Source organism: Equus przewalskii, chromosome 29, assembly GCF_037783145.1.
Source record: "Equus przewalskii isolate Varuska chromosome 29, EquPr2, whole genome shotgun sequence".
NCBI classification, from domain to species: Eukaryota; Metazoa; Chordata; class Mammalia; order Perissodactyla; family Equidae; genus Equus; species Equus przewalskii.
In genome coordinates, this window is record NC_091859.1 from 18,650,903 (window position 1) to 18,711,850 (window position 60,948).

A 60,948-nucleotide genomic window follows, 5' to 3' on the forward strand; every position below is an offset into this window, starting at 1 on the left:
TAAGGCCCGGCCCAGCAAGACCACCATCACAGCAGTAGATGCTTGTGCCCCAACTCCACAGGTTTTCCACTGAGATGCTATGAAACCCACAAACCAGCTCTGGTGGATCAGCGTCCCCTATTCTCTTGCCACCTGGGGTTTCTAAGTAGCACTGACCTACCTCTTCGTTCTAGGTTGGTTCCTAGAATTCGGCATCAACACAAAGAGAAGAAGAAAGCCTGAAAGGAAAGAAAGTGAAGGCTTTAACTTTCAGTTAATTTTTTTTTAACTGTGTTAGCTTTTTTAATACTCTAGACTGATGAAGGGACCATTTCAACCACAGTGGCAAAGAATGAATTATCGACACTGTAATAGCTCCTCATTACTGCCGTACAAAATGACCACAAACACAGTGGCTTAAAACAATACAAACTCATTATTCTTACAGCTCTGGAGGCCTCAAGTCCTGGGCTAAAGTCGAGGTGGTGTTGGGGCTGTGTCGCTTCTGACAGCTCCAGGGGAAAATCTGTTTTGTCGCCTTTTTCAGTTTTTGGAAGCTATCTACATTGCTCGCAGGAGTGGCCTCTTTCTCCATTTTCAAAGCCAGCAATCTAGCATCTTCAAAAATCTCCCTTTCTCTCCTCCCTCACCCCGCTCCCTCTCCCTCTGTTTCCAGAGTCACTTTTCCTTCTCTTTTTAGTCTGAGCCTGCTGTCTCCCTCTTATAAGGACCCTTGTGATTACATTGGACTCAGAAAATCAAGATAGTCTCCCCATCTCAAGGTCTGTCCCCTTAAACACATCTGCAAAGTCTCTTTTGCCACGTAAGGTAACATACTCACAGGTTCCAGGGACTAGGATGTAGACATCTTTGGTGGGGGCGGGGCACTATTCTGTCTACCATGGCAGCCTTCATCATCTTAGGAGACAGCAGGGCTCTTTAAAAGGGCACCCACTGGTCAAGACAGGGAAGAGGGGAACAAATCTTACATCGTTAGTGCAACAGACAAGACTTGGTGACTTTGGATTCTGGTTTGGAGGGATGGCATGGATGTAAGTGACATTAACTGAGGTCTGAAATACATGAGAAGCCTTCAGGAAAAAAATTAATGATTTTAGATATTTTCAGTTTGAGATATGGCATAAATTAATCTAGTACCAGATGCAAATGTAAATATCCTTACAATATATGAGTGTGTGTTATATTTTGTAAGGGTTTGGTGTATATACTGTTATATATTATAAGCATAGTTCCAATAAAAATCTATCATGGCATCGAAGATACTGCAACGTAGATAATTTACATGTTTATTCACTTCTCGGCTCCGTTTTGATCCCACACCAACCAAGACGCCGAAGTAATTTTTCACCCATTTTCATAAGAAACACAAACACAAACACAAGGGGCCTAAAGTGATGTTGGTAGTTTTTCCTGAAGATTGGTGGGGGTATGGGAGGCCATCATGGTACACTGTATGGTATAGAGCTCTTCCATGCCCCTCTCATTTTTGCAAACTTATCCCCCCACTATTCAAAGATATGGTCCAATCACACTCAAACTCTGGAAATTTACCCTATAGCAGATTGACCCTGAAGCCATTGACACTTAAGTTTCAGGCACCACTTGCACACTCCTTCTGAGTTCTGGGAGTCACTGGGAGCTGTAGAGTGTTCCAGGTGGAGCAAGAAACCAAGGGGCAAATGTGGAGCATTTCTGAGAAAATGCCTCAAAAGATCTCAGAAGCAAGGGACCTGTATCTCCAAGGCCTTAGGAATTCTTTTGTGATTTCTATTCTCATCCTAGACATTAACTTTTGAACCTGATTTTAAATTCATAATTTTATATTCTATCAGAAAGGGCCCTCCAAATTCTATATGTTTCAAGCTTTACAAAACCCATCTATTCTGCCTAAATGAATTTATAAAAGCACTTACCAAACAAAGATCGCTTTCTCCGTGAGGATTTTTCATACGGGACTCCTAGACAATATTTTTGCATACAATTATGTATAACTTTCCTGAACCTGTACCATGTTGGCCTAAGTTGTCTGTGCCCAATTCACTTTTGCATCCTTGGTACTCATAAAGTTACCGAGTGTTCAGTCAGAATTTTATAAAATTGTATTGATGGCTTAGGTAAAGGGATAGGTTAATTTAAATTAATTCTTACACATGATTTGATCTAATGGCTAAAATTAGGGGCTGAGCATCAGCATTAGCTGTGTACTTGCATTTGCATAATGTTCCTGGAGGGAACAGTATGAGAGGGGCATCGCCAAGGTTGAAACACGAGAGCTCTCAGCAGCCTCACATTTGTCCCTCCTCCATGCTGTGAGGTACCTGGGGAGGGTTCTCAATATTTGGTTGCCTGGCTGCTCTGCCAGTGACCAGATGGGACAGTTTAAGGTGGAAGCTTGGTTCTGACCACAGGTCAAGCCAGGGTCTCTAGTCCAGCTTTATCAATAAGTATCAATATTTATCAATAGCTCATATTTTGAGCTCCCATCTGCCTCCCCTATCTATTTTTCATAGCTTGTAGTGGGGAGAGGCATGTTTAGTTATCCTCCTTAAGCCAGAACAATTCCTTCTGAAACCTAGGATGCTATGCTCTGTTGTTTGCTTCGCTAGGTCAGGAAATTCCTGCTCTGAGAGTTCCACAAAACCATCAGTCCAGATTTGAATTGATTTCTGAAAAAAAAAGAAAGCCTCCAAGATTAAGAGGTGGCTTCTGATTAGTAGCAGAATGAACTGGAAGGCAAGGAAAAGAGGCCTCTGAGCTTCAGGGTAAAGGAAATGAAGAGAAAGATGGTGGAGCGGCCCGCAGGAAGATCAGGCAATGGAAAACAAGAAAAGTTAGTGGGAGGGTGAAACAGAACCGAGAGCTTGGAGGATTACAGGAGAAAGAATGAAAGGAAGCAGCTACAAGCCTCTAAAGCCCAGAGAAATGGCCAGGCCCCCTGAGGGTGAGGAGGGAGGCTAAGGGCGACAGCAAGTCAAATCAAAGAAAAGGGTAAAAATAAGGAGGAAGGTTTGAAGGATTGTGCACTGCTGGGGGTGGGGACACAAATTTATTTATTGTGTTAATGTTTTTTGTTAATGTTTTTCATCCAGTTCCTTTACAATTTTAGTTTAGAATTTCTTTAAATAGCTCTAAAACAGGACCATTCGCTGGAAGTTATTATAAATCAAAAACAAAACAAAACCATTGCAAACAAAGTGGGAGTTCCCAGAGCCCTAATCAGAAAGGCTTGTGTTGTGCTTCCAAATCCTGTCCCTAGAGACCATGAGAAGTTTTTAATGATAGTGTTTCCGTAAAAGGCTGATTTAGTACAATCACCACCCAGACCAAATGTGGGGGAAATTAAAAAACTGTTTTCAAATCCAAGGCCTCCTTTGAAATTTAAAATAATATTCTAAGACGATGGTTCATATAAATTTTAAAGCAAGGGAACAAACTAAAAGAAGTAACGCAAAAGAGATTTAAAAGGAAGCAGGGGAGGAAAAAAGACAACATGCAGTTTGGTTATATCTTCTTATAAAACACATGAGGTCTCATAAGCATATGAGATCTGGGCCCAATGGTTTGAAGCCTTGAAGACTCATTTTGAACAAACTCCCTGGAAAAACACCATAGTCGATTCAGTGCTCAGGACAACTGTATATCCCCAGTTTATCCATGTACTGGAAGTGCCCAAAATTTATCCTCAGTGGGCACTAAAATGGTGTAAGTCCCAGAAAACCCATCACCATTCACAGTGGCCAATGGCTCTGGTAGTTTATTTGACGGCAAACATTAGTTTTCATAGCAGAGCCTTCCTTCGTCTGACATCTATGTGAAATTCTGAGGTTGGGAGATGTTTATCTTCACATGAAAATAAAATGTAAGCAAACCATCGTATGGTAACTCTCTCTCCAGAAAAAAACAAATTCCATCTTTTTACATAGAAAAAGACAGCGGCAAAATGAAGTTAGTGCTTTTGACTCATTACATTGTAAAATTATCTGGAAGCTCTTTCACATTGCCCTAAGAAATCATTTAATTTGTATCATTTCAGGGTATATCACTCATAAAGTTGCTTTGGGCAGTTGCATCTTTAATGAGGCTCAGTAGATAAGAGGAACAGATACTCTAGATTCAAAGCTGTCTCAACAAATGTGGATCAACTGTATTAATTTGATTTAATTTAACCAATGGGCTGATTTCTACCCTGCCTTCTTCTAGGAAGGATTTAAGGACAGTTGGCTAATGTGAAGGTCTAAAGGTATAGGTCCTCTTGAAAGCCTCAGATTAACATCTAGAACATATAACATGTCCAGATAGTTTTCAACTATCGACGTGTTAGTCTAAGCTTGGAAAGAGCTTTTAAACTACAGTGAAACATCAACTACCTTCGAACCTGCAGTTTTCGTAAGCTACTTTGTGATTTGGAGGCCTGCACAATAAACCTATTGTTCCTTTTTGAAAAGAAGAGAAAGCAAGAAAAGCAACCCTCTGGTGTTGCTTTTGTTCATCTTATCATTCCGCAGCTTATTTAGGATCATATGCTGGAAAGTATGTGTGTAAGATTGAACCCTAGACTCAGCGCAGGAATTTCCTGGAAAAAACAGGCTTCTGAAATGAGTAGCTAGGTAAGAAATAAAAGAGAAATTCTACTTCTTTGATGAAGTCGGCTTTTCATTCAGTGTGTTGCAAATCTAACGTTTAAAATTAAGAAAATTCAAAGTAGACCATCTATGTGGATGTTTTCACATTCCATTTTTATGACAACAGCCTGCTTATCTGAGATTAGTAGTAGATTCTTGCAATAAACAGGGAGAGAGTACTGTCTTTAAAACGATCTGCTATGCTTCAATGTTGCGTTGTCTTGAGAATAATTTAAAAGGTGGCAAAGAGATATATTTTCTACTGAATTATGCCAATATTACATGAACATTATGGGGATAAGAATATTCACAAAGTTCCCTAAATATCTCAGTGTGTATGATTTGAGGACCCAAAACAGAACCGAAAACCAATCTCTTTCTAATATCAACACTGAATCAGAATCATTCTGAAATCCTGTTAACTGGAGTAACCCCAATCTATACCCAGATTCCATCTGTGATGTGCAGTGGAGCCAAACATCTCACGATTGAAGAATACTCATTACAAATATTTCTGTTGACAGAAGTGAGGGTTAGAGCATTTACAGATGTGACAAACAATTGATCAGATGCTACTGGACGTTTAGAAGCCTCACTGGGTTTTCCACAAAATTTGGTGCCAGCTGATTGATTAATTAAAAAGCCCATTCTACTGTTACTACCATTTTCCCTTGAACAATTTTGTAGCCATCATTCACTGAAAAGAAAGACAAGTATGATCTCAACAGTATGTGAATAACTATTTCAAACTCAGTAATTTCTACAGGGTTTGTTCCTATCCTACACCGTTCAGTTTGTCCATGGTCCAGGGTTCTGTTACTGAAGAAACAGAGAATGGCTATTGGGAAGCAAGTAGGGGACTCCATCCTCTCAGCTCCCCAAACATATATATGTACTCATTCCCATGCCTGAAACAAATTTCTTGTGTTTACTACATCTAGCTCAAAGCCTAGATTCTCTGTGTGCATTCCTTTCTGTTGGGTTCTAATGTGGCTGCTATGAGACAAAAGATGACTTATTATTCCCATTAAACCAAATATAAAATGGTAGTGAAGAGAAGAGCGAAACTTCCATTTTAAAAACTCTCTTTTCAGGAGGAAGAAAAAGGAAACACACAGCTGTTACAGTTCCCCAGCAGTGATCAAATTCTGCAAGGTAGAAGCAGCACACCCACAACAGGACTATGGCAACGGGGAGGTTTATTGTTGACCCAGCTGACAGGCCATGGTTCTAATCCCCGGGAGAGTTTCCTTGTCCATTGTCCTTTGTGACCCCAACACAGGCTACTCTAGGATGGTCTTCCTTGTCCATTATCTCTCACACCACAGCTGAGGTAGACATTGTAGAGTATTTCTTTCCTTGGTGTCTTAGCTAGGGCTGCCATAATAAAACACCATGGAATAGGTGATTTAAACAAGAGACATTGATTTCTCACATTTCTGGAGGCTGGGAAGTCCAAGATCAAGATGCCAGCATGGTCAGTTTCTGGTGAGGACCCTTCCTGGCTTACAGATGGCCTCCTTCTAGCAGCGTTTTGACATGGTGGGGAGTGGGAGAGAGAAAGGGGAAGAAGCAGGGAGGAGAGAGGGGGAAAGAGATAGAGAAAGGGGAGAGACAGAGAAGGCGGGGAGAGATAGAGAGCGCTCTGGTCTCCTCCTCTTCTTATAAGGACACTAATCCCATCACGGAAGCTCTTCCCTCATGACCTCATCTAAATCCAATGACCTCCCAAAGGCCCCATCTCAAATACCATCACATTGAATATTAGGGTTTCAACATATAAATTTGAGATTTCACAAATATTCAGTCCATAACACTTAGGGTTACTTAGCTTCAGCAGCCCACTTCCAGGTGGTATGGATTTCAGGGCCTAGAAATTTATTTAAGGGGTTTTATAGGCACAAGCTGTTTCAGATAGGCTTGGGGTTTCTTTGGCTGTACAGTTCTCTCAAAAACTTAGTAGACTTCCCATCTATTTGTTGTTGCTAAATTTCTATACAGGAAACCACAGTCAAATGTCTTATCTAGACATAGTCTTTAAGTCTGGAGACTCTTTCACCTATTTGTGCTGTCATTCCTAAGTTCTCAAGTGAGAAGACAACAACCTGAACCCCACCCTGCCAGTGGCCCATCACCTTAGTGTGGCGATCTCCTACTCAGGATGCTACTATCTAACCTGCTTCAGCCTGGAGTGTAGAAGTAGTTGACTTCCACCCCAACAAAATGCCAAATTACTGGACTTTAAAAGACCTGAAACACAGACTTCAGGCACAGAACACCTACCTGACTGATGCAGCATTGCTCTTTATCTCTTCTTCAGATTGGCTAACCCCAGCCTGAGGCCATCTCTTGCTTATAGATCAGGCAACACATACTGGTATACTGAATTTTACCAGTTATTGGTCCTCAAGTGACATGTTTCCTTTCAGGGAAAGTAGGAAATCAGATGTATCGCTACAATTCTTCCCAATGAGCTTCCCTTTCCCATTTTCCCCTTCCAGCTGCCATCAGCCCATAGTGGGTCGAGCCATCTGGAAACCAGACTCGGTATTTTCTTCTTCTCCACCACCCAACTTGTCATGGAGAGTCCTTGGTGAGTCCTTAGAAGTGGGTTGAGGTAGTGCTGGGGGACGAGTAGGGATCTTGGAGGTGTGAATCACCTGCTCACTCTCCAGAGTAAAGAGGCCTTTGAGATCTTCTTAAACCAATTAAATCAGCTCACTGATGGGTGCTAATTGGCCTGCTTGGCTTTATGGCCCAGATCTGTGCTGTCCAATATGGTAGTCACCAGCCACAGGTGGCTGCTGAGCATTTGAATGTGGTTTGTCTCAATTGAGCTGTGATGGAGGTGTGAAATACATATCATGCTTTGAAAACTTAGCACAAAAAATGTAAATTATCTCAATTTTTTTTATTCCTTACTTTTACTTTGAAGATTTGATGAAGCTGTGAATTCAACCTACATTGTAATTCAGCAACCCACTGGATCAGCCTCTGCCACTGCTATTTGCTGGCTAGAGATAAGACAAGGCAATCATTGAAATGGCATGGTTTATTAACCATGACTTGAATAGAGAATTTAAAGCTTTGCCCCTTACTTCTTTTTTTTTTTTTAAAGCTTTCAGTACAACTACAAAAGGCCAACACACCAGTTTATAAAATAGCCTCAAATACAACAAGTGCTAGAATCCTGTCACTTAGAGGCTCTGCTGGCAACAACATTAGCTTTGTGGTGACAGAAAGGCATTGAAATGATAGTGAAAAACAAATTCTTCAACCAGATCCTTGATTAGTTCTAAAGCAACATTCCTGGGAATAATGCCATTCCCGTCATGCTCCATGATTTCAGCACCTTCCAATTATCTGAAATGATACCTTTTCTTTCTTTCTTTCTTTTTTCTCCCTGCATGAATATCTATGTGTTGTCAAATGTAATTTTGAAAATTTAAGTCATCACCAGGGGACCTGGGATTATAATGGTCTCATTCTCCTTTATTCAGAGAGAATGGAGTTGTCTTGGCTTTGTTGTTTTTAGTTAATATGTATATATCTCAATATAGAGAAATAGCAATTATAACGTTGACTATAGTCAAACTCCACATCTCAGTCTGATTGCGTCTTCTGCCTTACAAAAACTATCACGTCATTTTGTGCATCTGTTTCCTGGAGCCATAGGTGTGTGCTTTAGGGAGGAAATGGAAGAAAAAAAACAAAACTATTCCTTTCTATTTATCTTCCACTCAAAACAACTGGGACTGGAATAAGTTTCTTTGAAAACTATGCCTATATTTTTATCAGGTTGAATAAACCAAGCAAAATGCAAACCATACACACCCAATACTCAGATTTGTTTCTTCGATCTTCATATAGGAAGAGAGTCATTATTAAAAATAGGATATCAACTGGACTACCACCACTGTAATTCTTGGAGGAAATATCATCAGAGACATAGAGCCAAGAAAAGGTCAAGTTTCCATTTTATTCATCGTCCGAAAAATCATTTTTTGTGGAACAGAACACCTAAATTCAGTGCTTCTAAAACTTGAGTTGACATCCTGTGACCTGGGAGTGGAGAGGTGGGGGTAGGGGGAGATGTTAAAAAGACAATCTGCTAAGCCACAACACTAAAATGTCTGATCCAGCAAGCCTGGGGTGCGGCCCAAGGATTTGCGTTTCTAACAAGTTCACAGGTGATATCAGCACCACTGGTAAACTTGCGATCTGGGGAACCTCACTTTGAGATAATAGGAATAAATATTTCTTTAGTAAAGGGATGATATGATTGAAGTGTTGTTTGGGAAGATTTACTTGGTGTCTGTATACAGTGTGAAGAGACTGAAAGAAGAGGTACCTGCCCAAGCAGCTGGTTAGGTTTATGGAAGGAAAGAGAAGAATGAGAGATATCTCCCCAAAGAAGAATCTATAGGACTTGGTGACTAATTTAACATAGACTGGGGGAAGGGACATAATGAAGAGTAAGCCTAAATGCTACCATAAATAGAAATAGGGAGGTCAAGAGAAGGACTGAGTTTGAGAGAAGAGGAGGAGAGGAAAGGGAAGACGAATTTCACCTACATAGTTGAATTAGAGGTAACAACATGTGAATATTGAATGCTGGATATGTAGCTAGAAATCAGGAGGGGTCTTGGCCAAAGATAACGACTTGGGACTCATCTGCATAGAGGCAATTGAAATCTTGAGACTCCATGAGTTTCCAAGGAAGATGAAGGAAAGCAGTGTAATAGACACTGTTGGTTTCCAACATCCATTCCTCACCTTGACCCTCCTAACTGAATTCCCATTTGGTTCAGTTGTCACCCTACCTCCTCTCAGCCATGAGCTTCACTCAAAGGTGTGCCTGGATCCAGAAGGTGGATCCTTATTAATCTAAGCCAATGATATGGTCGTTCCCAACTCTGTTAAGAATGTGCATGGGACACAAAGCAGGCAATGAGATTTGATAAGTCTGCTGGGAAGTTCCTAAGGATGCCTGAGAGGAGATGGCCTCCTGTTTTCCTTTAGAAGTTGTTCTGTCTCTGTCTTGACATGAAGCCTGGAATTCCTTATCTTGGGTGCCTGGAGAGTCAGGCTTAATCGGGCACAAATATCCTGTGATACAACCAGGAACCAAACCTTGGGAATTATTCAAACTCAGAGACCTGAAGGAGGAAACAAAACCAATGAAACACAGAGCAGGATTGGTCCGATGCTAGGAAGACAAAGAAAATCAAATTCCACTCTGAAGCCAAGGTACCAAGGAATTGAAAAGAGGTCATGGATTTTGATAGGGCTTAGGCATGGCTCGGGTGAAATAGTTCAGTAGAGACAGATTGAGCTAGACCTGGGAGGGAGCATGGGAGACAGCCATCCTTTGAGACCAGGGTGTTCCAAGAGCTGCACTTGTCTGGGTTCCTGAGGTAACTCTGGGCTCACAAAACGTTGTTTCTGAACTATTAAGCATATTCTCTTTTGAAAAAGTAACATTCATATCAGCTGGGCAAGTCATTCAAAAACCAGCCTCAATACAGCTATTATTCGGATTCACCTTGTCAGTGTGAAAATCTGGGTTGAAATGGACTTGGCTGCTTGAAATTAAGTGTCATCACACGTGGCAGCCTCAGGAAGCACTCCAATTCAGACCTCAATTATGAAAGGCTCTGAGGCACGGGGAGCGTGGAGTAGCATTTAGAAAAAGAGAAGGGATTCTTTCTCTGGGATTTTCCCTATTTTCAGCCCGAATCCCACGTGAAGGTTCTTTCTCTTCCATGATGCTATGTTCCTGCTTTCAGCGTATTCTTCTCACTTCTCCCTCACAGTTCTCTCTCCCTTGGAGAGAGTATCTGAACCCTTGGGTAAGAGTCGCATATGACTTCACGAGCTGTTGGAATTAACTAAAACTTACTCTTTCCCAATAAATCTCCCCCAAACCACACAGCAGCTGTGAATTCCCAGCATGGGATGCGGCCGAGGTAGTAAGAAAAGCTGGCTGTGTTCCTTAACCTTGTTCATCCCCAGACCCAAGGAATCAGCAGACACTGACGCCAAGACAGTCAAAGAAAATCACAACTCCGTGTCCAACCTGCCTGGAAGATTCGGCAGGTAAAGCTGACAAGACACAGAGTTCAGAAAATGGTGATTAAATACACACCTTGCTAGCTGTTAGGCAAGATTCAAGACTTCAGAAAATGCAAATAAAATTACCGAGGGTTGTTTAGGCAGCGGCTAATCAGAAGGAGAAGTAATATTTGCTTGTAAAGTGGGGGCACAGCCATTCCTTTCTTATTTTATCTATTTGTGGGAGTTCACTTCTCTTCCCAGCCTTTACCCCTGGGGGAGGGGGGTACTGAGAGTGGAAGGGATACAGGGAGTCCACAGCCAGTGCATAAAGCACTTACTGGCCAAAGATGCCTACACTCTGCCCAAATTGTGTTTATTTGTTAAAAATATACTTCATTGTGTTGTAGCAAAACTGAATCCCTCCGCAGCCCCCACAGAGACAGGGTGACTGGGTTTCAGGATGAAGTGCCAGCTAGTGCTTTTGGGGGCATTAATGTGCCAGCTGCTCCTACAGCATTCACTCTATTTCCAGCCCCTAGGCTGGTTTCACACTGTTTTTGTGTAAAGGAATCAGGATTAGTGGCTCTTTTGTTAGAGAGGGGGAGAGGGAGAGAAGCAGATGCTTTGAGCTCCACACACATGGGCAGCCTAGCAGGCGAGGCTCAAAGCTTTGATTTACTTCTCACTCGCTGACTTTTTCCAAAAAGAAAGGCTCCACCACATCAGGCTGCTCTGTGGGGAGTCTGGATGGCACTGGATTGGGGTGACCGGCATTTCCAGAGTGAGGTTTGCAGCTACCAAGCCAGGGTTGTGTTGGAGCTCCACGCAGATAAAATGTTCCCAACCTGGTAAGAGTTTGTAGAAAGGAATGCCTCATGATCACCTGGCGAGAGGCGTTAGGGGGTGGTCCTTGTCTGAGAGCTGAACAGGGCAGACGGATTCCTCCTTGATTCTTGGAAAGAGTTAACATTATTTTCCCCACTTGGAAAAGCTGAACTGCCACAAATGTGCAAAGGCCCCCTCCCTGGCCGGCTCGTCCACGTGCAGTGGCCTACTGAAATGACACCAGTGAGGCTCCCCTCCCCTGAGCAGTCGCTGGCCTCCGAAAGGAAGAGTGGCCTCTCTTATGGAGCAACTCCTCTTAAAATGGAATTGCTAAACCCAAACACACATACACACACGCACACACGCACGCGCACGCACACACACACACACACAACACAACGTGTTTTTTTGGTTGTTTTTTAAGACTAGGAACAAAATTACTAAGCAAAATTTCCCAATGAACACTTCTCTCTTTTACTTTTAAGGACAGAGGCAGACAAAGTGAAAAAGGAGCCTCCCTTCTCCTACTTCTCTTCCCCCCACGACCCAGAATCAAAACGCTCATTCTGAGGCGCAGGGGTGGAAAAGGTCAAGAAAATGAGGCCTTGTCTATTTACTGGCTCCGTAACGAACTATTGTTGCTCAGCAGCTGTCCTTCTTGCCTCTTCCAAAGCCCTGCCTGCAAAGAGAAGGGGACATGGAGTGTGCGACACTGGCAGGCAAGGGGAATGGGGAGTAACATGGGATATTTTTTGCACCTCAAGAAAGATGAGCTTTGTTTGTCAAAAAGAGCAGAGATCCTGTTTCTGGGTAGCTGTTATCAGAAACAGGTTTTTAACCAAACACAGTTGGATAGTAAGCATGTGTGTGTGTGCGTGTGTGTGTGTGTGTGTGTGTGAGTTCGAGGGGGAAGGATAGAAGAGAAATAGAGAATAAAATCACAATCTACTCAACCTTTCATTCTGCATTTTTTTAACGTAAAAAAAGCTGAAAAACTTCAGCCAAGTGAAAAGCAGTAAAGTGGTTGAGAAAGACTTTATGACTAAGAGAGGATTGCAATGGAAAATATGTAAAAAGAGAAGTTAAACCAGCTGGCTTATTTAATTTTGGCTTTTCCCCCTCTTTTCACTTTTTTTTTCTTCAGCTTAAACGAGGGAAAAATGTACTGTGTAAATATCCAGTGTTTTTCCTAGTGTTTAGCCCTAACAAAATTCTTCACAGGACTTAGTTTATGGGATCTCTGGGGATTGGGCGTGAACGTGACCTTTCACCCCTGGGTCACAGGCCACTTCCTGCTCCATCTTGTAAGTAAAAGTTCTCGCTATCCCATGGGTCTCCTGTGCCCAGGAGTGGGATGAGGGGGTGAGGAGTCAGGGACTGGGGGACGCTCAATGACAATTATTCCTCACGTTATTTTATCATAGGAACATTTCTCTTCCCATTCTTGTATCATATCCAGGAACTAAATTTCAAAATTGTTCCAAGGTATATATTAATACATTTCCAGTTTATTAACTTATTCATGCATTCAGTAAACATCATTTTGGCACTGTCCATGTACTGTGCATTGTGTAAAGCGCTGGGGAAAGAAAGATAACTAAATATATGCCCAGTCTTGTACCTCCTCAAACAAGCAGAAGAGACAGATATTGGACTAATAATTACAGCAATTAAAGTAACTTCTATGAGACAAGAGAACAGGAAAAATGTAATTCTGCCTAGGGAGGGCAAGGAAGCTCCTAGGAAGTAGTAATACTGGAACTGAGTTTTTTGAGCTCAGGAGGAGCATACCAGAAGACTAAGAAGAGGAAGAGCATTCCAGGCAGAAGGAACAGCCCTGGAGAAGCCTTGTATTCCCCTTGGGTGAATGGGGAGTCTGCAATGTTGTACTCCGATTGGAGTTCTAGGAACCCAGGATGAAAAATTGAGTGGAGTGGGACAGGATTGGCCCAGGGGTACAAAGTGTGAAGGAGACCCCCAAGGCGGCATTGAGGAATGAAGGCAGAATTAAACCTAGTGGAAAAGAATACCCACATACCATCCTAACGGGACCAAGTAGAATGGCAGGCTCCAGCGGGACAGAAGCAGAAAGTGGAGGCAGCACGGGTTTGGGGCTGTGAGTAGGAAGGAGCCTGGAGAGAAGCCCTCGCACAGAGCTAGTGGGGATTTTTAGAGGCAGCTTAAGGGCCCATCAAAGGTGGGGGAAGGCAGTGTTAAAGGTGCAGAACCTGTTCAGGCAGGTGTGGAAGCAAGACAAAGCACAGCATCGTCAGGGAATTAAGCTCAGTCATCATGACTGATGTCTGAACACTTGAAGAGGGTGATAGAAAGGAGGGAGCAGGGGCTACAACATGAGGAGTCTTGAAATGTATGCTCAGTGGACTGAACACCATCGTCCCAGCTGGGATTTCCCACAGGGTGGCATGAGCACCACTGGCAGTTATCAGTGTGTTGCAGCATGGTACACAAACAATATTTTAAAGATTTTTAGTGGTTATGTATTTAGTTTTATACAAATTAGGGAAAAATATGTAATTAGCACATTAAATTCAAAATTATACAGATACAAAAATTACTTAAGATGAAGCTAACGTAGATAGTACCATGGTGAGTTGATCTGCAGAAAAAATTAAGAAAATGCAAAAAAAGGTGTTACACAGACATAGCAAAAATTGGGAAGGTGGTCTATAAATGATTGAAGTTTGAAAATGCTGGCAATAAGCAAGGGGCAGCCCCTGAAAAGTTTTAGGAATTGGACTGTATTTTAGAAGGTTGTTCTTGCAGGAGGACGAGAACTGGAAGTACTTGTTAAAAAGTATTGCATTTATCTTCCAGAACCAACGGAGGCTGCATATGTTTCAGGTTCATGGTTCAATACAAGTTCTAATCTAAACCCTGCAGTACTTAGACATTTCTGCAAGAACCTCCTTTTAATAATTTGAAATACCCAAGCCTTTATTTTAATCTTGAACAACCTGATGGACATATTTAAGCAAATAATTCTGGTAGAAATGTGCAGTGATCAAAATGACCTTCATGGTGTAGAGTAATGAGACATTAACTGTGTCTAGTGAATGTTAGTAAATCTGTGTCCTTGTAATTATTTAGTTGATTTGATTTACTTAGAACCCAGTGCCTTATTTTTTTTAAATATGTGTCTATTATGTATTAGTCGTGTTTTTTATTTTGTATATTTTATGATGCTTTGACATCTTGGGGCCTTGTGGACTAAGGAGGAACTGCCCCCCCCAGGATTAGCTAATTCCTGGAGATACTAAGCAACTTGCCTGTAAGCACATCTCTCATATGCAAACCAACCCATCCTGAGTCTATACTCCCACCCACCTCCTTTTATCAGGCACCTGCAGTTCAGCACACCATCCTCCTGCCCGCAGTCACCCCAGAACCTGCCAAAATTATTCAAACTATCCAATCATAAGCCTGTTCAGCTGTCTACCCTGCCTGGCCCATTCTTTCCATGAAAACCAAAATAAAGGCATTGCCCATGCTTTCTCTTCACTCCTTCTGCCTCCTTACCAACCCTGGTGCTTCTCCATGTGGCCCTGGGTGGCTTAGAGTGTCCATCTTCTTGGGAACTGTAAGCAAAATATTCTTTTTTCAAAAACAGTTGTCTCTGTGTCTGTTATCTCACTATACCATTTTGATTAAAACAAAATTCCAGGTACCTTTTAAAACACATTAAAGAAATTCAATAAACCAATATTTTTGAATAAATGAATGAATAAATGAGTATGTCTACCCACTTATAACATGTCTGTCTTTTACCTTATTAAACTTGCTCTCATGGGGTTAAAAGTCACTCACATTAGCTATCTATGGTAACCACGCTGTCATGAAACCAAGGACTAGATTTGTGAGAAATTTGAGCTCAGAGTAACTTATACATCGCAAAACAACACCAAGAAACTACAGCTTACAAAACGACGCTAGTTCTCGGTTCCAGAAAGAAATCCAAAGAGGATTTTTCCCCAGTCATTTTGTTGTGTGTTCCTGTGTGGGATGTTCTTTTTGTATGCCAGAGTAGATTAATTACTGTAACAAATAATCCTAAATCTCAGTTGCGTAAGATAATAAAAATTTCTTAATCACCAAAATCCAATGCAGGTGTTCAGTTGGACAGCTCTCCTGACTGTCTCCATGATTCAGTAATCACAGATTCTTCCATCTTGTGATGCTGCCAGTTTCAAAACACGGCCTCCAAGGTCACTAGAGAAGGTGGGAACATTTTGGAAAACATATATCAGACATGTACCCAACTTCACACACAAGTACCAATCAAAATGTCTACATACATTCTATTGGTCAGAAGTAGTCACGTGCTGCCTCACTCATAGATGTAAGGAGACTAGGAAATACAGTCTCTGGCTGGGCAGCCACTTCCCAGCAAGCACTTTGCACTTAGGAAGAGGAGCTTGAACCTTTGGCAGTCAGTAAGCTTTTCCATTAATTCAAGACTTATTACCCAGGACTGCATTCTGGTGATGGGGTAACTATGGGTTGGTCACGTGATAATGGAAACCAGTGGTTCTTAGCACTTGGGAGTAATGAATCTGATGGAATTCATGGATTCTCGCCCTAGAAAAACATAGAAGCATAAGCACACACAATTGTCATGGAATTTCAGGAGCTTCATCGATTCCCTGAAGCCCATCCTTTGAAAGTATTAGAAGGTCATTGACCCATTCTTTTGATATAGTTGGGATTATTTAGCTCAGAGGTATATTTTGAATAGTGTTGTAAACCAAGAACTATGAGCCAACTTAAATGTTTTTCTGCTAGATTGCAGTCTAGTTTTTTTTAAATTAAATGTTATAACCAAGAGATCCAGAATATCAGTCATGTGTCATCCAATTGTTAGATGCCAATTTTGCACTGAGCAGAAATTCCTATCTTTACTACTGCAGAAGACTTTATGTTGATATCCTGCCATCCATTTGCCACTCTCCAATCCATTTCACATGCCAACCAGAGTAACATCTGAAAATTCAAATTTTGTCATGCTCCTCCCTCCTAAAGACCCTTCAGTGAGTAAAGACCCAAACCCTTAACATGGCATACAAGACCCTACTTGCTTTTCACATCATTCACTGCTTTGCTTTGTATACTCCCTCACAACCGGCCTTTCTTTCCCTCCTCCCACCTCAGGGCCTTTGCACATGCCTTTGCATCTTCTTTGAACTGTTTTGCCTTCATTCTTTATATAGTTAACTCAGATCTCAGCTCAACTGTCATTTCCTCAGAGAAGACTTCACAGAGACACAAAGTAAGTCAGGTCTCCTATATGTTCTTAGAGTACCCTTTAAGTTTTTCTCCTAGTCTTTATCACAGTTTATAACTGTGTGACTATGTGATTTGTCTGGGTCACTCCCACTAAAAGGTAAGGTCCAGGAGAGAAGGAACTGCGAGAATCTGGTGCCACAAGTCAGCGCCTGGCTTAGCATGTGGAATATAACAGGCAGGCAATGTTTGTTGAACGGATGAATGAATGAATGAACATTGCCTATGCTTTACTCCACATCTTGAGAAAGAAAAAGCTAAGTGATGAAAGATCTTGAAAGCAAATTATTTTCTCATCTGAAAAGTGAATAGAATAACCAAGTCAGGGTTTGGTACAATTTTAAGGAACTTCACTGTTAGGCAATAACTTTACTGTGGTGCATAGCAATCTCTGCTCTTAGATAACTTTTAATCCAATAGGAGAAACAAGCAGTAAAGCATGTTTTCATCACTGTTTTATATTACCACAAAGGGAAGTGCTCATTGATGGAGTAAGGGCAGTGGAAGGGGACTGTCATAAAAAGAACTGGTAAGTGGGAGACTCTTGGACTAATCCAGGAAGACTTCCTGGAGGAGATGGTCCTTTGGGTACTTTTTGAAGGCCAACAAAAGATTTTCCCCACAAGTCTTTCTTCTTGGCTTTCCTGTTTTGTTGTCACAAGGATAAAGCTACAAGTTACGAGAAAGGCTGGCGAGGCAAGGATCAAGCTGGCATTTTAGTCTTCCAGCAGAGAACAAAGATTTAAACAGTTATAGCTCATATTCTGTTTGGTAGATTGTATTATTTTTCAAAATATTCACTGTGTTTTCATGTAGGAGGACTTTACATTCCTATCACACTTGCCGTGTGATTTACTTTGGCAAATGACGTGGCGGTGGGAGTGACATATGCAGAAGCTTTGAGAGCCATTGTGACGATCCACCACCTCTCTCTTTTTCCTCTGACACAAGGCTCATTATGTCCTCAGATGAGGCTTTTCTATCAACTTGGATCCCAAAGTGAAGAGCATGAGGGAGAGAGCCACAAGTGGCCTATGGCCAACATATAACATGGGCAAAATATTAGCTTCTGCTCTTGTAAGACACTGAAATTTGAGGATCATGTGTGATTGCAGTAAAACTCAGCAAAAGATGATTGATACACTATCTTTCACAAAAATTGTGTATAATTCAACTCAAACTTAGAGCTATACACTTAATGAAAGAATAGTCATTTCCATTCAAGTGAGTGATCCAACATTTTTATCAAGTGCACAGCTTCAGGAACTCACAAATGCAGTCAAGAGGGAGAGGATGGAATTCTCAACCACAGAAGCCAGTGGGCTAACTTCTGCATTCACTGACTTGAAAGATGCGGAAGTCAGCTTGCCTGGTAGCTCTCCACTGGAAGTGCCAAGAGGATTCCATTTTAGATATGGGAGGAAACTGCCAGATTCATGTCAACTAGATGGGGATTTCCTTTCCTAGGAAGGAAAATCGAAGAAAGAAAAAGAGGTTTATCTGCTGATTTATACTGAAACAAGAATAGTCAGAGCTCGTCATAATATCATTTTTAATAGTAACGTCTCATAGAGAAATATATAAGAAAGTTATTCAAGCCAGAAATAGTTTCTACAAACTGGCTAAGATCATAAAATTCTTCTTCCTCCTCTCCTTTTCCTTCCATTCCTGCTCTATTTCCTTTCTTTGTCTTTCTTCCTTGTTCTTGCTCCAAATCTACTCATAGCCAGCTTTGGAAGACGCAAAGATGATAGATGTAAATAGATATAGAGACAGATACATGGATCCTTATCGAAAGAAAAGATAAATTATATGTACATTTATTTCTAGAAGTTCAGTCCATAACTCTAAAATATTAAAAGAACTTGCTTAACCCTAAACGCTTAAAGCTTGAAAAACCACTAAAAATCATTTGAAATTTGAGGGATTTTCACACTTTAAGTATGCCAAGGTGTATTCTCATTTCCACCAGGGTTGGCTGGCCATGAACAACTTTATTTTAGCTTCATAAGCTTTCCTTGGTTGTCTGTTAGAACCAAAAATTTCATCTTCACGTAGAATTTGCAGTTTAAAAGTATGCATTATCTTACTGAAGAGCCTTTTTGACGTGAGTTTTCTATTCCAAGGTCAATTCCAGTTACACCCCCCCCCCCCAATATTCCTGAATTAGAACTGTGGTCGCATTACCAATTATTATTCCCTGTTGTCAGGAAATATTGGCCTCCCTCTAAATGTGCTGAGTTTTTAAAATGTTCAATGAAAGGTGTATATGGAAAGCTAGACTTCCCATTTAATCTCTCAAGTCACTCTCTGGAAGCTGAGCATTGATGCACAATTCAGACATCTTGGTGTTCCATCTCTGAAAATCATTTACAACCAGGAGTAGAAACAGTTAGATTTACGTGCCATGGTGTCTGAATTCGCAAATGTTTTCTGGTAATCCGAGAAGTTATATTGAGTTACTCTTAGCAAATATTTTGCTTTATTTTTGTAACTGTGATATAGTGAAAAGAGCCCTGGATGAGGAGTTAAGAACTTAGGAATTTCTTAGAGGGTTTTATTTACAATATTTTTGTGACCTAACAAAAAATGTAAATGGTCTACAATTTCATGATCATGAATATGATGAGCTGCTCTCTGTTCTGAATTACTCTAGTCCAGTGTAGAATGGTTATAATCAGATTGATCTGCATGAGAATTCAAAGCCAAGTATGTATACAGATGAAAGAGAGTTGATTTTTCATCATGGTTCTGTGGCTTAAAACCATCAAAAGCAAGGGAATATTGCAAAATGTGCCACTCCAAAAGACTACAGTCCGCCCATCAAGCAATTCGTGAAGCATGTAATGATGATAATTCCCGGGTATGTCAACCAAGAAACAGGCAAGTTAGCTGTTAAGTTGCCTCCCCATAAGAATAATGACTGTGTGAGTACTAGGGTAGGTCATTCCCTCTCCCAGCTCAGACTTTGAGGAAAGATAAAATAGATTTGTTGAGTTAGCTCTTTTTCTTAATGCCACATGCCAGGTAAGCCAGCATCTTAGGATATCTGTGCTACTAAAACCAAAAAATACTCAATTTGCAACTTTAGAGAACATTAAACCACTGAAGGTTAGAATTGAGTGGAACTTTTAGACATTTTGTAGTTCCTTCTATTCATTTTAACAATATGATTACTAAAGCCCAGAGAGACAGGGTAATTTGTTCAACATCACAAATCTAGTAATAACAAATATATAGAAAAGACTTTGTCCTACTCTGTTAACTCCTAGACCAGCGTTTTCTTCTCTGTATGTCATTTGGGAACCAACCACCATTTCCCAAAACTGAACCCAGGAGTAATAAGAATGAAATGTGCAACTTTCAATTAGAATTCAAAACTATAGAATATCTCTTTGAAATTTTAGATCTAGTGACAATAATAAAAATGAAGTCCTACTAGAGAAGTTCAAAGTATGTTCATTTTTCCCCCTGTGCTATAGGAAAAAAGACTTGCTACCAAGAGAACTTCGTAAATTATTTTCTGCTCAGAGTAAACTTACATTACTCTTACCCACTCTGAATACTCCTTAAAGGATTATAAGTAAGGCACACAAGAAAAAGTCGTGGTTTTATAGCAAAATTATCTCTAAACCAGAATTGCTGACCTAATCTGATTTTTCTTCTTATCAGACAATGTTAGGATATAATTGTTCCTATCATTAAATCTGAACTATACCACAACTATTGCTTAAATATATACATCATGTGACTATAAATATGAAACTGAGTCTTGTAAACACCCTTAAGAGAATTCAAACATAAGAAAAATTGCTGTTGGATCAAGTGGCCACCTGTTAAACCAAGAGAACACAAACTTAACACTACCACACATCTATGCAAGTTTTGTTGTTGTTGTAGTATTTGCTTTTTTTGGAAATTGCCTTCACAGCAATGACTTTACACAATTAAGTTTAATCTTATTATTATAGTCACACCCTGTGTTTCACCAGAAGTCTTATTGCCTTTTTTTATCACCCATATTTTTTTCAGATGCAGCTCCTGATTATTTCCACTTATTAAAAAAAATGAAATTTGTCTTCAAAGGGCAACAATCTGTTATCAATCAAGATCACTTGGAATGTATGTTAATCAGTTTTTTTTTTAATATTTAAAGAAAATTTGATTAGCCATGGCAAGAACATTAGAATAAGCACATGGCCTTCCAATTTTACTACAGGAAGAGACAGCTTTCATCAATATGAACACACTCTGGCACACTTCTTAAAAATCAGTCTTTTTGATTTGAATAGCCAACATCACATAATTTGCACTTTCACAGGTATATCTGTGAAATTTTTCTATAAGGTGCTTTGAAGCCAAAGCTAAAACACATCCCAGACTCATCCTAGACAATTTCTTCTCTTATTCCTTGTGCAAAATAGGCAGAAACATGTAACCTATAATAATTTCATCTGCTCAGTGCCACAATGCCAGCAAATCTCAATTTATCAGTGCTTGAAATATAAAAATTCAGTTGTGTACTCTGTGTGAACATGCCTATGTGTGTGGGAAGATTATCTGTGCTTTGATTGTTCTCCGTAAAAAAGCTCCACCTGCTCCAAGACAGCTAATCGGTGCTGGAGCCCTTTGGGGCGTTTGGAGAGGAGAGAAGGCCCTTTGTTTTCTCCTTCACCACTAGTCTAGGGCCTCCTTACCTGCTCCAAGTACCCTGACTCAGCATAGGCTCAGACCTCAGAAGCTCCTCAATGAGCAGGTTGCCCTTTCCATGGAGCTAGGGCTGCTGTCTGAACAGGAGAGGAAAAGCTGTGGGCATCACATGAGAAAGGATGGTTCCCTCTTTCTCTTCGAATGACACCCTGAAACCCTGTGAGGAAGAGCAGGGGCATCAGAAAGCGGACCCGTATGCCAAGTTGGAGGGCAACAGAATGTAGGAAAGGTTCTCAGGTGGGGCCCTGGAGTCAGGCTGGCTGGGGCTGAATTCTGGCTCTGAGTTTACTTTGTGAATCTAGACAAGATCCATAAATTCTCTGTGCCTCAGTTTCTTCATCTATAAAATGGGAATCATCCCGCCTACCTTGTAGAGTTACGATGTCATTGAGTTGTTAGAACAGTGCTCGGTACATGGTAAGCACTCAGTCAATATTAACTAAAATGACTGCTGATGACTATGTTCTATTGAGAGCTGACTGTGTTTCTGAGCGCCCAGTTAATGCAGCCCACACATCCCTTAGAATTCTTCCCATGAATTTCTACTCTCCAACGTGAAATCAAATCTCAATTAGGTATTTAACAGGGATGTTTCTTTTCCATGGTTAGCACAATCATTAGTTGATAGTACACAGAAATATGTCGTTTTAGTCCTTTGCAGTGGGAAATTTTACATTCTTAGATACATATACAAATTCCTTGAGTATATAAAATGAAAATTTAACAATCATGAAAACCAATGTATAGCCTTCACTCACCCCAGCTACGTCTGCATTCTATTCATTCTTGAGTGTCAACCAAGGTAACTCACATCCTCGGAGAAAGGACAGGACAGAAACCAGAGGTCATGACAACTCATTCTGCCCATCTTCTAAGCATGGTTCCTGAGCTAAATATACCCATGCTCTATGGCAGCAAGAAGGATCATACACCCTGCCTGGGGAGCCACAGTCACGACAGCAATTGTGAAATGCTGGCGACCTTGCTGGGGACCGTGAGGGAGACCAGTGCTAGCTACTCCAGAGTGGTCATGGACGAAATGGAACACTTATTTAAGGAACTGTGGGTTCACTGGAGATGCCTCCTAATTTTCTAAATGAAACCACAGTGGTTTCCTTCCAACGCCCTTGTTGGCTTTCTTGAAGTTGTCTCAACTTAAGAACCTGAATCTAATTCCAGATATTTTTCATTTGTGCCATAAACCACTACAGGGACAACAGAAATGCAGGCCCGGGAACTAATGCTAAATTATCTACTCTCCTGGAAAACCCACTCTGAAACCATATTTTTCAAGGAAGTAGCATTTTGGAAGAGACCCACAATCCTCTTTTGCACCACCGGGAAGACAACTTCTCTATAATCCCTTAGTAAAGAAAAGGTCTCATGTGTTAATCTCCCTGAGGCAGGTACCATTACTGGTATTTCAAACCCACAAGTCATTGAACTGCAATAAATAAATTAAAATAATGGTTATAATAATATTATAGTAACCACACACTACTCCATTATCAATGTCTTTCTTTCAGGCAATACTTTATAAAGTGCTTTCTTGAATTTCAGATCTGTACCTTCCCATTGCTACCACAATTTCCCACCAACTCTGATAAGCAAGCACTCTCAATAACGCTGAGAAAGGTCCTGTGGGATTATTTTGAAGGACATAATTGCAGCTACTGAGAAAGAGACTCAATGTAATTAAGATTAAATTAGGATAAAATTGTTTTCAGAGACTGAGAATTGAACCCTGGGCTTTAAAATAAACTTAACGCCTGTAACCTCACCCAGACCGAGGGCAGGTGCGTTCCCATACACCTGCCAAAGTGTTTTAGTCTATCTTGGAGTGCGGCCACTCATGGTTTTATGGGGTTTCTTTTCCCCATGTTAGCACACAATTATATTTATCTAAGATAGTTTATATATTTGCAAATGGCAGCACTTAACATTGCTGCAAGCTTCTATGGAGAAAATTAACCCGTGTGCCTGTCGAAAATACTGCTTCCTCCCTCTGGAAAATGTCTCTTTGATTGCTTCCTCATCTAGACTGCTTTATTCTCTCATTGCCTTCCTCTAATGCAACCAAAACTAGACTGCCAGTGCTCACCAATAGCCATAACCCCTTCTTCTTTGCAGGCACAGAGTTAGAATACATTTTCCAGCCTTCATTTTTCACCATAGGGTGGTGTCTGTGACTGAGATCTTGACAACAGAACACAGGCAAAAGGAATGGGTGCCATTTCCAGTCCTCGGCCTTAGAACCTTCCACTCATGATCCTTGCTCTCTTTCCCTAGCTGAGTGGAGAGAACTCTGAGGACCTAGAGTGATGGAGCCTTTAGACAGGTCCTGGGTGCTTGAATGACTATGTGGAACAGAGTGTGCTCCACCAGAGTCTGCCATTCCACACTGAACTATGATGTAAGCACGAAATACATCTTTGCTGTGTTAAGACACTGAGGTTTGGGGGTTTGTTTGTTATAGTGACTAGCATTACTTATCAAATACAGTTATTTTCTCACTTGGTTCTATCTCTCTGTTTCCAGTCATCTCACATTTCTTCCTTTCTTTCATTTATTCTTCAAAGAATTATTGTGTGCCCATTGTATGTGCTAGGAACAGAGTACATTGCACAGTAATTATGTTCAAAGTAACCCAAACAAACAACCAAGCACCTTACAAAGGGGACAAGCACAATTATTCAGGTCTGCTAGTCCTTTAGGAGAGGTATCAGCAAACTACAATCTGGCTGTTTTGGTAAATTAAATTTTATGGGAACATAACCATGCTCATTCATTTACATCCCATCTATGTAGTGAACTTGGAACCTGCAAGAAGGCAAGAACGATCAAGAATGCCTTGCAACCTACAGCCTTCATGCTACACTGGCTGAGTTGAATAGTAATGTCAGAGACTAGCCCACAAAACCTAAAATATTTTCTGGTCCTTTATGGAAAAAGTTTACTGACTTTGTTCTAAAATATTTTGGAAAGGATTCTCGAAGGAGATGACACATGAGGTAGGTTTGGTGGAGTTCACTGGTAGAAAAAGAGGAAGAGGGCATTCTGGGGTGGGAGAATAATAGCCAGGCAAAAGAAAATGTAAGTTTAAAGGTTACTCAGACAGCAATGAGAAAACACCCAGGGGAGAGCGATCTTCCCCTCAGATCCTCAGTCACAGTGGGAATGAGTAGCTGGAAGAACCATATTGAGAGAAAATGTTTTGAATCAAGCAATCCTGTTGACCTCAGACCCCTCATTCTATTACTATTATATCAACATTAAATATCTTTAAGGTCAACTGTAGAGAAATAAGCTGTAAGTCTTCATCCATCATTTCATAGCATGGACCAATAGGATTTCTTGGAGAATGATGCAGAAGGAAATGTAACTCTGGGATGGACTCCACTCACCAGTTCTGTAAAAATCCCACTGATAAGTTAAAAGAGTAAACTATATTTTACAAAAGAGAAAAAGATGAAGATCCCAGTACCAAAAAAATGGAAAACATACGTGTTTATATACTGCTTGTCTTAGTCAGCCCAGACTACCAGAGCAAAACACCACAGACTGGGGGCTTAGACAACAGACATTTATTTTCTCACTTCCATCCTCTGGAGGATGGACGTCCAAGATCAGATGTCAGGATGGTCCGTTTCTGGGGAGAGCTCTCTTCCTGGCTTGTAGACATCCACCTTCTTGCTGTGTCCTCACACAGCAGGGAGCAATAGAGCTCTGGTGTCTTTTCTTTTTCTTAAAGGGCACTAATCTGACCATGAGGGCCTCACCCTCAGGACCTATCTAAACTTCATTATCTCCCAAAGGCCCCTCAAAATACCATCACATTGAGGGTTAAGGCTTCAACATATGAATTTGAGGGGCACACGGCTCAGTCCATAGCACTCCTCAAAGAAAGAAAACATAATGTTTTTAAGTAAATGTTGAATATTGAACACTATAACATAATGTTTTAAATTGAGATTTGAGATATGGTATCAATAAACTGTAATAGAGTTGTTTCCAGGAAAGATGTACAAAGACACAAAAGACCTTTACACCGATGGTAACAATGAGAAAATCTAAACCAAGTAAAAATCATACTTTTCTGTGAGATTTGCTAAGAGAGGCAGATACAAGAAAGCCTTGATAAACTGAATTTCAGAGATATCCAATTAATCCCTTCTAAGATGAACAGAGAGGATGTAAGTCCCTACATCTCAACTGAGCACCTCCTCTGGGTATAGGCAGATGGAAGAACCAGCTTGTTGTAGCTTGGGAGGTTTCAAGTGAAGGAGGAATCAGCCAAATGTTACTCAACAGTGAAGCCTGGCAGGGAAGACTAGAGTCCAACAGAGCCCCAGATGAAAAAGAAATTGCACGGCCTGACAGTGCTCTCCTTGCCCCAACCCCCAAATGACAGCGAGAAGGAAACAGTGGAGGAGAGGGTGGGAAAAAGAGTATAGTTACGTAGTCTCTCACATCCTCATGATACTTGAATTCCAGAGGTGCTCCAGATTTTGATTCAAAGGTGAAACTACAGCCTAACCTCCTTCCTGCTCAAATACTGATAAGGCCAAAAAGTCTGCGAGGAGCTGGGAAGTTGGGAGTGTGGTTAATCACAGGTGAATTTCAATCTAATTAAAGTTGTGATCTAGCACCAGCTCAACACCCTCTAGGAGAGAGCTGAACTGTTAGTCCCTCTCCCTAACCAAAAGACAGAAGAAAGAACCTACATTTTCTAGATAATAAAACAAAAACAAGAACAAAATGTACTTTGTCTCCACTGTCCTTTTATACGCAATATTCAGAAACGTAGAAAAATGAGACATGCAAAGAAACAGGAGAATGTGACCCTATTTAAAAGAAAACATAGCCTATACAACCAGAACAACAGATGATCCAGCTGTTGGAATTAGCAGACAGAGATTTGCAAACAACCATTATAAACATATCAAAGAATTTACCAAAAAAGATAGATGTAATGGATGAAGAGAAAGGGTTTTTTAGGAAAGAAATAGAAAAACTACAAAAGAACCAACTGGAAAATTGTAGGACTGAAAACACAATATCTAAAATTTTTTTAAAGTGTATATATATATATATATATATGTATGTATATATATACATATATATATATATATAAAATGAGCTGAATAGCAGTAGGTTAAGCATGAATGTGCACTGTTCAGGTCTCCTGCTGTGAGGAGCAAAGTTGACTGAGAGCCAAGCTACTGTTTCTCTGAATCTATCATGGCATACACACCAAAGCCAAGCTTCCTATAGGCTGCTCCTAGCAAATGGCTGAGCATAACAAGGGTATTAATGCAGCCTCATTTTTGTGAATTGTTGGACTTCCCCAGTGAGTGATTTTGAATTGAGAAATTCCCATTAGCCTAGCAAACTTTTTTACTTCTGTGCAAAAGTGTAAATTTCCTGTAAAATCCTCTTTCCTTCTCTTCTCCTCTCCTTCACAGGTATCAAACTTTAATCATGCCTGAAGGTTCTCTCTACCTTCTTCTGTGCCCTCCTCTTTTATTTTTCACAGAAATTTTCCCATATATCTTTTGGAAGTCTAATCTCATCTTTGCATCTGCTTCCCAGTGGATCCAAACTAACACAGGAGAATTGTACACTTAAGAATAAAGCATGAGTGGAATTGAAGGCAGGTCAGTAGAGATTTTCCAGTCTGAATCTCAGAGAGGAAAATAATTGAAAGGAAAAAAGAACAGAGAGTACATCAGTGACCTAAAAGATCAACTCAGATCGTCTAAAAGACATGCAGTTAAAGTCTCAGAGGGAGAAGAGAAAGAGAAAATGCTTGAAGAGCTAATGGCTGAGCAACTTTCAAATTTGATTAGAAATATCCACTTCAGGATCCAAGAAACTCAATGAGTCTTAAGCAGAAAGAACACAAGCCAAACAACACTGGGGTACATCATGGTCAAATTGCGGAAAACAAAGGATAAAGAGAAAATCTTATATGCAAATGAGTGAAAAGGATTCATTGTATACAGGCAAACAGTGATGGAGATATGCACTGACTTTTCATCAAAAGTAAAGTAGGCTCAGGCCAGCCCCCGTGGTTAAGTTCGGCATGCTCTACTTTGGTGGCCCAGGTTCAGTTCCAGGGCACGGACCTACACCACTCATCTGTCAGTGGCCATGCTGTGGTATGGCTCACATAAGAAAAAGGAAGATTAGCAGTGGATGTTAGCTCAGGGTGAATCTTCCTCAACAGCAACAACAACAGAAAGTACAATAGGCCAGATGGCAATGGAACAACATCTTTGAGGGGCTGAGGGAGGGGAATTGTCAGTCTACAGTTTTACCAACAAAGATGTCCTTTAATCGCGGGGTGAGATGGAGATGGCTTCATATTGTCAAGATTGAGAGAAGTTATTGCCTGCACATCCACACTGAAGAGGATGCTAATGGAGGTTCTTCAGGTTGAGGGAGAACAGTGGAGGATAGAGGCTCAGATCTACAGGAAACCCTAAAGCACACGGGAATAAGAAATGTGGAAGTTTTTTTTTTCTTTTTCTCAATTTATTTGGTGAGAAGTTGAGCATTTAAGGCAAAAATGATGGCAATATATTGTAGGGTTTGTAACATGTGTAGAAGTAAAATCTATGAGGATCGTGGCACCCAAGGCTAGAGAGGGTGGATGGAAGTATACTGTCGTAGGGCGGTCACCTTGTATATGAGGTGGTATATTATTTCATACCATCTTAGATATGTTAGCTATATGGTAGACAGTGGTAAAGCGGGGACAAACATTATGGTCCTACAGAAAGTGCTAGAAAAATAAAACAGAGTGATAAAATTAAAAATAATAAAAGTAATAATCTATAATGACTACAAGCTTTTTGACCATAATCCATAGTAAGAAATATCATATATCTATCACTACCAGTACACAGGTGCCCTCCAAAACTCTCACACATACAAGCATATATATAACAAAAAAAGTATTCAAAGCAATATTTATGATTACTGAGTACAATAGATATTTTTTTATTCTTTCTCAATTTCTTTCTTTTTTTTTTTTTTTTTGGAGGAAGATTAGCCCTGAGCTAACTACTGCCAGTCCTCCTCTTTTTGCTGAGGAAGCCAGGCCCTGAACTAACATCGTGCCCATCTTCGTCTACTTTATATGTGGGACGCCTACCACAGCATGGCGTGCCATGCGGTGCCGTGTGCGCACCCGGGATCCGAACTGGCACACCCCAGGCCGCTGAGAAGCGGAACATGCGAACTTAACCACTGCGCCACCAGGCCGGCCCCTATTCTTTCTCATTTTTTAATATCAATAATTACCTAGTGAACCAATTGTACTAACAAATTCTTACAGCGGACCACTACTTGAAATTGGAAAAACACTTTTCTATAGCATCTGCTGTGTGTCAGGCCATTTATTTAAAAAAATTTTTTTTTAGTTTATTTTTGTTACTTAATTGACGTTCACCAAAAAATTTCACACAGAAGATAAGTTATTCCCATTTTAGAAATGAGGAAAGAGACGTGGATAAATTAATTAACATTCTTAAGATTGGAAGGATAGTAAGTAGAAAAAGAAGAATTTCAATATAGATATAAACATAACAAGTCCAACTGTTGTGCTCTTAACCCCTGTATCACGCCGCTACATTTGGGGACCTGAGTATCAAGGATGGGTTCATGCAACTAAATGCATTTTTCTTGGGATAAAAGACTAGTTTTTATCTGTAACCTGAAAAGAGCTTAAGAATCACAGTACTTCCATGCCCTAATTTACAGTTTATTTTTTCATACCACATAACTACGATCTGTTCACATTATCTGAGCAGATGCTCTAAAAAGCTCCGGTCCCCCGACCATGAGAAAACTCTAACCTTCAAAGCTTTATATCCTATACTTTCCCTTGTATATGCTGCTGGTGGGTGAGGGGCAACAGAAATCGACAAAACCTACAAATGAGAAACTTTAATCTACTGAGGCTGTTTTTCAGTTCTAAGATTCTATAAACCTATAATTCTAATCAAGGACCCGGCCACCTGTGATCCTATAACTAAGCCACAAGATAGGCAGTTGTCTAAATTGCTCAGAAAGATAGACAGAGACAGGGGTTCCTTTGTTCCTTTGTTAGTCTGCCCTGAAGTTTTGCAAGACCTAATGTTAATCAGACCCTCTTAGTGCAATTTAACCACATTCCTCTTCGTTTATTGTCTATCATACAGATAGAATAATCTAGCTTTCCTCAGGATAATCATTTTTTTCATATACATACATAATTGAAAATAACTACTCGCTATTTCGTTTTTTCCCCCTAGACTAAATAAATACAATCCCCTTAATCTTCCGTGGCTGGTTTGACTTTCTCTGTAATCATTTTGGTAGTGCCAAATGCTCAAATTGGGAGACCCTCTCTGGTTTCTCCACGTGCATTTTAAAGGGTAGGACCCAACATTGATTACATTACTCTAATAAGGGCCTGGCCAATGCCAAGTATGGCTGGATGATGCGCCCTTCTTGCCTGCTGTGCTCTTGCTAACAGTGAATTGAATATTAGACTAACATTTCCCAAAGCATACCACCAGGTTTCTGGTTCATGATCAGCTGAGGTTGGATCTCACAAAAACTGCCATAAACCAGCTGAATCAACAACACTCTGTACTGTCTGTTTTAAAATATCTGTTCATATGCTTTTAAGACATTTGGATTTCTTCCTTCATAACTTGAATTTTATTTCTCTTGTTTTTTTAAATGTTTTTCTCTATTGTGACATTATTGTTTTTATTGATTTCAAGAGTTTTGTTCATATTAAGGATTTCATCTCGTTGGGCATCTGTCTGGGTATGGACTTTTTTAGGTTGGTATGTAGTCAAATACATTGCCAGTTTTTTCTTTGTTCTTTCTTCCATTGTTTTGTGGAAAGTTCTTTTCAGTCCCAAGATCAACCAATAATTATCTATATTTGTTTTAGCTTTTTTAAGGTTTCACACATTTTGCAATCAACTTTTTAATCATATAGCATTAATTTTGGTATTTATCCTAGTGTGAGTTACAGTAAAAATCTCACCTATGTGTGTGAGAGAGAGTGCCTTCTTTTCCAATTCATCTTTTTTCCATTGGTTTGTGGTACTTTCTTTATAGTATATGAAATCTTTATATAATGATGTATGTTTCAAGGTTATCGGTTTATATATTACAAAGTATCAATACACTTAATGTAAAAGGCTCTTAAGAAAGAAACCTCCTATAAAAACGTGCACTAACACCATTATAAAAGGAGAAATAAAATTTCTTATAAACATGAAAAACCTTCATTTTTATAACTAAAGAAGTAAAAAATAAAATTGTTTACAACTTTTTCTATTGAATCAGCAAAGATTTTTTCAAAATTATTATAATGCTAGAGATAATTAGATTGTTTTAAAATGCAGGCTTTCAAACACTGCTTTTGGAGTTCTTTTTCCTAATATTTTCTTTCAATAATTTTCAAACCTTCAGAAAATTTAAAAGTATAGTACAATGAACACCCATATACCCCTCACCTATATTCACTAATTGTTGACATTTATTACTGTTGCTTTCTCTCTCTCTCTCTCCCTCCCTTTCCGCATATGCATATGTATATCTGTGTGTTTATATACACACAGATATATATAATTTTTTTGCTGAACCATTTGAAAGTTAGTTGCAGACATCATATTTCAGGTTCAAAGATTTTAACCTGCATCTAGAGGTGTTTTAAACATGATCAATATCTTCTGAAAGCGATTTGGAAAGATGCATCAAAGCCTTCAAGATATAAAATTGGCATAATAATTTCACATCTAAGCATTTGTCCAAAAGATATTTATTCTCATTTCTCAATCTGAGCCTCCTTTATTATGGCATCCAGTATAACATTAATTCTTATTTATGATTCAGTAGGAAACTACTCAAATAATTACAAAGGAGCCATATAAAATTAATTCTAGCTTTTGACACTAATGGAATACACATATGTGATAGCTTTTTCTCCCAGAAATTTATTCTTTCATATATTCATTTATCCCACTAATTTGTACTAAGCACTTTACTACCAAAATGGGTAAGATGTGGACTTGCTCTCAAGGAGTTTGTTATCATGAGTGGCTTTTTAGGTCTTGCCTAGAAATTGAGACTTTTCTTAGAAAAACAAAGTCATTGAAGGATTTTAGATCTAAGTCTAATTTGATCTGCATTTCAGAGAGACAATTCTAAAAACAATTTTAAAGTTAAATTGAATTCAAAAAACAACTTCTTAAGGACAGTAGTTGGGAGGCTGCTGCAGTAGTCCAATGGTTGAAATGAGAACACAGAGAAGTGGACAGACTCGAGAGAAATAAGCAGGAAGGCAGTGATAGAAGATGAAGGTTTTTTGGATACTAGTTAAGTGGAGAGGTGGACTGAAGGATCTATTCAAGATTTCTGGACGTGGGTTACTGGTTAACGGTGGTGCCATCCATGACTAGGGAGGTAGGAATATAAAGTCTGGAAATCATAAGGAATTCAATTTGGTGAATGTGAGAGGCTCAGTAGGCTTGGGAATATATGAGGCTTATTCTGGAGACATGGTAGGAGTTATGGAATTACATAGAAATATGGATTTAGAAGACATCAGTGTATAGTCAAGAGTTAACGCCGTGGGAGTAAATGAAATCATCTAAGAATAGTGTGGAAGGTAAGAAGAAAATTGAGGCTGAATCTCTAGAAAACAATTTAAAAGTAAACAATCAAACAGAAAATTTGGAAAACAATTTGCATAATCTAGAGAAGGAAGGTCTTCCTAAAAGCAATCTACAACACCTAAAAATCATAAAGGAAAAGATAGATGTACTTAACTACATATATTTTAATTTTTTTCATGACAAATGACACCATTAAACAAAGTTAAAAGGTAAACAACTGAAGGGTAGCAGAATATGCCACCCCAAATTATGCCACTTTGTCATAAGGATTGTTTAGAGCTGAAAGCAATCGAAAAGACACCAATACAAGAAAAGCTCTCTGCCCTCCCCCTATTTGCATAAAAGCAGGACACAAGTTTCTAAAGGTGTCACCCCTCCCCTCTCCACCAGGAAGAACAGAACTTAATCAGTGGAGACACCCTAGACCCCTTATCAGCCCTGAGACAGTGCTGGAGAAATCTATATAGTGAACTTTACTAACCAGCCCCTTATCTCCCATTAGTCCCCCCATATATTTACCTTCCCACAATTTGTCACCCTAGAAACTCAAAGTCCTTTTCTTTTGTCCTGTCACTTCTGTAAAACTTTATTGTTCTTTTGTTAAGATGTTATATAAAGCCAAATTCTTACCAGCCTTCTGAGTTACTCATCACTGAGTACTCTCCTGTGTATGCACAATGCATGTGTTAATAAATATGTGTTTGTTTTTTTCTCTTATTAACCTGTTTGTTGTCGGTTTAATTTACAAATCCTCAGCCAATGAACCCAACACGGGTAGAGGGAAAACAGTTTTCCTCCCCTGTGCCACAGACTGTAATGTATATGATAAAAAGCTCCTACAAACTGATAAGCACAGAGCTAACATCCCAATGAAAAAATGGGCAACTATATAAACAATGTTAACAGAAAGAGAAATTCAAAGGACAATAAACTTATGAAAATATACACAACCTAACAAATAGTTGGGGAAATGTCAATGAAAATAATGATGAGATCCCATTTTTCACCCATCAAATTGGCAAAAATTACGATATGTTGAATTTCAGTGAAGAGGTAAGGAAGTAAATGTGCCCACTCCATATGTGGCTGAGGGGGTTGTAAACTGCCATCTTATTTTGGGTATCATAACAACATACATTAAAATGTGAAACACACAGTGAAGCAATGTTAATATCATATTTAAGAGAAATAAAAGCACCAAAATTGTATGTGTACATATATAAATATATGTGTTTGTAACTGTATATTTATTTATAATATGTGTAAGAATTTTTATTGTAGCATTTTTAAATAATTGCAAAAATAGATTGTCAAAAAGTAAAGAGTTGAATTAACTATGAGTCATTTGTACTGCAGAATATTATGCTACTATAAGTATGGTTGATACAATTTGTATTAGTTGACCAAAAGAAATGCCCAGATAAATTAATAAGTGAACAAAAGCAAGTTTCAAATTTATGTGTATAGAGTGATTCCATCAACACACACACAGCCTCCCCATATATGAGGGCATGGCTTTAGGTTAATTTTTATCAGCCTGAAGAAAAAGAGAAGTGTGAAGAGAGCCATACATCAAAACTACTAACATTTGTTTTTCAGAGGAGTGGAAATGAATTGAATGAAATGAGGGAAGATTATTAACTTTTTCTTTATAAATCTTTGGATGATTTCAAACATGACATATTAGCAATGTTTTAAGTCAAATAAAACTATACAAGAGTAAAGCACAAAATGGTAACTCAAGAACTGTTGAGAAATTAACAGATGTCAGTGATTGATTTTTCGCTTTTCTATATTTTACATTAAAACATAAGTATAAAATACAAAAACACTGTTCAAATAAAAGCCCATATCACATCTCATGACTTAAAAAAAATCACTTTCTTATCAGTGGTCCCAATTTGCGGCTAAGCAGTTCCTGTTACCACAGGATTCGGACATGCCCGGGCATGCGGAGTCAGACCTGTGGGGGTTGGTTTGCATGCAGAACTGCTAGGCCTCCTAAGAAAATCTAACTTAAACAAGATAGAGTCAGACACCTACTTTTGGTCAAATAGTGTTGGGAGGGGTGCGATGATTTGGCATAAGGACAAAAAGTATATGTAGCACCCGTACTATTTTATGTTTTCTGACCCAGCTGAGAAGACAAGGGTGAACAATTTGGTGATCACTGTAGGAGATGTGGCACTGAAGTGGGTGCTGACATGGTGGGATTTCAGGAGCGTTTGCAGGAAGCACACGTAGTGTCAGTAACAACAGCAGTCACGCTTGGTGGGCACGGCGTCGTGGTGACACCGGAAGCTTTATCAGGTGTCTACAGGGTCTGCAGCTGCAGCAGCGAGATTCAGAGCAGCAGGAAGATGCGCGTCAATGAAGCACATTGGGGGCAGCAAGAAGGCCCTCCTATATTCTGCTTTATTCCCTTAGCATTGTGGAATCTTTCTCCATGATTCTTTGGTGTTCTTAATTATCATTTTAAATGGATAGATAATACTTTATTGATACAATATATGTAGTTAATTAACTTCTTTTCTGTTTTTGGCTTTTTTTCTAGTATTATAGAAGTTCATACATATAGCCTTGTTTTAATGATCAATTATTTTCTTAGAATAAATTTCCAAGGGTGCACTGATGAGTTCCAAAGATTTGAATATTTGCATACAAGTAGTGATCCATGGCCTTCTTATTTTCCCAAAATGTGGAAGCAATTTAGGATGCCATCAGCGGTGTTTGAGTTATCAAGCTTTTATCACCAACAGGACAGCTAGGGTTGTCTTTTACATTTAACTAATATTTATTTAGTATCTACTATGGCCAACCACTCTCTGGGTGCAGAAGAGTAACACACAAAATTCCAAATTCTCTGCTGGCACTCAGCTTAGATTTAGTGGGAAGAGGCTGGTTTACTAGCCATAGACTCATTTTCAGTGTTATTGGTTGCTTGTGAAGGTCATCCCCATTCTGTGTTTCTTTGCTGGTGGTCATTGTAGTTGTGTGAACTGCTTATTCATGTCTTTTTTCTGTGCGTTACATGAGTTCTTAATGTGAAGTCTGAGGAAATGCCTTGAGCTTCTATTTCCTTTTAAGTTCTCATGGGACCTCCTGAGTCCAGAGATGATTGTCCTTGGAAATCACTGCCCTGCCACCACATGAAGAATTTATTCACAGCTAAGAAAAATCTACCTGCCACTGGATCCTGCTTGCAAACCTTCCATTTCCAAAAGGTCGCTGGGAGACAGTCTCCATCTACTTCTTTGTCTGCCAAAGCAATTTCTCTCCTTGTGGCGAGGGTGATTTTCTAGGACAGCTCTCCCAATTCTTGTCACATCCAGGGCCATACCCTCTCTGTTTTTCCTTCCTTTCTCCCTTCTGGAGTAAACGACCCTCTTAGACAAAACTGCTGGATCACCGCATCCTGCCCGACCCTAGGACCATTCTCATTCTCTAGCCCCTGAGCCCCTGCAGACCTAGGCAAGCATCAGGTCAGCCTCCTTCCCGCCATGCACAGCCCCTGTGCAATGGGGAGATCCCAGGCGGGTCCTCAGGACACCAGCCCTGCTCCCACCTGGAAGCTGGTCTTCCTCCACTCCCTCCCACGGCCCAGCACACAGAGAAGAACTGGTCCACTGCTTTCACTTCCCCTTTGAGGGTTTTCACCACAGATGATAGCTTCTGTTTGTCATGTCTAATGGGATCCTTTCCCGTCTGCTGACCTAAGTTATTCTGTTCCTGTTGTACGTGTGTTTACAATCCTTTATGTAGCCAAATCTGTCAATCTTTTCCTTTGTGATTTCTTCTGTCACTTCAAAGCAAAAACAAAACGATGCTTTCTCCAGACATCTGACAGGCAATAACTTATATTTTCTGCTGTGTTTTCTGTTATCTATCACGTTAGCCATCCAAAATTTATTCTTATCAGAGAAATGAAATTGGGGTACTAAATTGATTTTTTTTCCAAAAAATGCTAGCTAAGTATCCTAAATAATATGTATTAAATAATTCTTTCCTTCAATGTTCTTTTGCGATATCTCTTGTTATCTACTATATCTTTACATATGGTATGCTTATTTCTGGACTATGCTATTCCATTTATCTACATGCTCATTTGCTTTGCAAAATGCTACCTAATATTCTTAGTTGAGCACAGCGGTGTTAAGTGCACGGGTGCTGGTGCCAGACGGCCTGGATTAGAACTTTGCCTCGGCAATTTACTACTCATTGTGTGAACTTGGGCAAGTTACTTGACCTCCGATGCCTCAGTTTCCTTATTTGTAAAATGGGGATAATAAAGACATCTGTTTTGTGTGAAGTGAGGTGTTTATGTAAAACGTTTAGAATAATATCTGCCATAGAGGAAGTGCTCAGTAAATGGTATCAATTTCTGCAGGTATAAATTATAATCATTGTTAAGTTCAAAAATCTTATTAAGATTTTTCAGCTGGATTATGTCCAACCCATAAATTGACTGAATGAAATAGAAGTCTTTCTGATTTATCATTACTTTTGAGGACACTAGTGCACCTCTCCATTTGTCTTCTCTAATATTATTCAGTAAAGTTTTACACTTCTGTTCATATTAAATAAGACATGTAACTCTTTTATAAGAATACTTATTCCTAGACAATTTAGATGTTATGTCCTTATTCTGACATGAGATAAAGGGCTCCTAGCGATTTGTATATATTTATTTTGCATTCATCTTTCTGCTTGATCGATGCCTATAGACTTTTTTTAGACTATTGCTTTTAGTTTTTAAAGGTATACAATCACAATATCCCAAAATGACTTTTTAATTTTGTTTTCAAATACTAATTTTTTGATTTTTTTTTTTTCTCCACAGGAAGATCAGCCCTGAGCTAACATCTATGCCCATCTTCCTCTATTTTATATGTGGGACACCTGCCACAGCACGGCTTCATGAGCTGTAAATAGGTCCATGCCCAGGGTTCCGGGCCGGCAAACCCCAGGCCACAGAAGCAGAACACGTGAACTTAACCTCTGCGCCACCAGACAGGCCCCTAATTCTTCTGATTTTTTTATATCTTCTTGCATTGACCAGAACTTCCAAAAGAATACTGAACACATGTGAGAATGGTCGACTTTGTTTTCTTCTTGATTTGTAAGGAAAAGTTCCTAACAGGAAAAAGAAGGAGTCTTTGCAACAAGTCTTGAAGGTCACTTTATACTGATGGTGTCTCTTACGACCTTGCAACGCAGAGCAAAATCCCACAATCTCTCTGAATGCCAGTTTCTTCATCATCAAGATGAGGATATGAAAACTTCTCTCTCAGAACTGTAGGAATAACTGAGATATCCTAGATACAGTGCCTGGCACTCACAGCAGACACAATATACTGCATACATTGTAATTCCATCTAGAGCATATTCTTTATCTATTAAAGAAATCTATCGTTTTATTCCTAAATTTCTAAGGTTTCCATTATAAATGGGTATTCAAATGATTAGTTCTTAAATGTACTAACTTCGTGATTAAAATCTCACTTGAAAACTATCTCACAGATAAAAAAGATATCTTCAGTTTCATGTCTCTCGGCGTTTATGACTTATCTCCAGCCCTTAAAATTACACTTGTTTCATAGTATCTATGCAATAAATATTTGCTGAATATTTTATTAAATGGATGAGCTCAGTTATTTTTTTTTTTTTAAACCTAAGATTTCTTGGTAGGTAATTCATAGGCAGTTCAAAGTTGAATATCCCTTTCTTTGCCAAATCTGGCAAAAGGAATTTGTAAACTTAGTAAATACACGTACACAAACACACACACATATATATATATATACACTTTGTATATATTATTCAGAGACAAAGTTTTTCTAAGAGGAAGAAAAGCTGTGTTTACTAAGAGAAAGTAATGAGACTTTTTTAAAAGTTGTTTTACTTTTGTGCACTGGTATCTACAATTTTAAAGATTAATGTAATTGAAAAAAAATTAATGAATTTGTTAAACCACCAACATTTTGTTAATCAGGTACCATCAACACAGAGAAGTGATTAGATTAGTCCTTATGATTACATTTGATTTGCATTAATTTTGCTCACTGTTAGCATTCACACTTGGAATCTGGACTTCCATCGTATCACATCTTGCCTAAACTACTTCCAGTTTGAGTGACTTTTCTCTTGATGGACCTATTTATAATATGGGCCAACATGTTAAGACCCAGTAATGAAGAACGAGAAAAAGACCATAAAAAGGGAGAGTAAAAAGCAAAAAGAGAAATAATACAGATTATCAAATTTAGAATCTGTATATTTCCTTAGTGATAGCTAGGACACTGTACAGTATTTCAAGGACTTATTTAGTTTTTCCTTTGAGCTGAATTGCTACGTTGACTACCTTTAATTGAGTACTAACCATGTGCCAAGCAGTTTCCATGCATTTATTCTTTTAATTCTTACCACCACTATAACACGTAGATACTACTTGCTTCGTCTCCGTTTTAAAGGGAAACTGAGACTCCAAGAGGTTAACTTACTAGCCCGAGGTCATACAAGCTGCGTCAGGACAATGGAGGTGAGAGTTGAGGCCAGATCTGCTGGACTTCAGGTCCCTCTTCATCATCCTGTACTTTGCAGCCTCCTGCACAGATGCAGGAGGAATTGCATCTACGTAGAGGTTGTGCCCCTGTCTAGACACAAACACAGTCACAGATCTGTAAGAAGCTGCAAAATAAGCCCTGGACACTAAGCTATTTCTCCGTGAATATGCCAGCTTGCCCTCATGCACGGCACCACATACAGATGGACAGATTTGAAATGGCCACACTCTATCTGCTAAATACAAATTTCAAGGTAGCGGCTACCTCTGCGAGGGGAAACTAGAAGAGGTGGTCAGGCTCAGGGAGGAACACACGGGGAGATGCAGGTTACTGATGCTATCCTGGTCCTTAGGTTGACGGTGGTTTCACCAGTCATCATTATATTGTACTCTAGGATGGACCAAATTTTAGATAAAATATAATTTTAAACTGTTAAACAAAGCGAAAAAAATCCTTTGAGGACACTTCAAAGGTAGAGAAGTTGAGCAATCCATTAACGATTCCTATTCTGTCTACTCTGCCTCATTGACCAAAGCTATCAAAGCCAGACCAACCTCCCGAGTCTTTCCAGAGGATCACAGCCTCTTGATCAGAAGGCCCAGGAGCCTCCAGATCAGGTTTTGGGAAATTATTTGTGCTGGAAAATAAGGCAAAATGTCTTTCTTTAATGGCTAATCCTCCTTTCATTGAAGTCTCAAGGGCAAAGGAAGAGAGAAATAAAGCAAGCAGCCCATTGCACTGCTACCAACTCAAAACACTGCACTGAAGGGCGAGGGCCACGCTTTATTCCTCCTGCATTACCCCCGAAGCACCGGGTGGAAGGCCTCGCACTTAGTAGGTGGACAATCGATGTCCGTGAATCAATGTACGAATGTATGAGTCAAGTGGCAATTTCTGTGAAGAGTCTTAAATGTCACTCTTCTTGAAATTTGACCTTGCTGCTCAACCTACTAAAAATTTCATAATGAATAGCCCACGAACACAATCTTGCATGAATATCCCCTGTGTTCCCCGAATCCTTTGTGACCTATGGACACAATTGCTGAACATGAGTCATGCTTCCACCACTTCTCCCACACAACTGGTATTTTTAATGCTCTAGCATTTCCTGAAGCCGAGCTCTCAGGAAATGATTTTTGTAATAATGATCTCACCCTCCCCATGTTCCCCTGATCGTCACCGCAGAATCCCAGAATAACTGAACAGGTGTCCAAATACCTAGAATTACCCAAGAAACTTCACAACCTGCCTTCTGTTTCCTATCAAAGGCACCATGATAAGCTCCTGCCCTTTGGAGTTTGAAAGGAATGTGTCCATGAGCTGGACACACCCATATTTGTGCTCCGTTTATATCTGGACACAGTATACTCTTAAAACTGGCAATAGTCTCCACACACCAGGACCAAATCAGTGCACCCTGGTGGTTAAGGGTATGGCCTCCTGGAGATTGAATTTGGACTCTACCACTAACTATGTGGTTTCAGGCAACTCAATCTTTCAGAGCCTCAATATTCTCATCTGTCAAATGGGAATAACAGAAGAAACAACATCTTGGAATGCTGTGAACATTAAATAATACAATCCTATAAACTGCTGACCTCTGGCCTTACAAACAGCAAATGCTCAACATTTGTTAATGGTTATTACTTTTCTCAGACCTCAGGCCTGGTCAGTCTCTCGCGGACATGGTTTAGCATGATGTGGGCATTGTCACTGCTCAGGATCTTCAAGTGTCCAGATACCTTCAGAAGTTTACCTGGCCCAACTCATTTTGGGGAATGCTGCCTGGTCACCCTCCAAGAATCAGACATGTCAAGGGAGACCAGAAGGTGAGAAGGTAGGGATGGGTGGGACCAGAAGGAGGTTATAAAACCACCTGGTCTCACCAGGTTCAAAGCCACAAACAAGCTGCCACACAAGAGTGGGAGGAGAGGTATTTACACACTGAGACTCCTTCCAACCATCATGATAAAAGTCCAACTTCTTTGGAGAAGACCAAGTTTGTTTTATAGTCTTTCTTAAAGTAGAAACCCAACAGCAAAATGATGATGAAAATGGCAATTTGACGATGGGAATCAGACTCCCGCTATTCTCATCAGACCAAGTGATGAGCTTCCCAAGGGATTTTTCTAGGTTCTTCAAACAGCACAGGACACAGCAGCCGCTCTCAAAAGGATGCCCTGGGGCGGGGGGGGGGGGCATCCAAACAGCAATTGCCCTGGAAATCAGACTTCCATGACTCAGACACAAGAGGAGAAGGTGGGATGTGTAGATTCCCAGGCCATCACCGTTCAGCCCTGCAGAGGAGTGCTCACAAAGCTGCCCCAGAAGAACTGCTTCAGGGGTGCAGATATGAAGACAAAGACTCTGCTGGCACTGCTGGGAAACACAGTGGCAGTCAGCACACACTGGCCCTGACAACCAGCAACAGGCTGGCTCAGGCTGAGCAAAACCTTTCTGTGCACATGGCATGAAAGCAGACCCCTCAGAGGTTCAGGCTCCAGAAAGCTTAAGGATCAACAACACAAAGACATTAACCCCTCTCCTAAATGATATTTCATGGTCATCAAATGACCATGACAGCCCCATCAAAGGCACAGCCCATACATGTAAGCTGGTGGGAGACGCTCCCAACAATTTAGACACATTGGCAGTGCTGAGAGGGCAACACAGTTCGTGGGGTCTCTCTATTTATGAAGGGCAGCACTTTGTATAACAGATGTTCCATACATAATCTTTACTTGGCATAATTCTTTCTGGATCTGATAAGGAGAGTTACTCTCTGTCCTAACTGAAGGTCCTAATTATTGGGAAAATAAAGCAGCTAATGTTTCTATAACTCAGCAAGCAGGATTACTATGATGGACAAAGGGCCCTCCAATTTGCATCAGGGGGCCTCCTGCTCTGTGTGACCTTAAGCATGTCGTGTTAGCTATTTGGCCTACAGTTTCCTCATCTATAAACCTTTGCTTTAAAGGGACATGTTGTGGGTTCTTTTGCATACTCCCATCCTAATTTATTATTCTTCCTTTTAAAACTTTTAGTTGAGGCATAGCACACACTCAAGAAAGTGCACAAAGGGATATATCATTCTTACTTAGAATTTCATAGCTTTCAAGATGTGGAAGAAGGTGGGGGGCTCATGTTGATTCTCTCCTTGCATCAGCATCAAAGGTCATTTTATAGATGAGAAAACTAGGTAATCAAAGCCTCAGAGAATGTGTCAGTCCTGTCACTCAGATGAGAACTCCAAAGTCCTGACTCACAGTGTCTAGTGTTTGGTCTCAGAGGATCCTGTCATGAGCCCACGGAGCAACTCTCCATGATGGTGACAGCCTTGCTTGAATCTGGGACAAGAGTGGAAAGGAGTGGTAGTCTGAAAAGAGATTCTTAGGTTACAAGCCAATGCCTAAAGAAGATGAGTACTAAATGTCTGGTAAATTATAATTCCCTTTGACTTTCAGGATATGCAATAATTTAATCGCTATTATTTATTGGGTTCTTACTGTATGCAAAGCATTGCACAGAGAGCTTAACATGGATTAACTCATTTAATCCTCAAAATAATCGATGGAACCTGAGGTTCAGGGAGATTAAGCTACTTTTCCAAGTTGTAGAAGAGAGCTGCAGATCTGGGATTTGAACCCAAGCCCAAACCTTTAGCCAAAAGCTTTACCACAACATTATTTGGTTTCCCATAAGCCACTTTCACCTTCCTCTGCAATCAAGGTACCACCATGCCCTGGGAAAATGCACTACCCTAGGCAGATGGCACGCTTCACTTATGCCTCTGTTGGTTTCACCTCTAGCTTGGCATGGTCTCCACCCTCCACTCTGCTATCCAAATCCATCTTTTAAGACCTAACTCAAATAACACCTTCTCCTAGACTTTCATTCCACACAGAAAATCCTCTCTTCTGAATTCATGTAAAAGGTGTTGTCCACTTCATTCACCTGGCGTCTTCATCACTTTTTTAAACATCTCTATCATTCACTCATTTAATAACATACACGTTTGTTTTCCTTCTCAAGTAATTGCTAACTAGTAGAGGGCAGGAACCATGTTGTCTATTTCTTTTGTATCTCCCAAATTACTTATCATGGTACAAAATTGATATGGTTCTGCATAGTGGATATGAAAATTATTTGACACATAGCCACATTTTGTATTTGTTGGCTAAATTGTCCTCCTCATTTATATTCCAAGCATTTGGCCCACTGTGCCCCAGAATGAACTGTCATTTAAAAGTTTTTTCCTTCATAAGACCATAACATTCCATCTTGCACTTTTTCTATACTGAGACATTAGCAACCATATGTTTATGTGTGTGAAGTGGAATGTAGGGGTGTGTGTGAAAAACATATGTTCTGATAAATCAAGGAACATAGGACGATAGCCCATTGTACCTTGCATTAAACAGGTGCCCGGGATGGAGCTGTTATTTGCATGCTGACTAACAAACCTGCCTGGGAAGTGGGCAACTTTCTCAGGCTGCTGCTCAACCTAGAGTGTTGACAACCTTGGGAGAGAAAAATTTAATTGCAGTCATAAAGGCCTATCTACCCCTTATTCCCTTTGAATTGCTTGTCTATAGTCTGAAATGGCTGAACACGTTCTGCAGGTTTTTCTCGTCCGTTTGCCGAGCTTGAATCATGATGGGAGAATCCCAGGTTCACCCAAATGTAAACAGTACCTCCCAAGGTCGAACTGGAGATTGCGCAGCGGTGGGGGGCCGCGGGGGTAGGGTTTCCGGTTGGAACAAATGAGAGAGACATATTGCGTGTGTACTCTCCTGCAGGCCTCGACAAAGGAAAAAGAGAAGAGAAAACAATATTGGGGAGAATGGTGTTCAAATTGATTTCTTACAGTTTTTTGGCAAAATGTGAAGGTCGACTTTTTAAAAATAGACTTCTGACCTTTGCTTTATCCCACTGCCACAACCTCAAAACTTTTTCTGTCATTACATAAACATTATTTGAAGTTACAAAGCACGTAAGTACAGCCTGGTAAGCTAGATACCAACAAAAGATGGTTAAGGAAGTCGATGAGCCAGCCAACCTCAGCGTGTCTTGAAATGAACACGTGGGACCGAGCTCCAAATGTCTGGCTCTGAAATATTCATTTTACTTCCCTGTATGGGCCCTACTTCGCCCCAGGCCCATGGGGACACAAGACCGACGTTCAGATTCTAGTCTCTAGGAGCTTGCAGCCTGGGGAGAGTGATAAACATGTGCACAGCCACCATAACACAAAAAGGCCAGACAAACACAGAAGGCAAAGATGAGACAACCCTCTTTTCAATGCTTTAATTTTTAAAAACACTGTTCGTTGATTGTGGGTCTTTGTTTAGGTTTATTTTGGTTTTTTTAAGCCTAAACACCTAGAGTTCAGGCCCACTTTTGCCTTTTCCTAGCCAGAAGATCTGAGTCAAATCACATCACCAGTTGGACCTCAATTTCCTCATCTGTCAAATTAGAGCGTTGGCGTAGACCATGGGTTAGCAAACAGCAGCTTGAGGGCCGAATCCGGCTCCAACCTGTTTGGCACATGCAGTTTATTGGAACACACCCACGCCCTTATTTACGCATTAGCTGTGGTTGCTTTATTCTACAGCAGCAGAGTAGTTGTGACCTACGGATCACAAAGCCTAAGTATTTGCTATCCAGCCCTTTACAGCAATGTCTGCTGACCCCTGGCACAGACTATCTCTAAGGTCTCTTCCAAGAAGGGTTTACAAGATTATGTGTGGACAATGAAAGCACTTTGAAAACTGAAAATAACCATACAAATAGAAGGAATTATCAAAAGGTGCAGGCTGGTGCAGGAGGATAGCAAGTCTGCACGTTTATTCTCATCAACAGCTAACATTTATTCAATGGGTCTCAACTCTGGATTCACATTAGAGTCAACTGTACCTCTTGTTTTCTAATGTCAATGTCCAGGACTCAATGTCTAGAGTTTCTGATCTAATTGGTATGGAGTGAGGGCCAAGTATTAGCATTTTTTGAAAGCACTCCAAAAAATTCTAACATGTAGTAGGGTTAAGAAACACTGGTTTATCAAAGACCTGCACACAGTGCTACGATTGACTTTGAGAATATAAGAAGTCAGAGCTCTTCAAGTAATTTTAATTCAGGTTGCACAAGCGTGACAGATAAAATAATTAATAAAATGTATATAATAACATTGCTATCTATCAAAAGAGCAGCATAGGAGGGTGGTCCCCAAACTCAGATCCTCAGACTTCTGCGGAGCTTCCGTGTAAGATTTGTCTTGAGAACTTGTTAAACATACAGATTTGGGGGTTCCCAGGCTCAGACATTCTGATTTGATAAGTCAGGGGAGGCATCCGGGCACCAGTATTTTGAAAGCTACGGTGGTGATTCCACTAAGCAGCCAGGTTTGGGACTCACACTCTAGACAAACTGTGATGGAGGGATTCAGAACTAGATAGAGAACCCTTAAAACTAGATCCCACATCTTTTTATCTGTGACTCTCCAAGGCTTATCCCAGCACTTGAAATTTAGTAGGCATTTGGTAAATGTTTAATAAATCGACCTTAATTTAGGGAGTGACCAGTGAGTGAGTGGTGGACAGATGCACTAGACTTAGGGATTTAAGTTTGACCTTGGAAAAGATAAGCCTGAGACTTGTATTCCACATATTAAACAACCGTTAACTGTAACCTTCCCATCTGCCCCACACTCCTACATTGACTACCAACCTGACCCTAAGATCAGTATTTTGGAATCACCAAGCCACTGAGGCTCGCTCAGTCAGACTGTAGGTCACATGATTGCTTAAACCTTTTTTCTGGGAATAGGTCTTGTATGCCAGCTTGGCAGGGTTACTGCCCCATAAACCTCCCTTCTGTCATTAGCTTTGACTGTTGACACTTGCGATGATTAGACAGAGTTGGTCAAGGGGTATTTTTACAGTCTGTGGGGAAGAGTATGGAACCTAAATAAACACACATCTCATTACAAGGTCCTGAATATGCAAAACATACTGGTCGGAAGGCCATGATTAGCTAAGTGCTTGCCACACCTATCAACTTCAAAGGGAAATTGAAGCCGAATTTGGGCCTGTATGCTCTCTGCCCTCACACACAAGCAAGTCAGATGACTGCTATTTTCACATTCAGTTAATTTCTGGAGCAGCCTACATGATAGTTATTGTTCCAGGCTCTTAATAATTCCCCCAGGTGGCCTCTCTCAAATAGGCTGTGAAATACTCTCCACCTACAATTTCTAGGGTTCCAGATGAGCCATTGGTCATACCCTGAACATGTCCTTTTTAAAAAGAGGTCATTTCAAATGACTGAATGACAGCCTCACCAAAGAGAATAAGGTATGATGTTGATGCACAAAGATGTATGTGTTTTGTGTGAAAGCAAATAGTTACTAAAGCAGGCAGAATAAAAACTAAGGTTGACACAGAAGAACTGAGATGATGAGGAAGGGGTCTCTAGAGAAGAGAGCTCTGAAGGCGTCTCTGTCTCTCTCTGTGATATTCTATTCACAAAATGCCCTGTGTGCTACATCGCATGCAGCTTTAAACATCAATGGTTCATGGTGAGAAACTGTAAGTAGCCTGAGCAAGAGCCATGTTCAGAAAATGTGTTGTGCCTACACAAGGTTAGTAGGACAAAGTAGACCCCAAAGTCATGATTCATTCAATGAGATGGCCTCCTCTGGTCAGGGTACAACTTAGGCACCAGTGTAGGGAGTCATTGGCTACATGGAATGCGTTCAAGGGCCTGGGAAGACCTCCTGTGTTCAAATATGTCCTTACAACTTAAGTGTCAAAGGCCCTGGCATCATGAGAACCCAGTTCCTTTGCTCTTATTGTCATGGAGGCACGTACCACAGGGAGGAGCATAGGCTGGAAGACTGAGTAGGAGAGAGACACTTGGATGAAAGAAGCCCCACAGGGGGCCAGAAAGGTCTCTCCAGTAAGCCATAGTTCAGATGATAAAGTTAAAATAAGTGACCTCCTGTGTCAAATGAACTGATTTTCCCCTCTCCCCTAGCAGTATCAGAATTTGTTGCCATGGAGCCAGGAGTGGAGAGCTGGCTATGTGTTCACTACAAGATCCATCAATTCTCAAAAGCAGCAACTGCAGCAGAAGGCAGTACAAGCCCCCCGGAGAAGCACAGACGGAACAGAGGTGGGAATTCCATTGGGGAGGATTGGAAGGGACATTTTTTTTTTTTTTTTGGCCATTTTCTAAGACTGAGCATATCATGTGATGCTATCGGGAGCATGGAGACAACTAAAATCAGCCCAGTCACTGACGTTATAGGACAGCAGAAAATTGTGAAGCCTGAATCACAAATAACCACTGCAGGTTACCAGGTGGATGAGTGGTTATTCAGAAGCAAAGGCAGAAGAAGAATTATAAGTGTCGATGTCGATACTATTTTGATACATATATAATAAGGGATTTCCAGTTTATGAAAATTCTAAACAACATTCTGTGGTGGAATGCTCCTCCCATGGCTCAACTATACCATGAGAGCTCTGTTACTCAGCAAAATAGTATGAAATTAATTGCCTAGAGGAACACGGGAAACGTTGCACACACTAAGGTGAATCGTATATGTTAAATACTGACCCCTCATGTGATCTTTTTACTCTCAAATATTCTTGAGATAGGTAATATTTCAAATCATTAATGTCTTAGCATGAAGGAGAGTCCTTCTGGTGACAGATTGGGCCCAGGGTTGAGGTTACCTGTTTTAGTGGAAGTGGGATGAGATACCAATACAGAAAAGTTAAGAGAGAAGGCAAGCTCTTTATATAAGTCCATTCTGATACAAAGTAGAAGTTTTAAGCATTTGTCGTGAATCCTACAGATATTTTCTGGGCACCAGCAGCAAGATAAGGCACCATGCACTTGGGAATATATAAAGATGTATAAAGAAACCAATGCCACCCTCAACTAGCTCCAAATATAGTGGGAGAAACGGCATAGATCTAACTGTGATATAGGACAAAATTAGGTAAGTGTCATGGACTCGACAGAAGGACCCATAGCATCTTCATCATCTGGGAGCTTGTTACAAATGGAGATTCTCAGACCCCACACAGAATCATCATCTACATTTTACCAAAATTCCCCAGGTGATTTGTGCCCACATTTGAGAAACACAGGTATAAACAAAAACATCTAGGACTTCAGAGAAAAGGGATATTGCTCATTTCAGAAACAACGGCGTGTTCGTAGGAGCTTTCTGGTGTATTGCAGAACAGAGTTAAGCTTTCACTGTGGGACATGTGACACCAGAGCAAAAGGAACAGCATGAGCCGAAGTTCAGGAGAGAAAAACTCCACAGCTTTTTTTAAATATGCTTGGGGGATCGAAGATAGACGGGCTTTGAAAACATTTAAGATGCTGGAATGATTGTCATAGAAAAATTCCTGGAAATGTGGATATGGGCTGACTGTAAAGCTCCAGAATAACCCTAATTTCTGATTTCACAATTACGCAAAGGGGTGCTATCAAAGGAGTATGGGAAAGAATAAAATGGCAATAAGCATAATCTTCAACTCTCCTCAGTAGAATTGCTGGAACTTCAGTCCCACCGCAAACCCCTTCTTTGCCCTGTCGGACGCCTTGGGAGGCCCATGTGTTATCCTTATGTGTGTGGCCTGGATCAAAGAGGAGATCTAGGAAGCTAATGGGACTAGGGTTCCAAGAAGGGCTCCAACCCTGGAAAAGGATGAGAGTGCACCTCAGAAACCAGGTGGAAACTCAGCAGTGTACACAAGAACTCACACAAAGGTCAGGAGGACCTCAGCTCAGAGGACATGTATATGTTCTGGGCCTTAACCCCACACTCCAGACAAGTAGCTCAGGGTGGGAGTCAGTTTCAGACACTCCTCCTCTTTAGTTCTGATGTCTAGAACCCCAGCCTCCTGCCCCACATGCACCACTACCTGCAGGCTGCAGTCTTCATGCCCCATTTCTCTCTTGCGAGTCCTCTGCTTTATGATTGGACTCTCTTCCATAACTGATAGCCAATTACATAGCATTTATGATGCACCAGGCACAAGTTAAATGCTTGATGGACTAAATCATTAATATTCACAACTAATCTATGCTTGAAGCACAATTATTGCCACCAGTTCACAGATAAGAAAACTGAGCTGTAGAGAGATCAAGTGACTTTGCTAAGGTCACTCTGCTAGTAAGAAGTGATGCTGGCATTTGAATCTAGGCAGTTGGCTCCAAAGCCAACCACACTAATTAGCAGATGTATCTCCAGGATGCTTCCCTATGAGCTTACTCTGGGGCTGGGAGGATAGCTCCAGCAAACCACTACCTGACTCATGAATGGTGACCACACTCTGCTACATGACCTATCTGCCTAATTGATACCTAGTGCGACCCATTGTGGCAACTAGAACTAAGTTTGTCTCCCACCTTGGGCATCATGGCCACAATTCTCAGGGCTGCCTCTAGATCAAGTCATTTTTTCAGCCTTTATTATGTTTCACACTTGTCAAGAAGCTAGAGACTACATTCTAAGAAGTATTTGAAATTATAAGAAAGTTTTCAGAATCCAGGGTAACATTTTAAGAGAAGATAATGGATGTGTCAGTGAAGGAAAGTTCTCAAAGATGGGTAAACCAGAAAAGGGAAGAATGGAGTAGGAAACTATGATTACACAGGACAACCTAGGGGATCAGAGGGGCCTGAAGGAGGAAGGGCCCCTGAAGCAAATGGAAATGACCATGAAGGTTACACGTGGACATTTAATGTGAAGCTGCGTTGGTGTGCCACTTTCACAGAGGAAGAGGAATGCGCAGCAGCAAGAAGAGATGGGAGGAGAACAGGAGCAATGCAAAGCTAATTAATTCATTTATCTCTTCATTTTTTCATCTGACAAATATTTATGAAGCATTAACCAGGTGCTACCTTGTGTGTTAAATAGAGAATCTCTGTCCTTGGGGAGCTTACAGACTAGTTGGGGACCCAGAAAAGAACAAAGCAACAGATCTATTTCTTCCCTTTTATATGTTACAGGAGTGGAAGGGAAAAATGCATAAGAACATGGGATAGGAAAGTAGCTTCTGTTACGGTTTTAGGAAAGCCTGCTCTGAGTGCAAAGCAAGACCTGCAAAATGAGAAAGAAGCTGTTAGGCAAAATGTAGGGAGCGAGGGAGAAGGATGTTTCAAGAAGAAAGAGGATATTTATTCTCTAGCAAAGGCAATAACAGTGAGAACTGAGAAAAAGCAACAGTCCCTCCCCATTGGCTGGGCGACCTCTGAGAGAGCACTGCCTGCAGAGCGGAGTGGGTGTGAAGGGGAGAGTCTGCAGTAGAAAGTGGGGACAGTAGGTGCAGGCGATTTGTGTTAGCGGGTGCAGGGGAGGATGAGCTTGTTTTTGCTATTTCAGGCCATCAGCATAGGCGACTTTCAGTTTCCATTTGAGCCAGCCTGTGTAGGTGCACTTCAGATACGCAGAAATCACGACCGTGGAGTGACTCATCTCTAGTTTGCTCCCCACCAATTCCCCACAGTCACAACTTGACACCTTTTCCCTCGACACCTCTTCCTTAAGCTTCTGCCTCACGTCTCGCTCCCTCTCCACCAGATGACTTTCTCATTCTTCTCTGAGACTGAGGCCACCAAGTAAAGAACTCCCCCGTCTCCTCTCTTTTCCATCTTGCTATTTCTCTACATCCTCAGCCTCTTTGTCTTAGAGACAAACACCTCCTTCATTCCAAAAGTGACTCCACCTAACCACGTGACCCCTCTCTTCCTCTTTCTTCCATAAGCTGGTTCCACCAATCATGCTCCCTCTTGTTTATTTCCTTTCTCCCTCGCTTCCTCCATCTATTCCTAAACCAACAATTTACTCAAGTCTCCCCTCTCTTGAAAGGTTCTCACTCAGTCTTGCTTATCTCTTCAGCCACCCTCCAACTCTCTGGAATTTTACATCAGGACCTCTTGGTTACATCACTGATTTCACCTCCTAGTGACTCACTCACCCCTCAGCCCTTGTTATCCGACTTCTCAGCCTGCCTATGTGTTTTTGCCCCTGCTGTACCCTCCTTCCGTCCTAGAAGGTTCACTCCTGTGCATGGCAGCAAACCATGCACCTGCCAGGTTTCCAGACCCAGAGTCCCTTTCCCTGAACCGCACCTGAACTGCAACACTGTGCCAATCTCTAGAAGCACCCTGAGTCCCACAGAAGAGACCTGAATGTAATTCACCCACCCTCTGAGAGGCAGCATAGCTAAGGATTGCCGCCACTCCAGGTTCCAGGGCATCTCTATTGTGAGAAGTAGCTTGAATCTTGAGTGTGAGCCCAGTTTTGGCTCCAGCACTGGTTTCCTTTTCATTCACCCTATTTAGGGTGCATTCCTTACGTGCCAGGCTCTGTGGCACACACCTCCTCCACACGATCTCATTCCCTCCTCTCAGCACCCCTGTGCTTGTTACAGAGGGTTTGAGCAACTTGCCCAAGGTCACACAGCCAACAGATGGTGGAACCAGCGGTCAAACCAGGCCTTCTGACTCTAGAAGCTATGCTCGATAAATAGTTATAACTTTGAATAGAAGAGAGAGTGGGAGCATGTGTGTATGTGTGTGTGTGTGTGTGGTGGGGGGATGATGAAAAAGCTTTCTGAGACCCTGCTCCTCATGCCAGATTTTCTGGTCCTGATTAACTGCTGCCTGGCTGCCAGGAGCTGTTATTATCACTCATTCCTGTGCCCCTGTTGCTGAGCTTGTGGGGACTTGCCCTTCCTTCCTGCTCTCAGCCCTCTGATGTTGACAGCTGTACTGGAAAATCACACGCTGGCTGCCGCTGTGCTTACCAGACACAGACTGTACGTGCTGCTCTGGACTTCCTGCCCACTCTCTCCCATGCCTGCCCCTACGCAGGGGGCCCATCTACTTCCAGGCCACGGCCCTTCTCAGTCTGTCTTACCTCTGTGCAAGTAACTGAGTTTTCTCTGTGCCACCACCTCTCCACAGAGCTTTTTCCCTGGTTCTCCCTGAAAGAATTCATCCTTTACACCCTCTGTTACATTCCTTTGACTCTTGCTTATGCTCTCTTTCTGGCTCTTTCCTCAACCTATGTTAGATTAAGTTAATGCCTCATCTGTCTTTATAATGCCTTCCAATATGTAATTTCCTTTTTGTTCAAGTTTAAATGTTTGTTATACTGAATTGAGTCGTTAGAACACTCTTTCAAAACAAGGTTGGTACGAGAAAACTCAAATTTGTAAGTTTGTTGGGGAAAACGAGTCCCTGGAAGGAGACATCTTCTAAGACAATAAAAGCAATGATAATTAGAACAATAACGGCCAATAACCAACATCTTCAAAGTGCTTTGCAATTACTAAACGCCACCCTCATGGGGTCCCCACTGTCCCAGAAGATGAGTTCTGTGATGTGCTGAAAGCCACACAGCAAGTATAAAGGTGACAGGACTCAGCTCCCAGGCTCTGAGTTCAAATTCCATCTCCTTCCTAAAATGCTCTTGAAAGAAAAGATCTCTGTCTCATCAGCCAGCTCATCCAGGTCATTTGCAAACCTCAAGCAGAAATGCCCCCCGTTAGCATTACGTGTTCTCCAAGAGCAAGTATCTTCACACAGAAACCAAAAACAATGAAAAACCAAGTACCGATGGCTTCTGGCTCCTCATCATGGTAGCCAGTCTTAGTTCTTTTTCCTTACTCCCCGTGAAAAATTATAACCCCCAAGGGGAGTTACGGGCTTTCCAAGGGTGAAACAAAATGACATGAGCTTAGGAGATGGAACATTCGAGAATGACATTCTCTCTCCTCTGTAACAATGCTAAGTAAATGTTCCTGTGCTTACATTTTATTTCACCTAATTTAAAGTCAATGAGACCATAAAATGCCCAGTTTTGTATTTAGTTCTTTTTATGCTCCTGCATCTATTATAGAAAAACCAAAGATATGGTGCATCATCAGTTTGTGAATCTTGTGTGAAATTTTTGAGGACGTCAGTTTGTTTAAGATGATGAGACAACTTTAGAAAAAAAAATCTGTCTTGATATAAGAAGTCTATAGGCCAAATGGACTTCCCTTTCTGGCCTAAATGTCATGTTTATGAAATGGTATGGTGTAAATAGCACAGTATCGAAGTGAGAAATTATCGCTCTGTTGAATAAACCACACTCCTAGCCAGCCGACTGAGCTGCTACCCCTCCTGACTTGCCCCCTCACATGGCTGGTGCCTTCTCACCTTTCAGATCTCCACCTAAATATCACCTCCCAGGAGACGCCTTCTAAAATTGCTCCTCCATTACTTTCTATCTCTTTAACCTCCTCCCCTTTATTTTATTAATAGTATTTACCCCATGTGACATCACATTTGTATCTGTTTACTCATTTATTATCTCTTTCCTCCTACTAGAAGATAAGACCTTTATGTGAATTTGTCTTAGTTATTGCTGCTTTCCCAGAAACCAGTATCCTGAATTCACTTCCCTGAATAAACATTCAGGACACGTGTATAAGATAGTTCTCTTACATTTTTCCTTCATTTTTGGAGAAACGGTAGGATTTGAGGGTAGCATTTAAGATAAATAGAAGACCAAAGTTTGATCATTGCCGAGAACTTTTCACTTCAGATACTACAGAGAGGGGTCTCCATATTCAGAATTTTTCTGTTTTCTCTGTGTTGCAGGCATGAACACAATATTTGGGTAAGAAAGAAAAATCCAGTCAGTCTGCATCTTATCTCAAGTATCGAAGAAAGAAAGTGAAACAGAGAAACATTTGTCCCAGATTTGTTGGAGAGATTCTAATAAACTCAATGCCTCATGTAACCCTCTGGGTTTCTTTTAACGGTTCAATTTGGCTATTAAACCTTTTTCTTTTCAGAGCTGAGGAAGATCTATTTATCCATTCAAGAAACAGTTCAAATGTCACACTTCTGAAAGGTTTCCTTCATCGTAATGTATAACAGAATCCACCCACCTTTACATCACTTTTTAGTTCATTACACTCAATTTCTTAGGAGTATTTATCTCTACCTAAAATTCTTCTTTTATTAGTGTTTTACGTGTTCTTTATCTGATTCTTCCTGGCAGAATGTAAGCTTCATGAGAGTAAGAGCCTCGTCTCTTCTCCACCGATGCTTCTCCAGAACCTAAGAGTTTCTGACATACGGAAAATCCTCGAAAAGCATCTGTTGAAAAATGAAGGAATGAAGTTGCATTGGCTCTGTGAAGGCTTTCTTGACAACTCCTGTCCAACTTTGACGTTCTCGCTTTTCTGAATACTCTTTGCACCTATCAGCTCTTCCTTATACCAGGACTTTATTCTCCAAGGTTCTTCCCTCTAATGGTTGTATGGTACCACCCAGCCCTTCGATACTTTGTTACACCAAACCGACATAAAGAACACAAGCTTGTTTGTGATCACTTCAGGCACCCAGCCAACATTGTAAGCTTCCCATAAGGAGGGCCTTTGTCTTAGGCCAAGGAAAAGAGATGGAAGAGAAGCTTTTTCAGAGAATGACAATAAAGTGTGTTTTCAAGATACCAAGTTCTATATGCCTATGGTATATGCAGGTAGAAATATCCAATAGGCAGTTTGTGCATACGGGTCTGATATCAGAAGAGAGATCTAAGCTGAAATTGGCCATTTGTGATTCATCAACATATGTTCAGTATGACTAACAAGTCGATCTCAGGAGCTCACTCAGGAAGAGTGTAGAGAAGGAGAAGATGAGCAATGAGAAGCAGAGTCATGGTATTGCCACCACTTAAGGGGCAGGTAGAGGAAGGAGACTGAGAAGGAACTGTGTCAGTGCCAGGAGAGGGACCAGAAGAGTGTGTCATTGTGGATGCCGAGAAAGTTGAAATTCTCAAGGTGATAAAGAATGGTCAATGGTGGCAACCGTCACGATGAATCCAGGTAAGAAAAGATTAGAAAACGTCCACTGGATTTGGCAGTTGAGCTTTGCTGTAGCAATTTCACTTGAGGAATGAGAACAGAAGCCTGATTGAGAGGGATTAAGAACGGATTTTACTGGAAGGTGAGTAATTAAGGAAAGAGAGGTAAGACAGTGCCCTTGACAAGGTTAGCTTTGAAAACAAGGAGAAAGATAGGCTGGTACCTAAATAGGAGATTCTGTGGAAAATGAATTGAAGTTTATTACTCAAAAGTAGGTTTTAAATTGTGCATTTGAAATGTGTACAGTTTATTGTGTGCCAATTATACCTCAATAAAGTGGTATTTTTAGAAAGCACGTTTTAGAATTTCACAAAATATCAGTATCTTCTCATTTGAGAATCAAATTTCAAATTCATAATAACATGTTAAGATATTTCCTGATACAGGAATGAGAGAAAAATCCAGGATAAGGAAAAGCCCCGAAATAAGTAAACTGATACTCTTAGTTTGCAAATAATAAGAAGAAGATCAATAGTAACAGAAAGACCCTTTTCTTATGGTGGGAGGCAGGAAGCATTATGATCTGGAATATGGGCCAGCAGAGAGAAGGGACTGGAATTATGGTTGTAGTTTGCAGATTATTGTACATTCATCTGAGAGACTAGATGGTGGGCTAGACTATGACCCAAATTAAGGCAAATAAGAGCCAAATTAAGACCTTCAGGGAAGGCTCAAAGAGTTTCCTGAGCACAGATGAACAGGCCTTAGCATCATCAAAACATCATTTAGAGTCATAGTGGGGAAAAATATCTGGGGATATATTGGTTAGAAAAGGGAAAATAGCATCTAAATTAAACATTTTTCCCTTTCCAAAGGTTCGGCAATTGTCCTACCAGTGTCCAAAAAAATGAAGGGAATAAAATCCCAAGGTTTAAATAATTACTCCATAGTCAGTAAACTCAAAGATGAGATAAGTAGACAAAACCAAAGAGAAATTTTAGCTCAGTGAATGCTGTTTATTCAGAATGCAGCCATCTGGAATTTTCTCTACAGGGGTTTCACACAGAATAGAAAAAAAATGACAAATAAAAAGGCAATAGATTAAATACTGATGTATACAGTGCTTTACAGTTTCTTGAAGCATACTTTTCCTCATTGGAGCCTTGAAATAATTCAAAGGTAGACAGTGTGCCAGGGTCTCCCTGCCGCTATCCCTCAAGTGATATTTATCTTTGTGTTTTCACACACATCGACCCTGAAAGGTAATAAGATTTACCTTTGACCTGTCTTGTTTTCCACATTATCCAGAGAAGCAGATTTATCAGTGACCGAAAATGCAATGGAGTACACAGGGGAAAGTGGAGAAGAGACATTTCATGTCTGTCAAAATGTGTATAGTCACCTTATTAATTTAAAAAATAGCACTAAAGATAAGTGACATGGTTGCCAAATTATTAATTAGAGAACTAGACAGGAGACTAAGTGATGTGACCATCTCATTCTAGATTGCAATTCATGATCAGAAAAGCAACTTCCGGGAGCTGCCATAGAATTAACGGAGAGTCATTATGATGTTCTATACCCCTATGACCTCAGGGTGTACAGGGGGAAGTGATGGTCGTCAAAGCCTGATGTCTCACAAGGCTTGACAAGATAGTCAGCATCAATTTTTTATGCAGTGTACTAGCGCCTTCAGTTATTCATCACTCTTCCCATTTCCCCCACCCCAATCCCGTTTATCACCCCCTAAAAGAGTAGCTAGTATTTATAGAGGTCTTACTCTGTACTAACCTTTGTTCTAAGCGCTTTTCATGTACTAAGTCATTTAATTATCACAACAAGTCTATGAGTAGGTGCTATTTTTTGCATATTCATTTAGAGATGAAATGGCAATGACACAAATAGGTTAGGGAATTTACCCAGTTGGCACACAGCCGGTGAGTGTAAGAGCAGAAATTCAAGCCCAAGTAGTCTGGAATCAGAGGCCCTGTTCTCAACCACCGGGTCATACTGTCTCCATCTTTATTTCATCTCTCTTCTGGAATATTGCAATAGCTCCCTAGATGGTCTCCATTAAACTTACCTCTTTTCACATTATTTTTATTAGAAAAATAATAAATGAATACCTTATCCAGGTAAAATATTATAAGAGCATGAATTAGACAAAATCCCATTTGGCCACCAGTGTGATCCCAAATTTCTCCCCAGGATTTGGTGTGTCTCCTCCCAGATCTTTTTCTGCATATGTATCTACCTTTAAAAATATGCAGGATTGTTTGATAGATTTTTTTTTAAATAAATGATATTATGTTAACCACTTGCAAATTTCATTCTCTTATTCATCTAAATGTCGTCAAGAGCATCATAAATCAAAACAGTGTGACCTTTACAAAAGAAAAACCCATTCCCCTTCTTGAAAAACTATCCTCATCGCAAAATAGAGATGCCATAACCCTACTGAAGTGCTCCATTACTCCCCTTTGAGTATCAGTAGATTCAAGTAAAGTTCCTCAAAGGAAAAGGCCAGGAAAAAACATTCAAGGAGCCACAGTTGAGGGTTATCTTCACAGAAGGTTGAGGAGAATCATTTTATCGCAGCTAATCCATATAGGAAGCTATCCTCATCTGGGGATTTGCCATTCAGCGAGCCAAATTTACTTCTTGGTAAAGTCCACGTAGGTAACTAGACTATTCAATTTACTTGCGCATCTCATTCCCACAGCAACCTGGCACATTGTGATAACGTTATGGTTCCACTTACCGAACTAGCCTCTTCACGGACTTGAATGTGTTTACCTCTTTACTTATTTACTATTTCCAGAGTGTAAGCTCATGGAGACAAGAATAGCATCCTTCTTATTTTCTGCTGCAGTACCATTACCCAACTCAGTTGGGTATATAGTTGGAGCTATAATGGGCATATAGTTGGAGCTCAACAAATATTTATTGAATGAGTGAATGAAGCCAGAGATTTACGACTAATTCTGATTATCAAGGTTCCCTGAACTCTGCACTTTGACTTTTTGGAGCCCTAGAAAACAGGATGATTTGATCACCCATGGCCACTGCACATTGATCTGACAGTTACAGATCTACAGCAGTCACTAATAACAGCTCATCTAAATAATACCTACCTGTGGCAAAACAGAAAGAGCATGAACCTTAGTGTCAGCCACCTGAGTTAACAAACATCCCCACCATACACTTACTGTGTGGCCTTGGGCAATTTTCTTAACCTCTCTTTTCAGTTTCCTTATCTGTAACAATGAAAATAATACAACCTTCAGGATTTAGCGAGGACTAGATGAAATAACGTGTTAAAGCATCTAATAATGTGCAAGACAATGAGTGAATTCTCAGTAAATGTCAGCCCTGTGACTATCTCTCCTTCCACCCACTCACCACCCCCTTACTAATAATAAGTCTTTGAGTTTATTTACCCTGATAAGCATTTCTCTTCTCTCATTTCCATTTGTGGTGATCTGGGCAACAACGTCTTTCTCTTCCAGTGCTGACCTACTGTTTTCTTGGAATCAGTCCCAGGGCTCTGGGCTCTAGAGATTGCTGTTGGACCGCGAAGCATCATGGATCAAATCCAAGAGCTGCAGCACATAATGGCTCTGGCCATTAAAAAAAATCCAAACTGTTGTAGCTATTTTATGGAGTGCAATACATCTCCAAAAGTTTATAATAGGGTTGCCAAATGCAGTGTTCTAAAAACCAAAAATTATCCAAAAATTACTCATCTCCTTATAGAAATAAATTGCCATGTTGAATATTAAAACAGACGCCTTCCCCTTGAGTCTAAAGTTTTCTCCAAAGGTCCCACAATTTTAATTTCAAACCAGTGAATGTTAGTCCAACAGGGAAAGGTAGAAGCTTTAACTTTTTTTCACCAGATTTAGCCTTTCAGCCTGCGATGCTCTTTATCCAACACTTACCATTTCTGCTGCCTCAAATTCTTTTAGATCTATCTAAAAGCACCTTATTTACAAAGTCTTAGAGTCTCAGAAATACTTGTGTTTATTCTGTCATGTCCACACCCTACCAAGTAATCCTAGGGCTTTGCAAAGAATCTAAGGAGATGCAGCTAAACACAATCCTTCCTCTATTATAAGACTCACTCCTCTCCAGCATTTAAGAATGTCTTCCCACAAGTCCCTGGGGCTGATCTGTTGGGTTGCTACTTGAACGATCTCCTAGCAATTAGACATGACTTTAAAACATGATATCCATTACTTCTTATTCATCCTGCATTACGACCTTGAACAATGCCCGGCTTAATGAAAGCACTCTTTCTACTATCCTGGTTAGGTTCCAGCCACAACCTTCAAGTGGAGATCAGTCTGGTGCAGCTTATAAATCTTATTTTTAAAAAGTAAATCAAATTCTTGCTTTGAGACCTGGGGAGCGTCAAGAATAGTTGGAATATTTTCTTCCTGTGCCCTTGGCCTGAAGATTACATCTTTTCCTCAAAGATTTAACAAGAGCCACCCAGTTAGAATTATAGTCAATAGGATTAGCCAAACATACTACACCCCAAAGACAAGCAGCGGCTGGATTACTACACCTCAGCTCACCTATTCATAAGAGCTGATCTCAGACTTTCTTATTCACATAAAGCTCAAAACCCAGAGTAATTGGCACACCACTCATGCATCATCACAAAAGAACTCCCAAGTGAAAATTCACTGCTAGATAGGCCTGAATAGACCTAGGAAGAACTATATTTTCTCAATTCTGGATTCCAGGATTTTTTTTGGCCCAAATATGTAAGATGCAGCTAAGAGCTGCATCAGGTCATCTACAGCTTGCTATGAGCCTTCACTATGGTCAGTAACCAGCATGCAAATTGCATGGAGATGCCAATGGAGAAAAAGATCTGAGACCTGCCTTTAAGAGATGTAATCGAACTAGTCTGAGGAAACTAGTTTCACGCAAATAGCCATGAGGATGGGGAGTGGATAAAGAAAAAAAGAGAGAGAGAGAGAGAAAATATAAACCAAGTGGCTAACTCAGTGTCATTCTTGCAGATCAAATATTGGCTAGCTGAAAGGGTAGGGGACCGAATCAGGAGGGTTATTTCAGGACCTAGCTCCTCCCACTGCCCCAGTCATCCTTAGCACATCATATGTCTTTCCAAAGCTTGGCATCGAAAAATGCCCAATAATCTTAAAGTACAATATGTTTTATGATATTATTAGTTCCTTAACACAGCTTGTTCAAGTACCTTAATTCTTTAATGATGGGAAAGAGATGAAGAGAAATACAGGCTATAAAATTCATCCTCAGAATGTTTCATCAGCTGACTGGTTAACAATAATATTCCATTTGCGATAAGGTAAGGCAAAGATGAAAACAATAACTGAAAATAGATACATGTCAACTGACAAAATCCCAGCCCAGTTAAAATTGTAATGTAAAATTTAGATCTCTTCTTTTCTCTCTCTTTCTTTCGAAAAGCAGTCTGCCCCAACCCCAACACAAGTGAAACCACTAAACCTCTTAAACCACAGTTGCGGAATCAAAGCTTTGCTCTGGATATTGGGAGCTGGGATCTATCTTGCTACATATCTTGTAAAACTATCCACCATTCCAAGGAAATCCAGCTACGCCATCAGAAAGCTTTGTGTTTCTTCTTGGACCATGCAATGAATTTTAAACAGTCTATTATTTGTTGCAGCCTCTCTCCTGGTGGGTTGGGAGTGGAATGGGATGGGGTGGGGCAGAGGCTGGGAAATCTGTACGCAGACCATTTTTTTCATGCCTCAGTCAAGATGGTTAATTAGGTACAACAGAGATTCCTTGGATGTTACAAAAACTATATCAATATACTCCTTACATCAAACTTCTTAGTTTTGAGTGGTGTTCACTCCCATTTTAATCCTGAAACCAAAACAGCTCTGGAAAAAAACCCAAAAAATAAAAGATATTGAGAGTTGGAACATACCAGCAATTTTTCAAGGGCACAGACTAAGGCAATCACATTGTAGACAAAAATCTCTTTCTCATATAGAAGTTAGCATAAAACATTTTGTGGGCAGGTAGGAGAATTACCCACTTATGATATCAACCCTAGAAACGTGCCCATAAACGTCCCCATGGGTAATACTTTATCCACCAGTTTCTTATAACCAACAAGATCCAGGTCAGCTCCTACCACAGCTGGCCCAAACTGCCCTCTAAGAAATTATGCAAGTTTCTCGTCCTAAGAACACCCACCAAGAAAACTCTCTGACCAGAAGAATTGGGTCATGGAATGAGAGACACCATTCTCTTGAATATCATTAATTCTTGA

The 60,948-nt window shown here is 40.5% G+C and overlaps 3 long non-coding RNA genes across 3 annotated transcripts in view; all 3 read right to left on the reverse strand.

Annotated features, from left to right (window-relative positions):
* Positions 1 to 945, reverse strand: part of LOC139080220 (uncharacterized) — a 2,023-nt gene extending 1,078 nt beyond the window's left edge. The window contains exons 1-2 of the long non-coding RNA XR_011534541.1: positions 821 to 945; positions 161 to 218 (exon numbers count right to left, since the gene is read on the reverse strand). This is a non-coding gene — a long non-coding RNA (uncharacterized lncRNA). The remainder of the gene's footprint in view (positions 1 to 160; positions 219 to 820) is intronic.
* A 14,051-nt stretch (positions 946 to 14,996) lies between these two features.
* Positions 14,997 to 18,265, reverse strand: LOC139080219 (uncharacterized). The gene is made up of 3 exons (XR_011534540.1): positions 18,074 to 18,265; positions 15,615 to 15,731; positions 14,997 to 15,100 (listed from the first exon to the last, which is right to left on the reverse strand). It is a non-coding gene; the product is annotated as an uncharacterized lncRNA (long non-coding RNA).
* A 35,464-nt stretch (positions 18,266 to 53,729) lies between these two features.
* LOC139080221 (uncharacterized) lies at positions 53,730 to 58,270 on the reverse strand. The gene is made up of 3 exons (XR_011534542.1): positions 58,091 to 58,270; positions 57,860 to 57,907; positions 53,730 to 53,940 (listed from the first exon to the last, which is right to left on the reverse strand). It is a non-coding gene; the product is annotated as an uncharacterized lncRNA (long non-coding RNA).
* Between the last annotated feature and the right edge of the window lie 2,678 nt (positions 58,271 to 60,948).